Source organism: Phoca vitulina, unplaced genomic scaffold (genome assembly GCF_004348235.1).
Source record: "Phoca vitulina isolate PV1807 unplaced genomic scaffold, GSC_HSeal_1.0 scaffold43, whole genome shotgun sequence".
Classification (NCBI taxonomy): Eukaryota; Metazoa; Chordata; class Mammalia; order Carnivora; family Phocidae; genus Phoca; species Phoca vitulina.
Window position 1 is genome coordinate 10,614,653 of NW_022589746.1, and position 72,089 is coordinate 10,686,741.

The 72,089-nt window shown below is 43.3% G+C and overlaps 1 protein-coding gene across 3 annotated transcripts; it reads right to left on the minus strand.

The window, feature by feature from the left end:
* Window positions 1-1,998: 1,998 nt before the first annotated feature.
* STAMBPL1 (STAM binding protein like 1) lies at window positions 1,999-50,789 on the minus strand. 3 transcript variants are annotated; one of them, XM_032430339.1, is made up of 11 exons: window positions 50,619-50,789; window positions 25,117-25,199; window positions 20,424-20,641; window positions 17,027-17,102; window positions 15,067-15,162; window positions 12,653-13,010; window positions 11,428-11,552; window positions 9,263-9,400; window positions 5,006-5,118; window positions 3,914-4,013; window positions 1,999-3,179 (listed from the first exon to the last, which is right to left on the minus strand). In XM_032430339.1, the coding sequence occupies exons 2-11, from the start codon at window positions 25,144-25,146 to the stop codon at window positions 3,123-3,125; spliced, it is 1,311 nt and encodes a 436-aa protein (XP_032286230.1). In that variant the 5' UTR covers window positions 25,147-25,199; window positions 50,619-50,789; the 3' UTR covers window positions 1,999-3,122. The 3 variants fall into 3 exon arrangements, with proteins under 3 accessions (XP_032286230.1, XP_032286232.1, XP_032286231.1); XM_032430341.1 differs by having other exon boundaries at window positions 50,549-50,622; XM_032430340.1 differs by lacking the exon at window positions 50,619-50,789 and adding an exon at window positions 49,808-49,943.
* Window positions 50,790-72,089: the final 21,300 nt, after the last annotated feature.

Below are 72,089 nucleotides of genomic sequence, written 5' to 3' on the forward strand. Positions count from 1 at the left end.
TGTTACTCTGTTTTCTCTCCCTCATCCTCTACACTGCCCCAACTGCACGCTGAATTCTGGCTAGTTTCCTTTCTAAGTAATGTTCTCTCCCCTGGATTTTTGTCATCTTTTCCATTTCTCTAGCTCCTCTCTGATTATTCAAACATATACAGGAATATGGATTTTATTAAATTATTTTAATTATAAAAAATATTGTAAGATTAAAAGCGTAAGTATAAAACTTTAATATAAGATATATTGCTTTAATTAAAAAAAAAAAAAACACAACCCTTTCTTTTAGAGAAATTTGTTCTTGGAAACTAATACCTAGTATGACTTAATCAACTGACAACTATCTTCTTAATTCCGTAAATCTGTTTGCAGGCATTTGAACACCAGATCACAGGGAATAGAATAACAGCTATTCACATTATCATGAATGGTTCTTTTTAATGTAATTATGGGATTTCAGATGTACAGCAACGTTTCCAAAAAAAAAAAAAAATGGCAAATGGATAAAACATTAGCTCTTTGGCACTTGCCTTGCTACGGACTGAATGTTTGTACCTCCCTCCCCCGCCCCCACATCCGTATGTTGAAATGGAGTCCCCAGTGTGATGGTGGGTGGGGGTGGCTGAGTCAGGAGGGTGGAGCCCTGATGATGGGACTTTAATGTCCTTATAAGAAGACACTGGAGGGAGATGAGCTCTGAACCCAAACGTGCTGGCATTCCCTCAGACTTCGGGTCTCCAGAACTGAGAGAAATAAATGTCTATTGTTTAAGCCACCCAGCCTGTGGTATTTTTGTCAAAGCAATCCAAAAGAAGATGTGCCTTTTGATAACTAAAAGTCTTCTTGGACATCAGTATGATGACTCAGAGCCACTAACTAATGTTTTTGTCAACTGTCCCCAAGGAAAAGACATTCTTGCCTCATGAAGAGCCAAGACGCTAGAAAAGGAAACATGTTTCTTAAAGGAACAGAGGAGAGTTTTTTGGCTTATTTGTTGTCTTCGTGACAAATAACACGCTAAATTCCAAGAACAAGGAGCTGAACGTTTTCCTCTTTTCCTTGATCAGTGCCCAACACTTGACATTTCTCAAGCATCCTCTTCACATAGAACATTCTCTTGCTACATAATTCTGTAAGACGTGCCAGGTGAGAAACATCTGCTTTCCACGTGTTGGGGTCACTGTGGCTGGTTCCCCAATAAAAACCTCAGTCTCAGTCCAAGCAGCTGTCATAACACAGTCTCTGGCATGACCTGTGTGTCTGCAGCGTGGGATGAAGTGGGGGGAGATATGGAACCAGCCCTGGGATATGACCTTCACTGACACTGCATCTCGAATATAATGCCAATTGTTCCGCAAACTAAACCACTTCTCAGAAGAATCCAGGAGCACCTTCAGGAGCTGAGAATAACCCACAGAAACCTGCCTTGCTCTTCTATAATTGACAAGGTCTGTGAAGAAGAGAGTAATTTCTGCGTGACAACAAAGAAAGTCATTTCCAATTCCGTCCCGCGAGAGAAAAAAGAAAACAACGTCAGTAAATATTTATTAAGTACTGTATGAGTTTGCTGGATTGCCATAATAAAATACCACAGATTGAGTGGTTCAGACGACGTGGAAATTTATTTTCTCACGGTTCTGGAGGCTGGAGGTCTGGGATCAAGGCGTGGACAGGTCTGGTTTCTTTGGAAGCATCTTTCCTTGTAGAGGGTTGTCTTTTCCCTGTGTCCTCTCGTGGTCTTCCCTCTGTGTCTGCATCCTAATCTCTTCTTCATTAAGTACCTCAGTCAGATTGGATTAGGGCCCTCTAGTGGCCTCATTTTACCTTAATTGCCCCTTTATTTTTTATTTTATTTTATTTATTTTTAAAGATTTTATTTATTTATTTGACAGAGAAAGACACAGCAAGAGAGGGGACACAAGCAGGGGGAGTGGGAAAGGGAGAAGCAGGCTTCCCGCGGAGCAGGGAGCCCGATGCGGGGCTCCATCCCAGGACCCTGGGATCATGACCTGAGCCGAAGGCAGACGCTTAATGACTGAGCCACCCAGGCGCCCCTTAATTGCCCCTTTAAACGTTTTACCTCTGAATACGGTCACATCCTGTCTCCACAATGTTTTTTCCTCCTAATTCAACTGGCCAACGTAGTCCACAAACCTCCCCTTCCTTCTATTTAATCCCTGTCTTTTGACCCAGGTAAATGCTTTTATTATCTAGATACCAGTCACAAATCCCAATCCAAGCCTCGGTAAAACCATGTTGTATTTATGTCACCTTATTCAGCTTAAGGGTAGTTTTCTTCCAGTTCCCTGTGCCTTGATTTATAGGTAGGTGCTTTTAATTGCAAGCACACTTTCCAAATTATTTTCTTATTCTCTTAGGCTGAGAATTATCAGTTATTTCCTACATTTCATTTCTTCTCCCCGTCGCCCCTATTAACTTTCACGGTAATAAGCTGTACACTTTCATCTGAGTCTTTTTTCATTCTTCTCTCAAGCGTCTCTGTTTTTAGTCCTCTCAATCAAGTTAATGAATCGTCTGCTAACCCAAGCCCTCTGGTACCCCTCCCTGAGCAGAAGCTCGCTCTTCTGGTATCCTCCACTAGGATCCACTGCAGACGTATCTCTGAGCTTGACATTGAACACAAGACGGCTCTACCGTCTACAGCCACGTTTCTCACACGTGGAAACTGCTCATTTTCGACCACAGGGAAGCGTGGCAGAAACAGACGGCCTGTCTGGGAGACCCCCTGGTACTCAGCATCTCTTGTTTGGAATGACCTTTAATAGGAACGAGGACAAGAAAAATTGGGCGAAGCATGGAAAGCTCTGAAAACGCGCGCGGAGACCTCTATGAACACCGGACGTACTGTTGTTTGCAGCATTATTTATGGTGTGGTTGTAGTATCTGGGCGCATTCACAGCTATTGATGGAACCCAACTGTGACTTCTCCGGAGACAGAGCAACCCAGAAAGGAAATTTCAAAATGGGCAAGAACAATAAATATCAAACTTTCTGATCTAAAATGTATAAATACAAAATATCAGTCACTTCAGGAAACGTCTTAAGAAAATCCGCAACCGCACGTCCACGGGTAGGTGTCTGGGGTCGACGGTGCTAATCTTCGGAACACATCACCTTAGATCCAGCATGGTTATTTTTATGTCTTTTACCAACACGTGTTTGCATACCTAGGTGAGAAAAAAATTGGTTTTACATCGTAATGTTTACCCTGGTTCTCTGCAGAAAGGGAATATGAATTTCCTAGCTTAAAAACATTCCTAATTTTGAAAATGTTTCCGATCAGAACAAATAGAATCATATTTATTCATTTCCAACCGAAACACACGTACAGACGTTGCCAAGTAATTGTCATTTTAAGTAGATTCTAACTTCAAAATAATGTTTCTCTGACGTTACACCAGAGAACCACCAGGCAAGCATTTAGAAAGAAAAGATGTAGTCAAATAGTGTTTCTTTGGGGCTATACATAGCTAACCAAGAAGTATGCTTACAGTTTTCAGTGTACTGTTACGAAAAAATTAATCTGGCCACATCGGGCAGAAAGAATTCATGAGACACTAAATATCATTTTCTTTCATTGTGCTTACTTGGAGTCTGAGGAAAACTGCATTTCCTTAAGTATCACAGAGAAACATTTAGAAATGGAAAGGTAACTTTATGCACAATCAACTGTGCTACAGAAACACTGGTATTCTCTTGTAAATAAAATGATCGTGCAAAGAAATCACAAGTAACTACAAAGCTTGATTAATTTTCAGGATAAGAAAGCCCCAAACTAAGCACTTCAGTGTTTTATCCCATATTATACTGTTACTGTTTCTCTCCTTCAAGGAGAAAAGAAAAAAGGAAGAGGTGAAAAATAAGTATCTGTAAAAAAAAATAGCCAGCGCAGTCTACTCACACTGAACAGCCTGGGGTCCTTGGTGTGTGGATGAAAACCCTTCTTTTTACAAGAGGAAACCTCGAGCATGCCAGTGTTGGTGAGCCTGAAAATGCCAGTGCTGTTTCAGGGTGGAAACAAAAGGAACAGAAATTAAAGATCATTTGGCTTTCCAGGGCGAGCAGGTTGGGGGCGGGGAGAGAGGGAATCTTAAGCAGACTCCACGCTCAGCGAGTAGCTCGACGCAGGGCTCGATCTCATGACCCTGAGCTGAAATCAAGAGTCTGACGCTTAACCGACTGAGCCGCCCAGGCGCCCTCCACAGCGATCTTTTAAACCAATTTTGCAACCACTGGCCCAGAGCAGAGAAACTCCCGAGGGGCCAAGGCGAACTCCACGCACCTGCTGGGCTGCAATGGGGAAGAGGGGCAGCTGAACTGTCCTGTGAGACCGGAATGGAAAATGGAGGCCCCGTGGGAGGAAATCACAGGTGGAAAATATTTCTACTTTCTCTAATAACACAGACACTGTTTAAAGAAACAGCAAATATTTGTTGAGTGCTAACTGTGGGACCAGGCACTATGCTAAGCCCTTTCTACACATCAGCTTCTTCACATCAATCCCGACGGGTGGTGTCAGAGATAAAGAGACTGAGGCTCATAGTGGTCAGGTATCCTGCTAGTCACACACCATTTGAGGCTGGAGGCAGGATTCCACTCGAAGTTTGTCTGACTCCTCTGCTCATAATCACTCTCTCACAGTCATTGTCTCCCAAACCTAGAAAGGCTTTGGAGGTCATTAAGCTAAGGCTAGAAATTTTCTTACAACAGGAGAATCACGAGCTCAAAAGGCAAACTGAAATAACATCCAGTTTATCCACTTGGAGATCACACTCACTAAGTAAAGAGAACCAGTAATTCTGCTATGAAAGGACCTTAAAAACCAAAAGACTGCTGAGCTATCGGTAAAAGGGAGCTGGCTGGCACCAATCTCTGCTTCCCAAGGGCACCGGGTGCCTGCCTATCCAAGAGCCACCACCTGCCACGTGGACGCACTTGAACCCAGCAGCCCCAGACAACGCCTCACTTGGACCCCGTCCACAGGTACACTTACTCTTTATGCTTTGGTGAACAAACAATGGCAATAGCCTCTGGCAGCATGAGCTGATAGGAACAGTGAGTGTGAAGATCAACACTGGACAAGAATGCAGTTTGGGTCGGGTGTGTCTATAAACAGAAAAGAGGACAATCTTATTGGAGGAGTTGTCTTAGCCGAGGCCACAGCCCATTCGAAGAGAAATCTCTCGTAATTGGCTTTTTCTTTTTTACCATCATTAATCAAATCAGGATTTTAAAAAATATGTCGCTGACATAATCCTTCCCCTCATGCACCTTGGGAATAACCACGACTTTGAGAAGAGGCTCTTGGAAGTGTTCATGCACTTTCTGCTTATTAGAACAGACAGAACTCTTCTCATCACAACGCAGCTAGGGGATGCTTCTATTAGCATCTCAATTTCACACACAGGATCCCGAGGTTCCTTTAAGTAACTTGCCCGTGGTCACACAGCTGGTCAGGAACACAGCTGTGATTGGAAACACAGAGATACTTTATACAAAACCATGGACACAAAAGGAATGCTTTCAATGAATTTACCACATATTGCTGTGTGTCCTTTTGTGGATCATCATTCCCTACAAATGGGAGAACAGAATTCTCCGAGTTGTTGGAGGCGTTTGGGACTCATCTTCCACAGTAAGTAAATACCCATATGATGAGAAGGAATGGGAGATTATAAATCGAAAGATGTATCTTCCAGGTTTTTGGCTATATACAAGCTTGTGTATACGAGAGACAGATCAGAGGTACACACTTGAATATGAAAAATACCTGCACCCGGCATGATTTTAAAATTCACAGTCAACCCCAGTTACCCTTGAAAAAGGAATGTGACCACTTTAAGCATGAAACCAAGGTCCCTGGCATGCACTGTCTGGGTCCTGGGCCCATCGCTCACTGGCTGTATGATACTAAGATTAACCCCCTCATGCCCATTTCATCAGCTATAAAGTAAGGACAGTAATCATTTTCTTCATGGGGTTGCTACATTAAAATTAAATGAGACAATCCATGTAAAATTCTTAGAACAGTGCCTAGCACAGAAAGGAATCAAAATCATTCCCTGTGTTATTGCTGTTGTTATTTTAATATCATCTTTTTTTTTTGAGGGGAGCAGGGGGAGAAGGAAGAGAGAATCTCAAGCAGACTCCCTGCTGAGCATAGAGCCCCATGTGGGGCTCGATCTCATGACTCTGAGATCGTGACCTAAGCCGAAACCAAGAGTTGGAGGCTTAACCGACTGAACCACCCAGGCGCCCCAATATCGTCATTATTAACTAAAGGGCACAGCTTCATGTCTTTACACGTAACTATGGTCTGCTAAAGAAATGCAGGATATTACAACTCATTTCCACTTTATTTAACAGATTTAACAGAATGAAAGTAAAAGTCGTTGATACCTATTTACAGAAGTTACGTATTCTGTGAGGAAAAAGTAACTCTTGGTCTACAAAGATGGAGGTCAACTGAGGACTGGAAATTATCCTACCTTTTATTTTATTTTTTTATTTTTTTTAAATGTTTTATTTATTTATTCATGAGAGTCAGAGAGAGAGAGAGAGAGAGGCAGAGGCAGAGGGAGAAGCAGGCTCCCCGCCTAGCAGGGAGCCCGATGCGGGACTCGATCCCGGGACCCTGGGATCATGACCTGAGCCGAAGGCAGACGCTTAACCGTCTGAGCCACCCAGGCGCCCTTATCCTACCTTTTAAAACCGAAAGCTTTAGTGAGGGTATGAGTAGGAGGGTCTGACTGCCTGTTCATCTGATCCAATGCAAACCTTCTGTTACTACATAGAACTGTCTATGCCTGGTGAGAAAGTATGAATTGCTCAATGGGACTCCAGCGCTGTGGAGGCAGCAGGCAGACTGTCAAAGAGACAAATCACTCTGCCTGTCCATTTATTTGCAGACTGAAAGCACATTTCTGCCAGGAAGAATCACTGCTACTCAGATAATAATAGCTCTTCCATGGGAGAATGGCGCTCCCACCTCACGCCCTCGATGGAAATAAAAATGACCATGACCATGGCCAGGACCATGACGATGATGATGGCTGCAGATGCCATTCGCTCAGGCACTGAGCGAATCACCTCCCATGCATTACCTCATTCAACTCTTACAACAACATGAGAAAAGTGCTATTACCATGCCCATTTTACAGATGAGAAGACTGAGGTAAGCACAAGAGTAAATAATGCCAACGTTCGGGGAGCCAGTTAAGCTAAGTCCATATGCGAATCTAGCCCTATTTGATTCTGAGTCAGCCCTTCTTTCCTAGGACTAGCTTACATCTGAAAAAAAAAGCTAGCTCTGGAATGTGTTGCTACTATTATTCAATAAAAAAAAAATCACAAAATGTCATTTGCAACCATTAAAATTTAGAAATACAATGTTTTAAGGTTTGCATTGAACCACAATGATTTGCCATGGTGAAATAAACAAAAAGCAAAATCCTGGAATTCTAAAATTTTGCCAAATTCATCATCTAAATGACTTAACTTCACTATTGCATATATTATATACACAGGTCATAAAGGGAAAACCTGTTTTTAATTTGGGAAATGTTTTATAAGATAAACTAACACTGACTCTTCAGTGTAAGTATAATATAATGGACTGTCATTCTTACTCAGTTTGTGTTCTAATTTCTTTGCTGCAATTTATTTTGCTTTAAAATACATCCCTGTTACAGAAAATCACATTAAACTCAAGAGTGCCTTTAAAATTCAGCAATTTCTAAGCACCCACTAAGGCACATTACTTACTGTTAAGTAAAAAAAATAGACATATGGAAAGTTTTGCCAACTCTTCGTCATCAATCATTTCTTGCGTTTGAGAGGTGGTTTATATTTTTCAAAGGGCTTTCACACTTGATGTCTTGTTTATGGCTCACACAAATCCAGTGAGGGAGAGAGGGCACTCATTAGCCCCAGCTGCTCAGTGCGGCACCTGGAAGCAAGGAAGTGACGAAGAACACATAGGAACCTAGGTGGAGGGGGCGCCTGGGTGGCTCAGTTGGTTAAGTGTCTGCCCTCGGCTCAGGTCATGATCTCAGGGTCCTGGGATGGAGCCCTATGTCGGGCTCCCTGCTCAGCGGGGAGTCTGCTTCTCCCTCTCCCTCTGCCCCTCTTCCTGCTCATGCTCTCGCTCTCTCTCTCTCACAAATAAATAAATAAAATCTTAAAAAAAAGGAACTTAGGTAGAGCTGGGACTAAAGTCTCTTCTACCTCTGAAATTATGTAACACCAAGTGCTTGCCGATTTTGTGGGTGGGTGGGGATGGGGCCATCCAAGCGTGTGTTCTGCTCCTCTCTCTGCAAGGGCTTTTGAATTCTTCCTCATTCTCTCTGAAAATCTTGGCCATCATCCCATGATAGTGGGATGATTTGTCTCTACCCCAGGTCCACATGTACAAGACTGAATGGAAAAATGTCCTCCAGAGAGATTAAACCATGGACAGGAAAAGTAGAGCATCATCACCAAAACCAATGGCTACCATTTTTTGAGTTCCTAGAAAAATGTGTCACGAAATTCACTGGCATTATCTCATTTACTGCAGACTACTGCAGGAAGTCAATTATTATGACATCTGTTCTATGGGTGATAAAGCTGATGCCCAGATTGTTTACATAATTTACCAACATTCCTGTAAGGAATTTTTAGCAGAACTGAGATTTAAACTCATGTCTTTTCATTCATGCCAAGCCTTTTCTCGCTCCTATGATGGCCCAGTAGATGTTGGAACCCAATATTTTTGGCCCCACCATAGCTGTTTGTACAGTGATAAATTCCTCCTTGGCCTGGAGGGGAGATACGGAAGAATGTATGGTTCCTGTTTAATATATAAAAACATCTGTTTCAAAGAAACATTTTCAGAAATTTTCTTAAAATAATCTACTTTTGACCCATGGCAAAGAGAAAGAGAACATTAATAATGGTCTCATCGAATTAGTTAAAAATCTGACTAGGTCTCCATTAGACTATATAAAATCATCAAAGCAAGTCACCCAATTTCCAAATGTTTCTCTCTTTTAACGTTGGATGGTAAGAAAAAAAGCATAATATAACCCTGTCCAAATCCAGCTCTGACAGATTTAGACTTGACCTAACATTGAAGAGAATGCTTTAATATGATGACATTTATTCCACCTGAAAAAAATCAAGAAGAAACGATTTAAAGGAAGCTAAATTTCCTCAAGAAGGAAAACAGTACCCCACGGAAAATACACTGAAAGCCAAAGGTCACACATACGTGGATCCATCCCAGTGTGAGGAGGCCATGTTGGTCCTGAACGCCAAATAATTCTTCCACATTCTCCACGTCACAGTAGTCCGGCCCCGCAGACTGCTTTGGCACAATTACATGGGTGATAGTAAATTCATTATGTGTCTAAAAAACAATCAGCAAAAAGAATAACAAGCATCTGGGAGAAAAAAAAAAAAAAACAAACAAAAGACCACAGCCTGAGCTGGAAGTACAATGTTTTGCTGTAAGACTAGAGAGTGCCCCACCACCCACATCCTCAAAATCAAAGCCTCACACTTAAAAACGGATAATCTGCCAAAAATCTGAGAGGTAGCTCTCTGGACCTCAAAACCTCTTTTCACAATAGAAAATGTATAACAAATAGGAGTTCGCATCCCGGGCTGGTCCATGATCGTTCAGTTAATAAATAATGTCTTGATATACTACATTTGCAGAGGAAAAAAATCCGAACAAAATAGCAGCAGGCTTATTTGGAGGGGGAGATACTAGTTAAACGATTTTGTGGCTTTACTGAGGGACATTTCTAAGGTTTGTGGAGGTTGATGGTCTCGTTTTTATTTTATTAATGATACTTCATTTCACGTCCAGACCTAATTTTCCTCCTGCCACCGGGGGAACTCACTGAGATTTTCCATAAGTAAGGTGATGTTTTGGGTTTGCATTTAGAAAACGAAAAAGGAAAAACACGTTACTCCCTTCAGGTCAAGGGAAGAGTTGAAGGAAGGGGGCTGAGAAGAGGTGATAGGATGCTCAGGGAGGAGATGCTGGTACTGGGAGGGGCTGTCCACCCTCCACAAACACCCCCTTCTCTCTGGTCTAAGGGCTTTCCTGCCCCACTGAGAATTAGTCATCTGGCTGGTTCTTCAGAGGCATCATGTGAGAAAAGACTATGGCTGTTGGAGGCTACAGAATGCCAAAACCAAGCGCAGTGCCTGGCACATCTAGGTACTCAGTACATGTCTGTCCGATGAAGGAACGAATGAAGGAATGAGTGAAGAATGAATGAATGACTCCATCAATCAATCAAACTAGGTACCACATATGGTCTTGAGGAAGCATCCAGAGCACATTGCCCCTGAAGGACGAACAAGGTGGCTGAGGGGAGCACAGGGTGGGTCACACTCCTGTGTTGGTCATCTGTGCTTCCTCTCTCCTGGAGGACACATGAAGATGCAGAATGGGAATACGGTAGGGACAATGTGTGCTGAATACAACGTATTCGATTAAGCAACAGTTCCCAAGCTAAATGTTTAGGGTGGAAAATGCGCCTGGACCCAAGTGACACCATTAAGGGCACCTTCCACGAGACATTATTTAACCTTCTCGCAACTAGCAAATTAAATGCATCTTCTCTCTGTGGTCCTCCTTCTATTTTGACATTGTCTTTCATCACATATTTCTGATAAAATCTTCCATAAGTAAATAGGACCTGTGCCGTAAGATTTCAGCTTGTTGAAACTGCTGTCTGCAACTAAAAAAAAAAAACAAAACCCAAACAACAGAACCCTAGTTTTATTCCACATGGATCTGTAAAAGGGTGGCGAGATGACACTTGCCTCAGATCAGAACAGGGAGTTAATTAGATAAATATATGGGAAACTAACAATTGCAATAGAAATCTGATTTAGAAAACTAGATGGCTTTGGAAATCTGGAGACCTATAATCCATCATTTTTCCTTTTTTTTTTAATTTTATTTATTTATTTGACAGAGAGAGAGAGAGAGCAGGTGGGGAGGGGCAGAGGGAGAGAGAGACTCTCAAGAAGACTCCGAACTCAGCACGGAGCTGGACTCGGGGCTCGATCTCACGACCCTGAGATCATAACCTGAGCTGAAATCAAGAGTCAGATGCTCAACCGACTCAGCCCCCCGGGTGGCCCTAATCCATCATTTTTTTAAACAAAGGTTTACATGTGGTTTGATTCATTCTTTACAACAAGTTTTTACGGTATCCCTAAAATTTTACAACCCATTTCCTGAAAGGACCATTCCACGAATAATGACAGTGGTTTTGTGTTCATTAATCTAGGTAAAGATAACCTCATAATTTTTGCAACTGTTAGGATGCGTTTATTCTGTTCTGCTTAGGACGATAAAGTCACGACGACTGAACGTATGGTGGGCAGAAAGATATGAAACAAAGGGCATACCAGTTTTCCACAGAGTATTCCACAGGTTTCTATTCCTCTGAGTGTGTTAGATTCTGCCAGCAGCAGAAATCTCTGGCAAAGGTCTCTTGATAAAACTACACACCGCAGTCCTTCGACCACTAAATCTAAGAAACAGGAAAGGCAGAACAAGCTAAAGAAACAAATCTTACATCCCATCCATCAGAGCTGTTTTTGGCAAGCAACTGCAGGGCCATCGAAACATAAAAGATGAAATTTTCAGGCGCTCCACTTTCTGTATTTTATTTTTAAACTCTTTAACAGTAAGCATCAACGAGAAGGAAGGTAAAATTCCGCTTTGCCTATAAATTGTCTCATGAACAAGGGGGGGAGGCACCAGCACTTTTAACACCTTTGCACCTTAGATCAACTGTTTACACGTATGTGTGAGGTTTTTGTTTTTTTTTTTTTTTTTTTTTTTGTGGCACAAAGCAAATACACTGCTAAGTGCCAAGGTTGCAGAGCATGTATCTCACAGACCATAAGACATAGGAGAGATGCTCTTCACTGTGTCTTCCACATGTTACTTTATGTCTTTATGGAAGTTGGTGATGGTTAAATAAGAGCACCATTTTCAGGAATAATTTGCGATGGGGTAATTTATAAAGCGGTTGCCTACCACAACTCTTTTAAAATAAATGGAAACAAGACACCATCCGACAGGGTCTGCGTTTGGATTTGGGAACTTGTCATCGGGGATGGAGCCGCCCCCGAGCAGCCCTAACTGTGGGCAGAAGCATATAATCCACCTGGAGGTTGACTACCTGTGTGCGCAAGACCCTCCTGGGGCAGGTAAAGGCGAAACATTGACGTTTTAAGCCGAGGTCTGCGCCAACCATTTTCTCGGCATCTTCTTTCCAGGGTTTAAGTGTCCACCTTTAAGATTCAGGTGTTTCTTGGTGAAAATACAGGAAAGAAAAAAAAATGCTCGGAATTCTCTTTTCAAATCTCTGGCCCCATGACCACATAGGGCCCCGTTTATGAGAGAGTTGCTGCTCTACGGGGGGGTGGGGGGGGAGCAAATTGTGCTGCCTGAACGTTAGGTTACGGCTGCGGGAAAGCCGGATGGCACTGAAATTCACACCACACCCTGCCGCCGCGCTACCACAGCGGATAATGGGAAGAGGAGCCCCGTCCCAGCCGTCGCGGAAAGGAGGCTCGGTCAGAAGCGAGGCCTGGCCTGGCAGGGAGGCCGCCCATCACTTACTGTGCACGGCGCTCAGAGCGGCCGCGGGCTTTAAAGCCCGGTTTACGGGAGGTGAGTGCCTGGCGTCAGGGGCCGCCTCGCTCTTAGGAGGCTGGTCTGCGAACACATTCAGCAGGGCACTGTTCCGCTGCGCGGACAAGCAGGACAAAGCGCTCCCGTCAATCTGCTCCGCCAGCGCTGGGGTTTCCTGGCTTCGCATCTGACCCCGGGCTAATTCCTGCTTCTTGAGCTGGTCTTCGAAAAATAGGAACTGCTCAGACTCCAGCTGCTGCTGGCGCATCCGAGCCACCCGCTTCCTTTCGGCCTCGATCAGGCTCTGATGCTCCAGTTGTTTGAGAATTTCCGCCTTGTATTTGTTCTGGAAAAGGCGCCAGCCAACTGGGATTAGACACTTAACTTTCCCGCTTGCCAAGGACAGAGAGACACAGACGCTGCGGTGCGCGCGCAGGGACACGCAGGTGACAGCGAGGGAAATAAACCATCACGGCAAGAGCCCCTTAGTCTGATCAAGGCGGCAGCTCCACGTCCACTCATTATGTTACCGGGGGCAGGCCGTGACAGTCACGTCCCCTCCATTCCCCTGCGCGTTAGAAGAATATTAGAAAATCAAGGTCCCGGTTGGTGGTGTGGTCTGCCTCACCGATAACCAGAGCGAAATATCTCGGGAACGGTTCTATCACCCTAGACCTCACTGGCCAATACAGTAGCTGCCAGCCCTGTGGGCTACTTAAGTTTAAATTAATTCAAGTCTAATGACGTTAGACATTGAGTTCCGCAGTCCTGCCAGCCACCTTTTAAGTATCACATGGCTGGCGGCTTCCGCACGGAACATTTCTACCATGGGAGGAAGTTCTGTTGGCCGGTGTTGCCCTAGAACCTCTTGCCTTGGACTCTAGAACTCAGACTGCTGGAACTTTACAGAGAAGAGGGAACCCCTAGGAAACAGTTCTCAAAATGGGGTCCAATCATCTCCATCAGGACGAGCCAGGAATTTTGTTAAAATGAGGATTCCCAGGCTCCCCAGTCTTAGGAAAAAAAAATCCAGGCATTATTAGGTCAGAGAATATAATTCTTTAATAAGCTCCTCAAATGGTTTTGATTAAAAGTCACTTTGGGAAGGGCAGGGTGGGGGACACAGCTTACGGCAGCAGTTTGGGGGTGCGCACGAATCCCCCAGGGTCTCATCAGAAGGGCTGATTCCGACTCAGCAGGAGTGGGGGTGGCCTGAGAGTCTGCATTTCGAACAAGCTCCCGATGATGCCCGTGCTGCCTATAGCAAGGGCTTACTGATGGGCACGTCCATCTCTCTTAGACATAAAGGCTGCCACTCTATCTCCACACAGATTTCTCTGTGACATATACTTCGGGACACTGTTGCCCACTGGGACCTAACTGGTGTCATCAAAGGCAGACCGGGCTGTCCCTCCCTGGGAGACCCTGAGGGGACGACCACACGCACACTGCTGATGGGAAGGAAGACTGGCCTGGGCCTTTCTCTCCTTTGCCATTGCTTTGTCTGAACCTCCAAGAGCATTCTCATCTATCATAGTTCAAGTCAAATCCAAATCATCCATAGCCGCACTTGAGGCAACGTTTGGATTTCAACATTCCCTCTGTCCCTTGGTCAAAACGCCGCACTCAACCCTGACTTCCAGCTACGCCCACAGGAAGCCCGGAGGTTCCCAGGGCCACATTCAGAGTTCATGAGCCTGAACTCAAGCGAGAGCCAGCACAGGTGACAATTACAAAGCACATAAACACATGGTCCAACAAAAAAAGCAAAGCGATTTTTATAACATTGCTGAAGACATTAAGAGTTTGAGTTTTGAACTCGAGGTCCTAGAGATCAATTTTTTCTCTTAATGCCATTCAATCTCTTAGACATCATTATCATTGTCACTCTTTATGTAATAATGATGCAGAAGCCACCATCCATTGGTGATACGATTACATTTCACTCATATGGTTAGCTATTATCCCCTCTCAATGTAATATTGACTGTAAGACTGAAGAATCGAATTCACATTTCCAAGGCCTGCATAATAAGGTAAGTCAGAAACTATGTACTATTCTCCCTATCTCCCACTGCCTCTGTTCATCACCAAAGAGCAGTCATCTGCCTCAAGGTTACAGTGGCCAAGAGTTGGTCAAAAAGCTCCATTTAAATTCACCGTAGGAAGTTTATTTTCTAATGCATCACATGATTAGATGTTGCAGGGTAATAAAAATACCACATCTTTGGTGCAAGTGCTTAACCCGTATATCAACATGAATTTTTTATTGGTTTTACATCACGGCGTCTTTAATTTTTAATTTAAATGCACAAGCCATTCGAAAAACTCACATGAACATGAAATTTAAAAAAATGTTTGCACAGAAAACAGTTATGAAACAAATGTACCAATTGAACTTACTTTGCTTTGCAAATATTCTTGGTATTCTATGTTATATTTCTTTAAAAGGTCCTTTTTCAATTCATCTGTCCTTGGGAATGCAATCTCCTTCAGTTTCTTTTAAAAATATATATATACATATTGATTAGTGGGATTCTCAGTATAGTCTTTCAGATCATCAGCTGAGAAAGAAAAACAACTTGTATGTGTATTAGAAATCAAGACACAAGTAACCAAAGATAATGGTGGACATATAAACCTCTCCTTGCTATGGCTCCAAAACACAAATTTTCAGTAGGGAAGGGAAAGCATTATCCCTCTCGTAAGACCTCAATCGACTCCGTTAGATAAGCATTCCGTCTAGGTAGGTACCCCGTTTTTAAGCAGTGGGTTTGTAACTGCACATTCCACTGTAGGCAAATGCTATGGCATCATAGTTCGAAGTGACGCTGGAGAACATGGTAGGTAGGGATTGCTAGGCTTGACTGCAAAAAAGAGGCTGAGGCACTTTGTATACAAATACAGATTCCTAGGCCTCCTCCCAGTTCCCCTGAATCAATATGTTTAGAGAAGGGGTTGGGGGATCTGGATCTCAAACAATTTTCCTGTGATTCTTCTTAGTGGACAGAAAATCTGGGAAATCTGATTAAGTCCAAGTACCACCCTCCTTTTCAGAGATGAGGGAACAAAGGTCTATAGAGATTAGAGGTACTACTAGCCTGTGGCCCCATTATGACTAGAATCCAAATCTGACTCTGGCCAGGCTCTTCCACTAAAATTTCTTTTCTCTTAATCTTCTGCCATCCATCCATCCATCCATTCATCCATCCATCCACCTATATACATCCTCCCATCTATCCATCCATCCATCCATCCATCCATCCTCCCATCCTCCCACCCATCCATTTATTCAACAAGCATAAACAAAGAAAATGTATATGCTTTCAGAGAATGGCTTCCTATGAGAAGAAATAAGAATAAAACTAAATCAGAGTAAAAGAGTCAGCTTGGCAGAACATACAGAACAGCCTGAGTTTGAATGAACAAGAGAATTCGGTGGAAAGGCTACACAAGGCATGGCAGCGAGTACCCCTTCAGATAAGTGTGTATAGAAATTTTTAAAAATGTACATGACCATTTGACACAATCTGGGTTCTTACAGGCAGCCTCAGGCCAGACATAGTGGTAAGAGAGCCTGTCGTCCATTATGTGGTCAAGCATCTTCGGAGAGTTACTTAAAATTTCACGGCTTTGTATAAACCGTGTTATCTTCCTCCATATATACGATCAACCCAAACTACTTAACACAGATACGTGGGAAACATTTTAAAAATGTTATTTAAAAGGATATATATATATATTCTCAGCTAAAAATACTTGAAGCTCTATCGGCTGCCAAGGTTGACGGTGAATACAGAACTTTTCAGCAACCATCTTCCTTTTCCTTGAGACTATTTCAAGCCACCCCTTACCCTTAAACACTTGATTATGCCGTAGGCTAGCACCCCACACCACCTTCATAATATCCTGCTTTTCTGGGTACTACAAGAAAAGAACTAGAACTTTGGGGCCACCTTAATAATCAACACTGATTTTCAAACACTTCTGAGGTTCAGGACTGTACGGAAGAATCAAAACCCGCCAAAATGACTGTCAAACAAATCCGGGGAATTGAACCACCTTTCTTGCAATCCCTGGGAAGAACAGTGAATAATTCCTTCTTCTCGCCACAAAGAGATTGAGCACATTCTCGATCTTTTTATTTTCTCCCCCCTTCCAGTTTCAATTTGACATCCCACACTGGCTCTGGAGCAATGATTAAAGGTCCAAGAAGAAATCGAAACATCTTGGCTAATGGAATGAATTTTCTGTGCTCAAACTCTCCAGAGGATGAGATGAAGGAAGGGAGGAGGAGGAGGAGATCAATAATGGAGACAGGTGGAGCATTTGACCCCCGGGTGGAGAATCGACCTCACAATACCTTCATAATATCCTGCTTTTCTGGGACTGCACATTGCTGGTAATCTCGATGGCTGGGAAGCTTTTCCACAAACAAGCTAGGAAAAGAGAAAGCACATCCTTAGCATTATATGACAGGAAAAGCTCAGCGATGGTTTCTTTTTTTCTTAAAGATTTTATTTATTTATTTTGAGACAGAGAGAGAGAGAGAGAGAGAAGGCATGCATGAGCAGGGGGAGGGGCAGAGGGAGAAGGAGAGGGAGAGAAGTAGACTCTGCTGAGCGCAGAGCCCAGTACGGGGCTCGATCTCACGACCCTGAGATCACGACCTGAGCTGAAACCAAGACACTAAACCGACTGAGCCACCCAGGCGCCCCTGTCAGTGAAGGTTTCTAATACGAGAACGAAACTCCTTTTCAAAAAGGACATGCTTAATACATTATTATTTAACCTATATTCCTTCCATCAGCCTTTCCACCAAAGGCTGGCATGAGTATGCTTTTGGCATTACAGGGAAGTAAGCTCTGCGGACTGAGCGCTGAGGCTAAGAGGGTCAGGATGCTCCCTAAGAGACCATGTCAATTTGGTCCTTCTCAGGTCCTGGGTGCTTGATCCGCCAGAGCACTATCTCACTCACGTATGCTGCTGGCAACACAGAGGATCATGTAAAAATGTTAAGAGTTTAGGAAGATCGGAGTGGTGGGGGTGGGAGGGGTGGGGTGGCTGGGTGATAGACACTGGGGAGGGTATGTGCTATGGTGAGCGCTGTGAATTGTGCAAGACTGTTGAATCACAGATCTGTACCTCTGAAACAAATAATACAATATATGTTTAAAAAAAAAGAAGATAGGAGGAGGGGAAGAATGAAGGGGGGGAAATTGGAGGGGGAGACGAACCATGAGAGACGATGGACTCTGAAAAACAAACTGAGGGTTCTAGAGGGGAGGGGGGTGGGAGGATGGGTTAGCCTGGTGATGGGTATTAAAGAGGGCACGTTCTGCATGGAGCACTGGGTGTTATACTCAAACAATGAATCATGGAACACTACCTCAAAAACTAATGATGTAATGTATGGTGATTAACATAACAATAAAAAATTTTAAAAAAAGAGTTTAGGAAGATCAATATAATCTCTTCCTACCGTTGAAAAAGACTGAGAGGACCACTGATGAATCAGGAGTGCCATGGTGTCTATGTGTCTATATCAAAAATTCTTTTTTTTTTTAAGATTTTATTTATTTATGTGTGTGTGAGAGAGAGGGAGAGGGAGAACGGGGTGGAGCCGAGGAGCCCAACGCGGCACTCGATCCCAGGACCCTGGGATCGTTATCTGACCAAAGGCAAACGCTTCACTAACAGAGCCACCCAGGCGCCCTGATATCAGAAACTCTTAACTGAAAATTCACAACTAAGAGAAATGACAGTCAGAATCCCTAGTGGATGAGGGGGTGCTAATTAGGAGTTCATTATTTTTCATCACCTTTTTGAGGAACAAGGGACAGCAGAGGTAAAGGGAAATCCTTAGACCAAACCAGATGCATCACTTCCACGTAAAATGAAGATTTTGCTTTCACAAGGGCAGGGAATTCTGGGTTTCTTTTTTTCTTACTGAAGTATCCCTAGCCAGTAGAATAGTGTCCAACTAATGATGTGTGCTCAGTAAATATTTGTTGAATAAACGAAAAGTCCTTCCTTGATAGACCATGATGGGCTATAAATACAATCTAAGATCAACTAATACGTGATACCTTATAATTATTGGTGTCCTCTCGCTTACAGATCACGCGTGCTCTCATCATGTGGCCTACAGGGGACACTGGGTTGGTAAAATAACTCATTTCTTGAATGAGGAAATTATGGTTTAAAGAGGCTACAGAAATTGTTAGTTGCCTAAAGTAGCTATTCTTTATAAATAGAATAAAGTCACAAATGTTTGGAGTTGAAGAGAGCTTAGAGAAGTCTTCCAATTGGAGATAAGAGAGACTTCTGCCCCTACGTCTTCTATTTGTAATGAGGACCTGAGGCCCATGGGGGATACGTGCATTACAGACTGTCACGTGGTTCATGACAGAAGGGAACTCCAACATTCCGGTGACTCGGTAATGTGGACAGTGGAGTGGTCTTTCGCTTAACCACACTTACGACCCTACAGGAATGTAGGCAAAAAACACCAGCAGAAGGCAACACAGAAATATTAGCAACTGGTGACCTAGAGTTCAGAAATCAAAGTTTTTGGAGAATGTGTGCTATCAATTCTGCCCAACAGTTTCCGATTTCGTATTTATTGTTAGCTCTCTAGAAACCAGTGGTTTCCCCATGTAGGCTGAGTGTTGCCAACTGTCCACTTCTCAGATGTTCTCAGGTTAAGTCCCCAAGTGAACAAGGGAGTCAATCATCATGTGACTCTTAATTAAGCTAAAAGTACGGGTTTCAGGTAGCTGCTTTCACTCAACACTTTGGAAGCTCTTTTATACCTAGCACTATTACACAGCTAAATAAATTGACTCTTTTTTTTTTATTAGATTCTATTTATTTGAGAGTGAGAGTGCAAACGAGCGGGGGTAGGGGGCAGAGGGAGAAGCAGACTCCCCGCTGAGCAGGGAGCCTGATGTGGGGCTCGATCCCAGGACCCTGGGATCATGACCTGAACTGAAGTCAGTTGCTTAGCCGACAGAGCCACCCAGGTGCCCCAATAAATTGCCTTTTTAAAAAATACTAACTAGGGGCACCTGGGTGGCTCCATTGGTTAAGTGGCCGAGTCTTGATTTCGGCTCAGGTTATGATCTCAGGATCCTGGGATCAAGCCCCATGTCAGGCTCCAAGCTCAGTGGGGAGTCTGCTTGAGGTTCTCTCTCCCTGCCCCCTCCCACTCTCTCTTTCTCAAATCAATAAATCAATCTTTAAAAAAATACTAACTACAATGTGAAACTGCTACTTTCTATCCCTGAATCAGATCCTTCCTATAACTGCCAACTTACCGCCCCGTCCCAACCCATCAAGTCAAATTTTAAAACCGTTAATGGTCTGTTCCAGGCGCTGGTCTGTTCCAGGCGCTATGGATGGAGCTGCAATATGGTTCCTGCTCTCACAAAGCTGACATTCCTGTGGGGGGAGGACAGCATAAAACAGGACATTCTCTTGGTGAAGAGTGCCAAAGACAGGCACATGCACGTCACTACACAGGGCTATTGAGAGACTTGTTCATGTCCCTGAGGCTTGCTCCATGCCTGAGCCTCAGAGCTGGTGTGGGGATGCCTTTGAATACGTTACTTGGTAACCTAAAAACGTGGGACAGTTAATGCTTTTGGAGATTGCAAAATTGGTCTGAATATGAAAATATTCCTGAAGTCCAAACCGTTTCACTAAAACAGCATGTAAATATTTTCCCATTTCGAAGACCTCCCAAACAAAAGACTTACGTTATAAATTTGTTATAAAGGACAAAGGCATTTTCCAAATTTCCTTCTTCCAAATACACCGACGCCATTCTCTCCATCTCTACTCCAGATCTAAAGTAGCGGCGTGGGGTGATATCTTCAGTGATGGTGATATTACACCCGAGCTTGCTGAGGGCACGGACTCGCTCCTCTGGGCTGAGGGAGACATCCGTATGGTCAGGCAGAGCAGCTAACTTTTTCTGCAAAGCAAAAATGGAACCTCTGAGTAGAAATAAGAAATGAACAGGACTGAAATTACAGGTGTATTTTCTGCACTAAATACCCGACACCAGTCCCTAAGGAAAGCGTTTCCTAAGAGTTAATGATACCATAAAAGTGCAATCTTTGTGCAGAAACACATGGGCCAGACACCAAGAAGACATGTATCTCTAGGATAGACACACCTCTGTGTTGGGGGCAAATCTCCTTTAGGGTTCAGGGTACAATTATGTGGCAGTTTCTGGGTATACAAATGCTTTAGGTCATTTTAGGTAAAGTATCATTGACCCTTATGTCCTCATGGATACTTCCATTCCGGCTCACGTGAAGCAGACCAGCAGGTGGACTCTTGTCTGGGGAGGGCTCACGTCATGCTCCTCTGAGGGGTCTCCAAGAGGTGGTCTGCATTCAAAAGTTACTCTAAGGATTCAATTCTCTTCCACTATAAATATATCCAGTTTAATAAGAAGCTTTTAGGACCTGTTTTTTCACCAAGTGAACGAAACCTCACCAGTAAGTCCTTTTCAAGGATACCCCCTATTTCTTTTTAAAATAAAAAGACTCTTAGACCTGCACATAATAATTATAGTACATTAACAGGCATGGTTAATTAGTCCCTGACTGAGAAAATAATGAAAATCATTACTAAGAAAAAGCAAAAATGGAACCTCTGAGTAGAAATAAGAAATGAACAGGACTGAAATTACAGGTGTATTTTCTGCACTAAATACCCGACACCAGTCCCTAAGGAAAGCGTTTCCTAAGAGTTAATGATACCATAAAAGTGCAATCTTTGTGCAGAAACACATGGGCCAGACACCAAGAAGACATGTATCTCTAGGATAGACACACCTCTGTGTTGGGGGCAAATCTCCTTTAGGGTTCAGGGTACAATTATGTGGCAGTGATATTAAGACATACATTTGTACTTTATTCATAAAAATAGCATCTGTACACATTTGGGGAAACACAGAACGTATGCATTCAGGATAATTATTCAATGATTCAATGAAAAGCTCAGTGCTTCGGAAAGGCAAAAAAGTCAACAAATCTTTTTTCTGTTGAAGGCCGGATAGCAAACATTTTGGGCTTTGCAGGCCCTAGAGTCCCCACCACAACTACTTAGCCCTGCCAATGCGCAAGCAGCCACAAGCGTAAGCAAATGATCCTGGCTCTGTTTTCAAAAATGTTTTCAAAACAAGCAGGTGACTTTGGCGCTTAGATCATGGTTTGCTGACCCCAGCTTTAGACCACTGCTTCTCCAAGTGCGGTCCATGGTCCAGCAGTATCAGCTTCAACTGGGAGTTTCTTAAAAGTACAAATTCCCGGGCGCCTGGGTGGCTCAGTTGGTTAAGCATCTGCCTCTGGCTCAGGTCACGGTCCCAGAGTCCTGGGATTGAGCCCCTCATCGGGCTCCCTGCTCGGCGGGGAGCCTGCTTTTCCCTCTGCCATTCCCCCTGCTTGTGTTCCCTCTCTCGCTGTGTCTCTCTCTGTCAAATAAATAAATAAAATCTTTAAAAAAAATGTTAAAAAAAAAAAAGTACAAATTCTCAACAGGCATCCCCTGGCATCTACAGATTGGAGGCAGGCTTGAAGAACCCATGTTTCAACTGGTGTTCCCAGAGGCACTGATGCATGCTGCAGTTTGAGAAACGCTGCTTTAGACACCTCTAGCCACCTTTGATCAACAGGAATGGAATTAGCCCAGAGCAAATTTAGCTCCCCGAGTCGGCCTCTGTCAGTCAAGGGCAGCGCATTTGATTAAAAGGTCTGTAGAAAGTTAAAAAAGAAATCCACAGGTGGAATGGTTTTAGTCTGGCCATGAATGACGGATCCAAGCTGTCAGGGCAGGCTGCAATGAATCTTCCGATGCCCTGGGGTCCACTGTGGTGGCAATTTTGTAACAGATAGAACCCTAGAGACCTGGAATGATTCTTCTTTCTTTTTTTTTTTTTAAGATTTTATTTATTTATTTGAGAGAGTGGGCACGAGCAGGAGGGAACAGCAGAGGGAGAGGGAGAAGCAGGCTTCCCGCGGAGCAGGGAGCCCGATGCGGGGCTCGATCCCAGGACCCTGAGATCACGACCTGAGCTGAAGGCAGACGCTTAACCCACTGAGCCACCCAGGCGCCCTGATTCTTGTTTCCAAAGGTGAAATTTATAACCAACCAGAGAGGCATAAACCTGTTCTCCTCCCCATTTCCTTCTCCCAAGACGAGGCTCTCAGGGCCTGGGCTTCCTGGTGCTGAAGTCTCCAGCGATCCTTCCTGCGATTGGATGGCCAGTTCAATTTAGAGCGGAAGGGATAAGGAGACTTACTAGTCTCCCAGAATCTGTCTCCAGGGCCAAGTGATAAAGAATAAAGCGTACACTGGATTTTTGACCTTGGCATCTTCAGTCAATTACCGTTGGTCCAGAATTCTGAGAACAGAGAGGTGTGACTGAACATAACCCCCAGCCCTGCCTCAGTGACCTCACCTTACATGAAGGCACATTTCCTTCTAGCCTAACCCTGTCTTGCTGCTCCTCTCATTTTCAAAAAGACTTTCTAATTTCTGAGAAGCCGCTGGAGGCTTCCCCTCCTCAGAAGCAGGAATTGAAGCTTGTGACGTCTGAGCCTCAGGCCTGAGTGTGTGCCTTGTCTGAGCCGCAGCCCGCCCTTCCCTCACCCAGAGCGCCCAGCAGCCCTCAAGGAAAATGCTGCTATTCGACCACAGGTGAAGGCGTCAATGACATAGAAAATGATCGGGGAAAAAAAACTATGGAAATTAGCACATTTTTCCAAAGAGGGTTTCCAGGCTCCTGAACGTGCAAAAGTAGTTTGCCCACTTTTTATTACTCTACAGTCTGCACTGAATTACAATTATTTGTGTGCAGTGTCCATCCATCCCTGTTTCCTAGGATGTAGCATGTTCCTTGCAGCACAGACGATAATCAAAACATGTACCAAATAAAAGAGGAAGAGAGAAACAGGTGCAACGTGATTGTAACTGGATTATCTTTTTACCAGGAAGTAAAAGTAAGATTTGTTTTTGCTCTCCTGAATGGTCCTATCCTTCCCAAATTAGCAAAAGTGATTTCAGAAGTAAATGGGGAAAGAGCCTCATGTCTTCATCGATCTATAATGTTGGGTTTGTGATACCTTACAAAATACAAAATCTCCAGATGAAAAAGCCTTAGTGTTCATTTTACAGTGACATGTCCACTAACATTTTAATCATTGCTACCTAATGTTCTAGAAAACACCTAAGACGTGCCAAAAGGATGATCCCTTCCTCTGCAGGTGGGAAAGGGGGCTGCCTTTACTCCCCCACAGTGCCCCGACAGCATGGGGTCGGAAAGTGAAGAAGGCCCTACAGTTCTCCGCTCCTCCTCCTGTCAAAGCAACTGAGCATCTGTGAAGGACATTCCTGGCAAGGAGGACGGGGGTCACAACCTATTTCAGAGCAAGAACCAGGCCCTCCATTTCTTTGTGTTTTTTTTTAAGATTTATATATTTATTTATTTGACGGAGAGAGAGAGAGAGAGCACAAGCAAGGGGAGCGGCAGAGGGAGAAGAATCCATCAGTTCCCGCTGAGCAGGGAGCCTGATGCGGGGCTCGATCCCAGGACCCTGGGATCACGACCTGAGCCGAAGGTAGAAGCTCAACCGACTGAGCCACCCAGGCGCCCCCTCCATTTCCTTATGATCTGGGGCTAAAGCTTTGCGAGTGCAGGTATTCAGTATACCGCTGGTCGTCAGGAGAAGGCTAACGGTCGTGAGAGCTTCCTTTGATCAAGACCCCACAATCGGCTGGGAACATCAAAAATATTGTCCCCAACTGTCATAATGTGCAAAGTACAAAAATGGGCCATGGAGGTTATATAATGTGCCTACATTCTCACCCAGAGAATGATCTGGGACTCATAATATGTCTCTGTGATCCCAGGGCTCCTGTTATTTCGTCTCGGGCATGTTGTTCCTTCTAAGATGTAGCTCGAGAAGGCACGGACCGTGTTGGGTTCTAAAGGGCAAAGTGAGAAGAACGAGAATTTCAAGTGTGCAGACCTTTACGCCGGATCCCAAAGTAACATCTGCGTGTCGTATATAGAACGTCTCCCTCGGTCATTACCACACAAGGGAAGCTTCCAGTTTTTATCCGTGAAGAAGCTGAAGCACAAAGAGGTTGAAGTCCCTGCTTACAAAGTCAATTCTGAAGTTCCCCTCCCCCACACTCCTGGAATCTAACCAGAGAGATTAAAATTTCACGCTTTTGTGGACAAAAAGAATTATTTTTAGCTCTAGCAAAGATGGCTTTATTAGTCACTTCCTCAAAGGAGAGGACCCCACAGATGGATGAGGAGCGACAAGTGCTCAACTTCGTGAAGTAACGGTGACTCATTTCACATGTGTTATGTTTTTGTTCTTCTTTCCGGGTTTTCAGGCCATATGTAGGGTACCGGTTGGTGCTACCTACCAGAGAATTCACAGTAAATGGCTGATCCATGTTGTCCTTTCCACAGAACGAAGGTGTTCACTGTTTCTTCTCAATCACTTCATCTGTTTCAAAGACAAAAAGCAGAGCTACGGTTATTTATCTAATTTTTTTTTTTTTTTTGAGAACGCGAGTCTCAAATCTCAAACCCCAGGGTTATTTCTGGCTCAGAATATAAACACATCGAAATGACTTATATAACCTGAGTTTTTACAGAGACTTTGGAAATCTCTTCCTGAAAATACACAACGGCAGGTGGTTAAAAGCAGGCCTTAAGAGCAGACATTTTAAAGCAGGGGTGTGACGAGAATACACTATTGCTTAGCACCCAGTGTGTCTTCTGGGGGTTTTCTTACTCAGAACTCCATGCGAGGTTATAAAGTGGGTTTACTTTGTTCAAAGGGAGAAAGATCCTAACGGTGAAGAGCCTGGATACTGGGGCCATGGACTCCCACACCTGGAGTCCGTCTGGGCCTAGGTTGAGATTTACTAGCTGTGGAAGGCAGAATTATAAGACAGCTCTCTGACTCCTTCCCTCGGTATCCAGGGGTTTGTGTAACCTCCCCCTCCCCCCCCACTTTGAGTGTGGAGGAGACCTGTAACTGACTTCTAAACAACAGAACACAGCAAAGGTGATGGAATACTACTCCCATGTTTACGTTATGTCACACAGCAGGGATGAAGAGATGTTGTAGACAGATTAAGCTGTCTAACCAGCTGGATTGAAGCAATCCAAAGAAATATGATCCTGGGTGGGCCTGGTCTAATCAGGGGAGGCCTTTCAAAGACCGAGACAGTCTCCTGCTGGCCTTGAAGACTCAGCTGCCATAAATACCACAGCCACAGGGAAATGAATTCTGCCAGTAATCATGTGAGATTGGAAGATCACCCCGAGCCTCAGATGAGACCCTTACCCTGGTCAGCACCTCCATTGCTGCCTTGTGAGATCCTGAGCAAGGGACAGTGGGGGAAATAATATGATCTATGTCATATTTTTGTGGTAAGGATGAAATCAGTGAGCATATGAAGTGCTTGGAATAGTTCCTAGCACAGTCAAGATTATAGACGTGTCAGCTATTATTAGAATCTTTATTTTGCAGTTGTAGAAACTGAGGCTCAGGGTTACGTGAATGTGCTCAAGTTCAAATAGTCACTCCATGAATATTAATTACTCTCCTCTCTTATGCTACTTCAGGTCAGGCTCTGCATTCACCACTTCCCACTTCTTCTAAATTCATTTTGGCCTTTTACTCCACTAAATCATTTATGTGATGCTGGGCACATCTTCTCTTTAGTTCCTCATTTATGACAAGAGGAGCTTAACCTACATTCATTCATTCAGATCACAGCATTCTGTGATTCTAGAAATCTCACATGTAGATCATTCAACCCTTCCTGCTTTTTCTCTGGCCTGAATCCATGCCTGAGAAACCCTCCAAGGAAAGTCACGTGGCATGTGCTCATCTTTCCCCTTCATCCTCTCTAGTGATGCCTGGAATAAACAGGGAGATCTAAGCTTGCAGGCTGCAGAAATGGCTGGGAAAGAAATGACCTGGGGAGTGCCACAGTCACAGTGTAGCTTAAAACCCTAATTAATTCTGGTGTTCTGGTGTCACAGAGTGTAGGCAACCTCATTTGGGGAATTACCAGCCCTCAGTAAGAAGAAATAAACCAGGGAAAGAAAGGAAAGAAAAGAAAAGAAAAGAAGGAAGGAAGGGAGAGAGGAAGGGAAGGAAGGAGTGAAGGAAGGAAGGAAGAGAAAGAAAGAAAGACATTAAAACAGTTAAAGAGACAGAACAAAAAGGCTTATGGGGAATTTGGGGCTGGGTGGGGGGAAGGGAGGGAAGGGGACAACGAAACACTAGTTAGTCATTGACTAGGGTCTTGTGAAAGCCTAGAGTTATTTTTGGGGAGTTACTCAGATCCTTAAATGGAGACAAATAATTTTTAAAATTAAAAACATTATAACAGCGGTTCTTAAATTTTACTGTATCTAAAAGTTACGCAAGCCTGAGGCTTATTTAAAATGCAGATTCCTAGAATCTGAATCCATCAGTTGTCAGCCCACCAATCGGCACTGATGGTTAGGATGTGGCCCAGGTAAATCTGATACACGAGGTTTCCAAACAATACTTGCAGAGATGCTGTCTTTGGGAACGCATCAAGCAGGGTTCTTAGTTGCAAGTGAAGGGAACGCATCAAGCAGGGTTCTTAGTTGCAAGTGAAGGGAACGCATCAAGCAGGGTTCTTAGTTGCAAGCGAAGGCACTGACTCTTGAATTCACAGGATAGTAGAAAGATCACAGATTTCCAGGAGGGCCAGGGAAATGGCGCTTGGAGGCTACATAACCAGAAACACCCCCCCAAATCACTCAGCAGCACTGGTCTGATGGGGAGGGGGGCCCCCCAGCTTCCAGCACCACCACCAGCGGCCACGTCTTGCTTGATGTCACCAGTTTCTAGTTCAAAGTATGGGACGGGGGTGCGTGGCTGGCAGAGCCTAGGTCACATGCCGGCAGCCTGGCACCGGAAAAATGCAAACCCCTAGCACTTGACACTTCCACAGGAGGCGGTGGGATGTGCCCAGTGAGAAAAGGTACCGGGTGGCCGGCCTGGGTGGCCCAAAACAATGATAAGCATGCACAAGACTCAAACAAACTTCTCTGTAATGAGCTTCTGAATGTACAAAATGTATAATTCAATATATCTTGAACACCAGATTTTATTAATTTGCCATAGATGCAAACCCATCACTATTAACGCCCACACATAAATTTATTTATAATTCAGAAATAGAAACCAACTCCCCTCAAATCTAAGATGAAAGACGTTTATAGATCGGTCGGTCAACTTATTTCTTTGGACCATTAACTACTCAATGGCAGTGGTCCTGTCTTAATTTGTTTTTTAACCTCTAATCTTAGCATGTATCAGTTTCAACACCAACTATCACCTAAGTCAACATAACCAGTTATGTTCTCTTGACCAGTAGCTATCCAAGTGTGGTACAGGATCCCCAAGACCCCTTTAAGTGGTGTGCAAGGTCAATATTATTTTCATAATATCACTCAAACGTTATTTGCTCCTTTACTATCAATATGTCACAATTCTGCAGTGGAGACTTCTAGAGGGTCCAAGTTAACTGAATGCTTATTTGCATATTCCTGTCAATGTCCGTTTCAATTTTCAATATGGTAAATATAAATCCATATAGCCCACATAAGCAAAGTTTTTTAGTATCCTTAGTACTTTTTAAGAGTGCAAAGGGGTCCCAAGACCAAGACATTTGAAAAACACTGCTCTAGACCAACTACGCAAACAAACAAAACAAAACAAAATCTCGCCATGTGACTTCAATCTAAACACAAATAGTGTGGTCCAGAAGAATCTAAAAGAGAAAAAAATACATGTTGAGTATCACCTTCCGTTGGCGCTACTGGAGTCCTGCTAAAATAATTTAAAAAGCTGAGGGCAGGTGCTCCTGGGTGGCTCAGTCGGTTAACTGTCTGACTGTTGATTTCGGCTCAGCTGGTGATCTCAGGGTTGTGAGATCGAGCCCCGCGTCAGGCTCCAGGCTCAGCGGGGAGTCTGCTGGAGATTCTCTCTCCCTCTCCCTCTGCCCCCCACTTCTCTCTAAAAATAAATAAATAAATAAATAAATAAATAAATCTTTAAAAACAAAACCAAACCAAAAAAACTGAGGGCACTGTAAGAGGTGCCCGACCTCAACAGAACCTGAGACCCAGAAGAGCAAATGCCATATACTGCTTGATATCTGTGATATCCACTCTCTTTTTCTAGTAGAAAAATATAATTTTTTTGATAATATATAACCCAGGTAAAAACCTACATTCTCCAGCCTGTCCTGGCCTTAGACGTGGCCGTGTCCCCAAGCCCTGCCAGTGGGGTGTGAACAGAAGTACTGGGATCAAAGTCTGGATCGTGCCCTCTAGAGAAAGGGACCCGGTCTCACCCACCCCGGCCCTTCCTGGCGGCTGGAATGTGGCGGAGCAGGTGCGGGGAGCCGGTCAGGAGCACGAGGTAGAGCAAAGCAAGAAGAGAAAGGAAGCACTCCAGTTTGCTTACGCTCAGACCGTGACAGACACAAACGTCTATCTTGTGCAATACTGTGTCTTGTTTAGGCAGCTGGGCCTGCGTCCTGACAAATGCAATGGTTTAACCTAGAAAGGATGAGGCAGCGTGGCCCAAGGGAGACCGTGGCCGGTACCGATAATCCTCCATCATGCCCCCCACGCCCCAGCACTCGGCTGTGCTGCGTCCACGTCTTTGCTCCGGGGACAGACAGTAGCAGAAACATCCTCCTCCCTCCTCGTGACCTCACAACTCACCCAAATCCTGCCCAACCTGGGAGATCCCACACGCCCAGCCAGAAGTTTCGCACTTCTTCAGATATTATTAAGCTACAGCCCCAAAGGCAACATTTGATTGTTATAAATGTTTAATTTGGTTGTTATAGTAAATTTAAAAAATTCTAAGTGAGTTATCAATATTTAAAAATCGGGAGGTTTCATATAAAAATTCAGGTTTTAGCTTCTCAAAAAAAAAAAAAAATCAGAGGATCTGGCACCACTGGGCCCAGTACTTGGGACATTGGTTTGTTTTTATCTTCTAACCTGAGTTTAGAACAGAGCCTGCTACTCGTACGTATTTGTTGTGTGAATGAGGAAACAGTTTCCTTAAAGTCTACAGTATACTCCCCATCACATTCCCAGGCGCTTGGTAAGTGTTTGGCACTAAATCTGTGCTAAAATACATCCCCCAAATGCACCAGCCTTCAGGAACTTATGGATAGCTCATTTAATTCTCTTAACACACGTCTGTTCATTAATTCAGTCACATATTCATTCAACAAACAGCAACCGAACATCTAGGATATACCAGGCATTGTTCCAAGCATGCGGGACATGAACAGAATTGGCAAAGGTTCCTCCCCTTTGTGGAGTTTACATTCTAGTCGGAAGAGACAGATAAACAACAAATCTTTTAAATAAATTGTATCATAAGTTAGAAGGTAATACGTGCTTTTGAAAAAAGAAAAAGAGCAAAGGGAACGAGAGGCCCTGTGGAGGGGGTAGGCTGGGCAGCAGATGCCAGTATGAAACGGAATTTTCAAGGTAGGTCTTACCTGAAGCCAAAAATGAAGCAAGGGCTTGAAGGAGTTGAGGGAGAGGAGAGAGATGGTGCAAAGGCCCTGGGGTAGAAGCACCACGTGCTTGAAAGAGAGCAAGGCAGCTGGCTGGAGGAGGCCGGCCAGCCCAACACTGGCCGCACCATGTTCTGGAGCTCCTCGCTCATCAGCAAGCATCGTGGGAAGCAGGCCAACGATGACTTCAGGTGTTAAAGATAAGATAAACACTGGAATTTGGAGGATCAGAAATAAATAGCAGAGAATGCCAAAGGCGGACGGGAAGTACTCAGCATCATGCACCAATAACACCTAAGTTCCCTTTGGAAGCGGAGGTTCGAGGCGCACGAAGAACAAAGGCAGCCTCTGCGGCCGGCCTGGCTGGGAGTCTTGGCTGCATCGTCCACTTGTCGCTCATCCTTCCTGGACCCTCCCAGGCTCCCCTCCCTCCTGCACAACCGGGCTCATCACTTTGGAGTGGCCCACAACCAATTGCAAACATTCACCAGGAACACCGGCTTCAATCTCAACTTGCTCCCTAGCCTCCCTCCACCCCAGGGGAGCCCACATTTCTGTGACTTCATAAATCTGAACCACGGCCCACAGATACATTTAACCTGTAGCACACCTCTCGAGAGTTCTTTTTGCTTTAGAGCCCCCTGTCTTCTTGCCTGGACCTCCAGCCCCTTTTCCTCTCTGTAGCTTCCACAGACACACCATTTTCCTCTTTCAAGGACTTTTTAAAGAAGAAGAGGGGGAGTGTCTGCCTTCCATGAATCCTGGCACTCAAGGGCTTGGGGAACTGGTCAAAACCATATATATTCACACTGAACACATGCAGGCCAACTCCTGTCCAGCGAAGGGGTACCTCCTGGAAGCAATGGAACAATTCCCAACCATGCCCAGGGCAGATGGGACAGAAAGTGGGTCTTGCTCATGAGTGGCCTGGGAGGGGGCAGGAACCCTCTCCTAGCTGACACCTCACAGCTCTGAGTTTGTGAGAGTTTATTCTCCCTCTGTCCCCACAGATTTACAGCCCAATAGCAGAATTCCTTTTGAATTTGGGGTCCCAACTGGCTCTCTCCAAGTCTCAACTGCTCCTCCCCCCCAAAAGCAATGTGAAAGCAGCTCTATGAGGCTGCTTTTGCATTAAAAACCAGCCGCTGCGGCGCCTGGGTGGCTCAGTCGGTTAAGCGTCTGCCTTCAGCTCAGGTTATGATCCCGAGGTCCTGGGATTGAGTCCCACATGGGGCTCCCTGCTCAGCGGGGAGTTTGCTTCTCTCTCTGCCCTTCACCCCACTTGTGCTCTCTCTCTCCCTCAAATACATAAATAAAATCCTTAAAAACAAATAAATAAATAAATAAAAAGAAAAACCAGCTGCAGATAATGCCAAGAATGAAGAAGAAAATATCTCGCCTAGCACACTGTTTATCTCATGACCTTTTACTTTAAGTCCCTTAACTTTCTTTTGTGTGTGTCTGTGTGCGTCTGTGTGTGTGTGCGTCTATGTGTGTGTGTGTGTGCTTTTTTTTGTGGCTAAGCTCAGAATTCTGACCCACTTCCATGCACACAACCATATTTTCCAGAATACAGGGGCATCCAGCGGGCAATGAGCAGTCTCCTCCGAGAGCCAGCACAAAGAAGAGGCAGCCAGGTGAGCTCCCGGGCGTGGCATTTGCTCGCTGGCACTCCCTCGGACCAGACTGCTGGGGTGAACTGGAAAAGCAGGAGCACCCTGCTGGCCGGTGACACAGGCTGGGAGCACCTCATGCCACCTCCTGGGCTATCATTTCTAACTGGCCGACCAGCAGCCTTTCCTGTCCCCACTGGGTTAGAGTTCATGTTTTTCAGGAACGACATGGGGCAATTTACTATGGTGGAGATAAATAAAGGAAGTGATCATCAGCTAGGCTGTGAGCTACAGTGTCATCATCTGATTTAGAGAAAAGGAGGTAAAGGGTCATTCTCATGCCTTAAAGGACACGAGCAGAGAGGAGCATCTCCCAAGTCACTCTCTTGCAGGTTGGGACTGGCTTCAGGAACGAAATGACCTAGGCCCACACGTGCTGTTCACTTCAAAAGATTTAAAAATTCAGACATTAAAACCAAAGATTACTTTCTCTTATTCTTCTCTGTAAATATCTGCAAATCAGAAATAAGCTGATACAAATAAATATGCCTTTACATATAAGATAACACCTTATTTGTACTAAACCATTGAGAAGATAAATATGAAACTGGATAAGAATATTAGAAATAGTTTTATTGCATTTTCCCCCTATACTTGTAAGTACCATATGGGAGCACCTACCAGATGGCAGGTGCTCGTCTCTTAGCCCTAGAGGGATAGTCCAGGTTAAACATACCACAATAGTGTGGTTTAGATTTGATCAATCAGCAAGAATGCAGTTGCTACAGGAAAGGTTATTAAATAAATTACCACTCTGATGCATGTTTTAAATTACTTCAAGGTAAGTCTAGGCTACATTGAAAGCTATCAAGTCTCATTTTGGCCATAAAGTAATTATTTCTCATAGCATAATAGCATTTTTGTCCTGACACCAGAATGAAATGGCTGGGGACCTTTAGCACCAATGGCTCAGGCTTTGGGGCCATATACACCTGTAGGAGAATCCAACTTCCACCATTTATGAGTTGGGAGTGCTACGACATCTTTTTTTTTTTTTTTAAGATTTTATTTGTTTATTTGAGAGAGAGCACAAGCAGGTAGGGAGAGGGAGAGAGAAGCAGACTCCCCGATGAGCAGGGAGCCTGGCTCGGGACTCGATCCCAGGACCCTGGGCTCATGACCTGAGCCGAAGGCAGATGCTTAACCGACTGAGCCACCCAGGCGCCCCTATGACATCTTATATAACCTTCTCTGTGTACTTAATCTTCCTCTATTAAATAGGGGGAAAGAACACCTTTCCAGAAGAACTCGACTGAACTTAAATATATAAGAGAGATATATGTAAGGTAAAACATAAGGTAATAAATAGAAGTTCTATTACAGTTCCTGGCACGCAGTAGAAAAATCAAAGAAAACCAGCCCCTTCTCACATGAGGTGATTAGGGAAGTGAGGTTAATTGCCTCTGTCCCCCAGTGTTGATTTCTGTTACAGAGATCAGAGATGATTGATGTGGAGGGACTTGCTTCATTGCAGTTAGTTTTTGACAGACACTCTCAGTTATCCACCCAGCAACTACTTGCCCCCCATGCCCGCCATGTTTTCCTTGCCAGCAGGCGCTAACCTCACCAGAGACCTTCCCGTTCCCAGTGTCCCTTGCACTCAGGACTAGTTGGCTAGTTGGTAAGTGACCAAATCTTGGACAATGGGACCAAAAGGGGGAATACTATTGGGAGGACTCTGTGAGAGGTTTTCATCTCTAATACCAGGAGACATTCTGGAGAATATGTATGTGCCTTCTCATCGGCTGGACATGTGTCTTCATGCAAGACTTGAAATGCAACTGCCATCTTGCAACACGGGAGTCAAGCCTGAGAAACTCTTGGTGTGCCAAAGGGTGGAATGAGGCGGGATTCTTGTTGAGGCTGCCGAGGTGCCGAGTTTTACCCTACAACTATCCTCCTCTGAACTGCTGTTACCATATAAGATATAAGTGCCATTGTTTGGGACACTCCCAGGATTCTGTAAGATATTGCCTTATTGATATAGGGTTTCTCTGGCAACATAATGAACTCTTCAGCTATGTAATTCCTTCCAATGGCAAAAAGTAGTGATTCTGTATCACTAAAATAATAATAATAGAATTCTGTAAGATTTAACCATTTTTGAATATCTCCAAGATATTACATTCTTCTTTGATTAAAATGTAATTACTATTTAACTCTTTCTTGATGAGTCAACCGTATTTCAACGTACCTGCCCATAGCAATGCTTTGCTCCATTTCTCATTTGCTCTTATATACAAAATCAATTAAAAAAGAACTGCTTTATTTAACTTCCCTCTAACTTGTCTTTCTATCCTTTTAATTTTAGCTCACTGATGAAATAATTTACACTTATTTGTAAAATTAAAGTTTAGACTGGACACGGATCTCAAGGGGTCCCCCTGTGAGTAAACCGTATGCTGATTATAGTGAAGGTGCTACATGATTTCCAAACTGGCTACACAAAGACCATTTTCTTACTTTTTTTTTTTTCCTCCACTGTCTCCTAGATAAGAGCAAGGTGAGTTCTGGGCAGGTGAGGGATTATTGTAGCACTATATATCCTTTAATATAGCAAAAGAGCTATCATCATCATAATGACTATGAACAGAAAGCTTTCCTTCCCTGGTTAACTGGAATAACCCGCTAACCCTCACCAAAGCCTGAACAGATAGGGGGCATTTGAGCCTAGAGATCAAATGTGCAACCTCCAGGGTCAGACCACCTGGGTTCATATTCTGACTCCAACCACTAAATGCAGGATGGCAGCTTCTCCAGCTGCAAAGTGGGGTTGAGAACAGTAAGTAAGGAAAAGGCTGTGGATGCCTATAAAACATAGAGCACGATGCTTGGTGCTAACAAATGACCACACCATTATCTGCATGTTACAGATGAGGAAACAAGAGTCCAGAATAGGGGCGCCTGGGTGGCTCAGTCGTTAAGCGTCTGCCTTCGGCTCAGGTCATGATCCCAGGGTCCTGGGATCGAGCGCCACATCGGGCTCCCTGCTCTGCAGGAAGTCTGCTTCTCCCTCTCCCACTCCCCCTGCTTGTGTCCCCTCTCTCGCTGTATCTCTCTCTGTCAAATAAATAAATAAAATCTTAAAAAAAAAAAAAAAAAGAGCCCAGAATAGATAAGTAACCTGAGCAAGGGGTGGAGCAGGGACTCAGAACTAAGTGCATAGGATTCCCGAGTTCAAGCTCAAGCAGCACATGATAGTTGATGGTGAAATCAGGGCAAAGTCAGATCCTTGGGGCTTGGATAAGAATGATAGGATTTACTGCAGAAATGAAAGTTCATGCCTTTAAAATCATCTGACCCAGGGAATATACATGGAGGTGGTGTGGGGGGGTGGGGCAACTGGGGAGAAACTCCTTTATTTTTAAAGATTTTTTATTTATTTATTTGACAGAGAGAGACACAGCAAGAGGGAACACAGCAGGGGGAGTGGGAGAGAGAGAAGCAGGCTTCCCACTGAGCAGAGAGCCTGATGCGGGGCTCGATCCCAAGGCCCTGGGATCATGACCTGAGCCGAAGGCAGACGCTTAATGACTGAGCCACCCAGTCGTCCCTATGAGAAACTTCTAACTACTGACTGGAGTGTTTTAATGGTTATTGTATTACTCAGGTTTTCTGCTTTCTCCTGGAGTCAATTTTAGTAGCTCAGATTTTCTATTTTCCCCCCATTTTATCTGTTTGTCAAATGCAGATAGTCAGTGTTCTCTTCAGATGTTTTAAATTATTAATGGGTCATGGGGTGCCTGGGTGGCTCAGTCGGTTAGGCGTCCAACTCTTGGTGTCGGCTCAGGTTCTGATGTCAGGGTTGTGAGATCAAGCCCCATGTTGTGCTCCATGCTCAGCATGGAATCTGTTTGAGATTCTCTCCCTCTCCCTCTGCCCCTCCCCCCACCCCCTGCTCTCTCTCTCAAATGAATAAATAAATAAAAGCTTTCCAAAATAAATAAATAATTAATGGGTCTATAATTATAGTTTTCATTCCTAATATTAATTATTTGTGGGTTTTCTTCTTTCTTTCTGGGTTAACATTGTCAGAAATTTAGCTACTTCATCAATGATTTCCAAAGAATCAGCTTTTGGGCTAGTTTTTCCTCGCAACCTTATCTGATTAATTTCTGTACTTATTTTTATTATCTCATTACTTTCACCATCTTTAGAATTAAGATACCACTTCACTTCTAGCTTCCTGAGGACTGTTCCTTGTTTTCTATGTTTCGTGATTTTTCAGCAAATGTATTTAAGCAGAGAAAAGAGAGAAAGGAAATTTCAGTTCGGCATTACAAATATCTGATTCATAATCTTGTCTATGCCAAAAAAAGAAAAGAGCATTCATTCCCTTCACTTGTTTTATAGTCTGTGGATTGACCACCTGGAATATGGAGTTGAGAAATTCAAACACATAATTATTCTACCAAGACTCAGTTCAATTCAATTATGTGCTGGTTTTTAATGTAAGTTCTAAATTGTGGTTTTCAAAAGGCATTTCACATGCACATAAATGTGCTGATTTAGGATTCTGTTTTTTTTTTTTTTTCTTAATGAGATGATCCAATTAATATGCATCATAAAACACTTAGAAAATGAATCTGAGGTATCAGGGAGAAACTCACTTTTGTACACAATTATTTTGTCATCCTAAAACCATACGAGCATGTTAATTTTGTTATTTTGCTGTTGAGGTACTAAAATTTCCTGGAAATTATGCCTTCTAAATATAAGCCATCCAAAAAAAAAAAAAAAATTAAGCCATCCGTAAGCCACTAAGCTTTAATGTATACTTGAACATACTTCCCTTTTTTTTGCTGCAATAAGCTTGTAACAAAATACTATCCAGGAGTTATCTAATTCGATGAAGCATAATGAGTCAGAATAAATTTTAAAAATAACCTCATTTTCTTGCCTGCCAGTTGCCTGAAGCTCAGAGATACAAGGTCAGTCCTTGGGCATTATGAATCCATTTTATTTAATTTTCATAGATTTCCTAAGGACGGTCCATGACCAAGATGAATTGAGCCCAGCACTACTACTCAAAAGCAAAAGCTGTCCTCGAATACTTCTCAAGGAGCTTTTCTCCAATGCTCCCCGACCACAGGAATTGTAACAGTTTGACACGTTCCCGTGGACAGCGGCGATCACATTTTCGGTTTTGTACTAGACAATCTCTTCGACGCAGCGGACCAAAACAAAATTGGCTGTGTCCTTCCATAGTCTTGCCTGGCAGGCAGTCCATTTAAAGATGCTGAATGAGCCCCTCACGCTGCCAAAGTGGTTAGCAGGGGCCCGGCTGGCTTCTGCGCCTGCATGCTTACCACTCACCCGCTTTCTAGTTTCCCGCCCTGTCACGGACATCCCCCTCCTCTACGTGGAGTTTCCTCTGACTGTGGTTCCCAGGCCACCTGCACCGTAATGACTTGGTAGAGGAAGAGAGCGCCTGCCACAAGAAAACAGATTTCCAGATGCCACCAAGTCAGATTTTCTGAGAAGATTGCCCCACAAATCTCTATTTTTACCAAGCAGCCCAGCAGATCTTGATGCACATGGAAATCCGAGGCTCACATCAGATAAAACTGCCCTAAGACGGCTACAAATGACCTCCTAAAAGCCTGGCCTTGACCAGCTGCATATTCCCTACCGCAGAAGGAGCTCCTGCCTAGACCTCTAGGAAGTGGAGGTGTCCCCCCACACCTGTCCTCACCCTGCATCTCAACTATTAATTTTCTGTCTTTCCCGTTAACATACCTTTATGCCATAGGACATGACTGATGCTTCATCCGAGCGTTCGCCCTGTGTCTTCAAATGTCTTCCATACCCTTCCACCAGGACACCCAACTGTGATTTCTCACTCGGTACGTTCCACGGCTAAATGCATCTTTCCTACAAATATTGCTGGCTCCAAGGAAATCCAGCCCTTCATTTATTTGTACAACATTATTTATTAACGACAGTCTGTGCTAGGAGCTAGTGATACAATGGTGACCTAAGAGACAGATCATATCCGATCTTACAACACGAACATTCTGCTAGGGGCAGGGTGAGGCAGAGACGTGTGGGAACTGCTACAAAGACAAAATACAGGAAACAGAGACAGTTATACACTTTTTTTTTTTTTTTTTTGCAAAACAATACCTCAGAAACAACCACGTGTCTTCCTCAGTGCAAAGGGAGGCAGTGTTTTGCCCCATTATCGGTCATGTCAACTTTGATCTCTTGTTTTAAATCATGTCTGCCAGGCTTCTTCCCTGCAAAGATACTAATTTTTCCTTCATAATTACAAAGTATCTTTAGGGAGTTACTTCGAGAATCTGCGAATACACCTCGGCCCACTAACTGTAGCATCCAAGATGATTCTTGCCTGAACAATGATTAGTATGGCGTCTGAGAATGGCAAATTTTCTATTTCCATCCTCCCTTTGACATTTCTTAGTTTAGGTGGCATTTTTGGTTGAAGGTTGTTTAGTTTTTGTACAAAGTGTTTACATTTCAGCCTCTTAAATGGTTCCATCTCTTCTTTACGGGATCTGGGTTTTAAAGGTCCTCAAACCCACTAATGCCAAAGAAACTTCCTAAAATATGTCCACCTATCTTTTCTTCCAGTACTTTTACAGTTGGATATTTCTGAATAAATACATTTGATCTGTGTGGAATTAGTTTTTTGTAAGGAGTAAGACAAGGCTACAGTTTCCTTTTACCACTAGGCGGAATGGCCCTGAAACTCCTCGATTGCACTTAGCTTCTTATTTAACTCACAACTTTGCCCCATAAGGTGATCTGGCCAAACTAGGCACTTAGTACATATTTATTAAATTAAACTGGTCTCTGCCAATTACACCTCAATAAAGCTGAAAGGGGGAAAAAAAAGGTCTAGCAGCAATGGATAAAATCATAGAGGAGAGGAACTGGCCCTCCACAGGATAGGAGGCAATTGTGGATAAGGTACCCCAGATCTGGACTGAGTGGTGAAATGACTGAAGAAGGATAAATAGTTATTGAGGGAGATTCTGAGGAAAAGACATAGACCTTGGAAGTTAAGCGGACATACTGAGGTCTGGGACAAAAGCAGGCAAAGATACTGTCAATGCTGGCGCTGGAACGGCAGATGGTGGTGCTTCTGACTCGCACAGAGGAAACTGAGTGAACGGTACCAACATCTAATCAATTGCACAACCCCCTGCCAAAACCGGGCAATAGCCCCCCTGTGTCTGCCGCCTCCCTGAAGTCCACAGCCAATCTGCCACTGCACACACACACACACACACACACGCACACACACGCTCATGAAGAAATGTCAGACCCACCCACATGGAGAGAGTTTCCATAAAACAACTGGCTATCGCTCTTAAAAAGTGTCAAGATGATGAAAGACAGAGAAAGACTGAGGCACGGTTTCAAATCAAAAGAGAACTCGGAGAAAAGACACCTAAATGCCAGGCACAATCCTGCAGGGGATCCTGGACCAGAAGGATGCTGGGGAAATGTGAATAAGACCTGTGCATTAGACAGTAACAATGTAACAGTATTACTTTCCTGATTTTGATAACTACTGTGATTATGTAAGCTGTTAATATTTGGGGAAAGGGGGGGTAAAAGGTATACAGAAATTCCATGTACTATTTTTGCAATTTTTTGGAAGTCTGACATGATTTAATTTTTTTAAAGTCTGACATTATTTTAAAGCATTGTTTTTAATGCTCAGTTAGTACCTTAAAATTAGTACCTTAAAAATCCCTCAGAAAGGAAAAGGACAACAAAAGGAAAAGAGTTCCTATCCCTTGTGACAGTTATAACATCTATCGCTTCTAAAGCATAGGGAGCATTTGCAGAAAAATAAGAAAGAGATAGAGTTGAATAAAAACAGGCAAATGGAATGAACAAGTCACAAGAGAAACATAAACAACTAAGTAATATGAAAAATGCTTCATTTTTCTAATAATTAAGAAACCACAAATTGGAACAAGACATCTTCATTTATTTGATTGATAAAATTTGCACGATTGATCATACTAAACATTGATGAGGACTGGAAGAAAAATTAGCAATTTTTTAAATAATATGCATTCCTGTTGACCAAGCAATTCCAATTCTAAGATGTCCCCTTAGGCCATATTAATATAACACACACACACACACACACACACACACACACACACACACACACACCTCCCTCCCTCTCTCTCTCTCATCTCAGCATGGTTTAAAAATATGAAAATTTAGGAAGTAAAAATATCCACCAAAAGGGTGTTACTTAAAATAAAGAATATCTCTAGCTGATGAAGCCATTAGAAAGGACTCACACCTACAAGCACTGAACCAGGAAGATGTCCAAGTTCTAGCATTATTAAGTGGGAAAAGAAGCCAGTTGTAAACTAACACATAAAGTATGACTCCATCCTTGTGATGCTCATACATATGCAGTTAATGTATATTGGCATTTGCAAGAAAAAAGTCTGAACAACACACACTGAATTTTTCCCAGCTGTTCTCTCAAGGATGGGATCATGAAGGCCTTTCACGTTCAATTCATTCATTTCTGTACAGTTTGTTACCAAGAGGTATCACTTCATAATCAGATAAATTATACTTTCGTGACATCTATCAATTTTGAATAGGTAGCTCCAGATTTTAATCCTGGCCCTGCCAGGTTCCAGATATGTGAATTTGGGTAAATTACTCTCTGAGTCTGTTCCTCCAGTCCAAACAGAGCTTAATTGTGCCCTTCTTCCTTCACAATATTTTTAAGGTAGTGGGTAGCTGTAGTAGTTTACTCAGGGGCTTTCTAAACCCAGAGGAGCTGCCCTGGCCTGATGGCCGAGCTGAGTGCCGGGAAGAGCACGGAACTGGCTACAGGCCTTTAGAAACACAGAGAAATCCGCTGCATAAACCCTTCAGTGTCACTTCTGCCGAATTCAAGGCCCCAGGTGCTCCCCCTTGCTCCCTTCTGCCTTTTGGTGACAAACCAGTTGGCTTTGCCTGCCTCTTCCTTAATTCTCTGTTTCTGGACCAGATGCTGTGTGTCCCGAGCGTGGGTCTAACACTTGTTTGCATCAGGTTAGTCCCCGGCTCAACAAGGCACACTGGTAACCTAGTGCCTACCAGCAGAGGTCTAAATACCCTTCCTTGGAGGCCCTTCAGTGCCAGAGACCTGACCGCTTTTCTTGGACACGAAGAGACTTTGTATCCCATTGCTCCCCACCGTATGTCTCCCCGCTACTTCCCTCTTTGATCAAACCCTCTTTGCTCCATCCCAACATCTGCCATTCAGGATGTGCGATGTTCCGTCTAAATATTCCCACCAATCCTGTGGTTTTCTGATTCCCTCCATCCAAAAAGTGGTATTAATAAGAAAATGAAACACAGTATATACTGCCATTATAAAAACTCCAAGATGGCCTTACTGTATACGTTATTACTTAAAAGTAGAAATACAAATCTGAATATGAAATCAGATCTAGCTCTTTAGGCTTCTTTTCTCTCAAAGTGTGGTTTATTGACCATCCGCACATCAGAATCCTCTGCAAAGCTTGTTAAAATGAAGGTTCCCGGCCCCACCCAAACTTACTGAATTATGTCAGTGGGATGGAGGCCATTTTGGTTTTTGGAGACTAGTTAAAGACGCATCACCCCAGTTATTTAACTAAGTCTTTCAATAACGTTATACTTGGCAACAGAAAAATAACTTTTATGTGATAAGAATGTGATAGCCATCTACATGTCTTTAAACCTGTATTTTAATCTCATGGATTTGATAGCCATCTACATGTCTTTAAACCTGTATTTTAATCTCATGGCTTTTCCATTAATTGGAAAAACAAAGTTCTGCACCCACTAATGATTCCAAGTGATTTTCATCTTTTTTGTTTTGTTTTGTTTGCTGAAAGTACTATCTTGATTCAGTGAGCCGTTTCTCTGACCCATTTTTACAAAAAAGAGCTGATTTCAGGCCTCTCTCTTCTAATTTTGTTCCACCCATCCTGTCTATTTGTTTCTATTAAAGAAAACTTATCTTGTGGAACAGTTCATAAACCAGCCTTTCAAGGACAAAACAGACTGGAAAAAGAACCTGAGTCAACCTATCAGAAGATTGAAGCATGAACCCACAGACATAAAGTCCTCTCTACATCTCTTCTTCGTGGTTGAAATGCACATTTCCGGTGTTAAAAGCTATGGCTCTAGCAACAGGGTGAATAAAATCACACGGTCCTTAGATGAGCTGAATGTAACCATAAATGCGATTACTGATTCTAGTTTTCTTTCTGCCTTTAACTAAAAGGTGCAGAGCTGGTTGTTGCCCCAGCCATTGACGTCTGAAATGCTATGCTCATAAGCGACCCACACTGCAGCTGCTTTCTGAGCACCTGCAAAGGAAAGCAGACAGGCAATGTTCACCCTGGGCCAGGAAGGGTTAATAATGAGTCATCACCGGCCTCCTGTTTCCAAATGACCCAGAGGGTCATCAAGTCAAACAATCAAAATGAATAATTCCTGATGGGTCCCTGAACAGTTATCTCTTTTTTTTTTTTAAGATTTTTTTATTGTTATGTTAATCCGCATACATCATTAGTTTTAGATGTAGTGTTCCGTGATTCATTGTTTGTGCATAACACCCAGTGCTCCATGCAGAACGTGCCCTCCTCAATACCCATCACCAGGCTAACCCATCCTCCCACCCCCCTCCCCTCTAGAACCCTCAGTTTGTTTTTCAGAGTCCATCATCTCTCATAGTTCCTCTACCCCTCCGATTTCCCCCCCTTCATTCTTCCCCCCCTGCTATCTTCTTCTTCTTTTTTTTTTTTCTTAAAATATTGCATTATTTGTTTCAGAGGTACAGATCTGAGATTCAACAGTCTTGCACAATTCACAGCGCTTACCAGACCCCATACCCTCCCCAGTGTCTATCACCCAGTCACCCCCTCCCCCCCCCCCCCCCCCCCACTCCAGCAACCCTCAGTTTGTTTCCTGAGATTAAGAATTCCTCATATCAGTGAGGTCATATGATACATGTCTTTCTCTGAACAGTTATCTCTTGTATGATCCTGAGTTGATTCTCTGGTTCAGTTACTATGATACCACTAAGCAAAAGTATAGCAAAGGTTTTAAAAAACAAAACACCAAATCCACCGGAACTCAAATTCTTTCATCCTTAATAAGGGTTTTTTTTTGTTTGTTTGTTTTTTTAATTTAGAAAAACGTTTGTCTCTGGTGCTCTTTCGCTCCCTGGGAGAACAAGGCCACGGGGCATCTCGTTCAACCTCCTGACTTGCTTGGCATCTTAGGGGCGGTGGTGATAACCCCAGGCTACTGAAAGAGGGACTGATGAGCTAGCTTGGCCCACGAGGGCAGGAGGTGTGGTGAGAAAAAAAGTGCTTGCCAGCCGGCTCCTCCCAACCCACAAGTAGGCTCCCGGAGATCAATCCGAGGTAGGAAGCCTTCCAGGCTCACCACGGCCACAGGTGGAGACCCGTGGCCGTCCCACCTTTTTTTCTTTATTTATTTTAATTTTTTTTATTTTTTTAAAGATTTTATTTATTTGACAGAGAGACACAGCGAGAGAGGGAACACAAGCAGGGGGAGTGGGAGAGGGAGAAGCAGGCTTCTGCCGAGCAGGGAGCCTGATGTGGGGCTAGATCCCAGGACCCTGGGATCATGACCTGAGCCAAAGGCAGACACTTAACGACTGAGCCACCCAGGCGCCCCACCTTTTTTTCTTTAAATCAGGTTTAAACTCACAAAACCCTAAAAACAGTTCCTTTAAAAAGAATTGAACTTTAGGGATGCCTGGGTGGCTCAGCGTCTGGCTTTGGCTCAGGTCATGATCTCAGGGTCCTGGGATCGAGCCCTGCATCGGGCTCCCTGCTCAGCAGGGAGCCTGCTTCTCCCTCTCCCTCTGCCTCCCTGTCTGCCTGCTTGTGATCTCTCTCTGTCAAATAAATAAATAAAATCTTTAAAAAAAATAAAAGGAATTGAACTTTGGTTAAATAAATGTATAATTGATATAAAAATTAAATCAAAGGATGCAGACAATATTTTTAAAGAGATTTAAAAATTTTCCTCAACTAAATAGTGCCCATTAACTTTTTACAAGACCAAGGAAAGCTTTTGCCTCCTTAGAAAAAAGCAATACCAGTTACAGATTTCTGGAAGCTATTTATAAGAACGAAGAATTACAAGAACTAATGTAATGCTAAAATATTGAAATCAGTGATGATGTATTCCATCCTAAAGAAGCCCTGGCGGAATTACGGATTTTTTACTCTTTGTTGCTCTGGCAGTCTTCCCACCTATAATTAAAATGTGGCCTCTTAAAATTAAACATAATTACCTCAACACGACAAAAAATAGCTAAAATTATTTTGCCATTACTCTCTAAAATATTCTGAATACACATGGTTGTTGTTTTAAAGATTTATTTATTTATTTTAGAGAGAGCCAGTGAGCGGGGAGGAGGAACAGAGAAAATCTCAAGCAGACTCTGGCTGAGCACGGAGCGTGACGCGGGGCTCGATCCCATGACCCCAAGATCATGACCTGAGCCAAAATCAAGAGCTGGACACTTAACCAACTGAGCCACCCAGATGCCCCCTGAATAACAATGGCTATGAAATGTCATCATAACTCCACTGCGGCTCAGGAATGGAAGACATATGAGACTCTGGGGGTGTAGAGATGGGCATAGGTGGTGGATGGTGTTTTCCAGAATGCTGATATCTTCCCAATAATACAATATACACATACTCATTAGTAACATCTCTCCTCCTCATACCCAGTGACTCCTTACATATACTGTGTCTCCTTAACATAATGTATGATATAGTATTTATTATATAATGTATAGAGATGTATATAATACACGTCATATATAGTATATACACTGTATAAACCCTATATACCCTATATTATACAAATACACAGTATTACATTATATAAATAATATATAATGGATACATTATAGTGTTATGCATTCATTAGGGAGACGTATCCTCTCTGCCTCCAGCAAAGAATCACTGAGTATAAGGAGATGTAACAAATGGATATTCCCTGCATATGTCACCTGTCAGAAACAAAAAAAAGCCTGTTTTTCAAGCACATGTGAAAACGCACATTGGAACACCTCTCAATAAAGAACTTCATGAAAAGGGGCGCCTGGGTGGCTCAGTTGTTAAGCGTCTGCCTTCGGCTCAGGTCATGATCCCAGGGTCCTGGGATCGAGCCCCGCATCGGGCTCCCTGCTCAGCGGGAAGCCTGCTTCTCCCTCTCCCACTCCCCCTGCTTGTGTTCCCTCTCTCGCTGTGTCTCTCTCTGTCAAATAAATAAATATATAAATAAAATCTTTAAAAAAAATAAAATAAAATAAAGAACTTCATGAAAAATCACGATTCCCCAAAGACCAAAACATCTAGGAAAACTAGCAAAAATTCTGTACAACAATCTAGGTATTCATTCTATATTGGAGATGGCCAATTCCACAATGGAAATGACTGTCACCCTGAATCTCCAGGGGACCCGCACCCATGTTTCCTGCCCCAAGTAGCATGCCGAGCACCGTGCATGCAGGATAGCAGACAGCCCTGTATACACGTTATGAAAGCAAGCCCTGGGGTCGTTGTCTGCCTTTCACTCCCAGCTATGACCCTGAGCCTCTTTGTACTCAATTTTTTACTCTGCAAAATGATACCTATTGCATAAGGTTGTTTTATGAATTAATAATAACAACACATACAGCACTTAACGTCATGTCAGAAACTTCTAAACACTTTTCATTTACACCTACTTTATTCATTTAACCCTGCTCCAAACCTTATGAGACAGAAATGAGTATCTCAATTGAAAAATGAAGAAACCAAGGCTCAGAGAAATTAGTAACTTGCCCAAGGACACACAGCTCGTCAATGGCAAAGAATCCATGTTTCTAACCATGCCACCATCCTTGAGATGACATGTGTTAAGGTTTTGTACAGTGCCTGGTACTTTATTTATTAATAAATATCTGGCCAGTGTTTGCAAGATTCTGAGGTTACACCAGGGCTCAGCAGGAAAGGATGCTGTGATCAACTGGAGGGGGAACAAGTGAGGTCATGGTCATGGTCAGGTGCACTGACCCTCATCCACATATGACATCGGTCTGACTGCCTGACATTCTCCCTTGTCCATTCGGTGTCATTGGGATGCTACGTCAGGCCATCATTATCTGCCACTAGATTCTACCCCAATTCCCTTCTTCTACAAATCCACTCAAGTGCCAAATAGCCAGGTGCCAAATACTCTTCTAAAAGGACGCTTTTGTCACTTACTCCTTTCAATGAACCGACCTTGAATTGGCCACCTCGTCTAATCAAAATGCCACACCCTGGCTTTCGAGGGCCTTAATAAGACATGGAAAGAACATTCCTTTAACTCAGGTTCAAGTGATCAATGCCTACTTACCAAACAAATCCTTAATAAGAATAGTTATGCTTAGGGGCGCCTAGGTGGCTCAGCCATTAAGCGTCTGCCTTTGGCTCAGGTCATGTTCCCAGGGTCTTGGGATTGAGTCCCGGGATCGAACCCCGCATAGGGCTCCCTGCTCAGCAGGAAGCCTGCTTCTCCCTCTCATACTCCCCTTGCTTGTGTTCCCTCTCTCGCGGTCTCTCTCTGTCAAGTAAATAAATAAAATCTTAAAAAAAAAAAAGAATGATCATGCTTCATTACATAGAGAACAGCAGTGTTGATGTTACTTCAAAACCACAGTGATAAACAATGTTTTATTTTACATATTTATTTTGAACATAGCCCAATAGAAAAAAATTTTAAATGTTGAAGGATCTCATCTGACTTTTGTTCAGAATGAAACAAGCTTGACTGAAAGACGTAAAGGGAAGGACAAAGAGAAAATGTCATTATTAATGTGCACTCTAATGTTAATATCCAGGTAAATTTCAGACAGCTTTCTAATCTTTCACTCTGAAACTAGATCATGAACCACAGGGTAAACTTCTAAGGATTGGGGATGGAAAGTCACCCTATTTAAAAAAAAAAAAAAGAAAGGTATAATACCCTTAATATTCAAGATCAGAGAATACACCCATTTCCAAGAATACCTTGAGAGGCTAACCAGAGCAAATCAAAACATACGAATTATTTGTACTTATATCCAGGGGCTGCTTTTAATAAATCTAAGTTACTAAGTAACCAGCAGTCTGAATTAATATCTCTAAGGCAATCACATCAATGGACAAACATAACATGGATTTAATTTAAAATTTAAAAAATCAAACAACATGGGTTTTGAAGACTTAGCAATTTGCCAAATGTTTAATTGGCTCTTCTACTTAGCATGAGGAGATACAGGAATGTACCAGAAGTTCACCTGATTTGCTTAGAAATGCAAATCATTTCTGACAAAAGCCACATCCAGATGTAGCCACATCCAGATTATTCCTGAGTTGAACATTCTGATGTCAACTCAGGATTTCTGAATGGCCACTCACATGTCCAACTGGACAATTCACAATTTCAGATAGCTGGGATGAGCAAGTCAACAGGTACCAATACATTGCTGTTTGCTTGCTTTTGTTTTGTTTTGGAGGGATTCTTACTGTTCCTTTGGTTGAGGAAGTCAGTCTTAGTTGAGTGTATCAACTGGGCTTCAATTGGATGAAATGATTGCTAATTCATACCAAGTTATGGCTAAAAATCATCCATACTAGAAGAGGTGATAGAGTTAAATTGGGAAGATAAACATTTTAGAATTGCTATTCATGTAACAAATATTTATTGAGCAGCTGTAATCCATTAGCCTAAGGGACCAAAAACTCACTCACATATTCTCAAGGATGACCATGAGTCATTTCTCATAGTTTCAACCCAAGTTACTTACAAATCCCTCACAGTGCTGAGAAAAAAATGCTAGCTTTGGACACAATCATAAACCCAGCAGATTAAAATGTAGTCTAACTGGTAAACGTATCCTTCCAGGTAGGCAGCTGGGATTCCTGGGCACCTCTCACATTCCTCCTGCCCCCCCATATTTTGAGCAAGAAGTACCAGGCTTTTCTTCTCTGTAAAAGGCAACCTCACTTCCGGGATTGTACCTGTAAGTAGGCTTGGGAAGGGTCCTTAAAGGAGGAATATGAACCAAGCTGTGTTAAGTCCTATGTGCCGAAAGTAAAAAGAGGTAGCTATTACTAACAATTCCCTAACTATTTTTATCTGTCTTTTCAGGAGCCAACCCCAGAGACATTCTCCTCTCCAGGAGAAACCTGTCTGGGGAAGATACCCTGGGGCTATGATTCTGCCATTTCTTCCTCCAAGCCTCTCACCGGTAATGGGTCCTACCAAAAGACCCAAGAGTAGGCAAGAAACTGGCCCCCGGAAGTTGGCAATATGAATAAAGGGCTAGGATTCTCTGCCTGATCATTTAAATGGTGCTTATTTCACGAAAGAATATAAGAAAGCACATTTCTTCTTAAAATTCCCAAGAACCAGCTCATACAGAAATGACAGCTGAAGCATATGCAAAAACAGATTCCTGAGGGGCAAACTATTTGCTGTCTATATGCTTGGACAGAAAACAAGCAGCCCGTTCATTTTCTAGGTAGATTCCAGTAACATTTCATGTCTTTGAATGAAGATGCTGCAATGGAGAAAATGGGAAACAAGAGGAGCGTCTTTCTCAAAGGCACTAACCTGAATTAGAAAGAAACAGAAATATTTAGACGGTAGCTACACAATGCCTACAAGACTGCCAACCGAAAGGAGGTCTGGAAAGAAACAGAACACAGTGGCTTAATCTCTGTGTAAAACCACCATAGAAAAAGTAATTCTTCCCCTCCCCCTCACCCCCGACCCCCAATCTTGGAACAGGAAATCAAACATCCAGGTGTAATTTAACTGCTGGAACAAATCTGCCATATTGACCTTGACAGGGCCTTGAATCATGAGATCGTAAATCCGCACCCTAGATAGCCACGATCATTTTGGACACCCCTAAAACCCAGGACTTCGTTTCATTCTCAGTGATTAGCAGGATGTTTGGAAAGCAGGGTGCTCGCTGGGGCTTACTTTGAAAGATGTCTGTTGTACTTACATAAAACACTGATTTCCAGAAAGCCAGCCCTCCCCCCACGCCAACCAAACACAAGACTTTCTCCAATCCTCTCGATCAGGTTCTGTTTCCTAAACAACTTATTACTTATACAACTTTAATTTTTTTTTCTTTTCAGTAATTAGAGCACCTTAGGCTCTTGGATCCGCAGCGGGGGTTGTTTTAGAGAGTTTTGGAAAATTATGTCTCAGCCACATTCCACTTCCTTTGTGGACTTCATTAAAAGGCTTTGGTTAAGGCTTCAATGATCCAGGTGAGGGGACGTGTCTTAGAGTCGCTGAGAGAAGGCACAAAATCAAACACCATCTAGAAAGGCGCGCCGCTCGTCCTACAGGGGTGAGGGTCCGTTTGTGCAGCGCGCCCCAGAAGCAGAGCGGCGGTCCTTCGGGACGCCGGACCCTCCCCCAGGCTGCATCCCCAGTGGGAATCAGAAGCACACTCGCAGAGGTCGCCGCCGGAGTCCCGCCCCGCCACCGGCAGCCACGGCTTCCTGCCTTCCCCATCAAGGTGAACGCAACCCCTAGGGGCCGGCGGGGGCCGCGCCCCGGCAGCGCGGCGGAGGCGGCCGCTCGCAGGACCGCCAGGAAGGAAGTGAGCCCCGGCAGCGCGCCTTTTCTCCCCGCCGAGCAAAGCCCGGGACCGGACGCCGCGGGCGGGAAAGGGGCCCGCGGGCACCTGCCCCCCCCCCCGCCCCCGCCGGCGTGCACCCTCGCCCCGGGCCGGAGCGGGCTCACACTCACGCACGCGCGCGTCCACTCACCAGCAGCCCCCGGTGTCCGGAGCCCGCGTGGGACGGCGGCTGTCCCCGCGCCTGCCGTGTGGCCTTGGCATCCGTCTGGCCGCTGCAGCCCGGGCCGCAGTGGCTTTTGCTGGAAGGGCCTGCAGCCGGGTGATGTGCCCCCCCCCCGAACCCCCGCCCCGCCCCGGTGAGGAGCGCCCGCTCGCCGGCCTTGGCCGTGCGGTCCCCGCTTCTCCGCCGCGCCCCGCTCTCCTCTTCCGCCGCCGCCCCTCGGCGGCCACGCTGCCCAGAAGCCGCACCGAGCAGGTCCCTGTGGAACCCACGCGCAGGCCGGCCCCGCCGCCGCCGCGCTGGTCCCGGCCTCCCCGGCCCCGGGGCCCTGGGCGCCGCCTCCGCCCCTGCCTCCGCCCCTCCTCCGCGGCGGCGGCTCCCGCATTCTGCAGAGAAAGCTCGCGGGTGGCAGGCAGCGAGTCCCCGCGGCGGGCCTAGGGCGCCAGGGAAACCACCCGCAGCCACTTTCTCCAACGAAACGCTGCGCGTCACCTCCCCAGCCCGAACCCCTGGGACTCTTGTGCGCCACCATGGGCTTCACCCAGGCGGCCCCGAGAGGGTGCCCTTTGAACGCTGCGGTGTACGCGCGCCCCGTGCAGCTGGACGTGGCCGTGACCCTCGCACGGGAGTCCGAGGAAGGCTGGCGCGTGGGTGGAAACCCCACTTAGTCCTCGTGTTAGGAATTCGCCTGGAGGGTCATCCATAACTCACCCCCACCGTGAAACGCGTTAGTCCTCTTCCTTCCCCCCCACCCTCCGGGTAACGCGGACGAGTCAGCTACCTTCTGGTATCGTGTTATTATCCTGTGGCGCGTTTTTTAGTATGGTCCTGGCACTGTGTCCGGCACGATCAGCGTGAAATCTTCTTTCATCCTCTCCACAGCCTTATGAAAAGTGCTCTCACGTTTCCCGTGATTGCGACCCAGAGAAGTAATTTGTCTCTGGTTACCCACTTAGAAAGTAGTACGAGTTAAGATTTAAATTCTGATCTGACGTCACTACATGGTATTTCTTTCTGTCGCCCCGGCAGATTCTATGAATTTATAAACATTTTACAAACACTGCTTCTGCTGGAAGAAACACAGACACTGTTCTACTTTTCCCGAATTTGGGAAGGAGGTTATTTCCAGGAGAAGTGATTGCAGAGACATGTAGTGAAACATTGGCTTTTCCTAGTCTGCTTTTCCTGGGGAGACCAAATTTCCAGCCCTGCCTCTGGCCCCAGCTGAGCTTCTGAGCCTCAGGCATGCCCCCACCTTCTTAGGCCTCATCTCCCTGTTTCGGTTTTGAAAATGAAGAGGTTTGACTCTTGGAGGCGGCCTGCAGCCCTGATTTTTGAAAAGCGATGGGGTCATTGTTTTTCTCATTTTGAATTTAGTTCCAAATTTTAAAATCAGGAAATTTCACAAAAACGCAGACTCTTGGTGGGTTCTGAGAAGTTGAAAGAATTGGCAACGTTTGGTTCATAGTGGGTTCTAGCAACCATCAGCTGAAGCCAAGTCAGAGGTGTCCCCTTGACTCTGGGATGATGCTCTTCAGTTTTCCACAGTCCCCACCACTCCCGTTTGCCTCATGCCACTGACATTTGAAGATAGGATAGACATTTGAGTTTGCAGTTCTGGACTAGATAATCTCATGACCCACTAGACAATCTAAAAATTCAGTTGTAATTAAAAGATTAATCAGATTCCTAAAAAATATTATGAAACAAAGAATTTTACATAAATATTTATAGTGGTCATTGATCAAGGTCTTGCTACCTAGAATCCAAATGATCATAAAAGCCAAAATGGCCCAGTACTCACTGTCTCCACCCCCTAGGATCCCTGGCACCATCATGTGACCTCAGTTCAGCCCATCAGAGATTCTTATCCAGGTCTTTGAATCCAGAGTCTGACTCAAACAGGAGACATTTTAGAAATAATGTCATTATCTATGAAGTGATGTTTGTGCTCCTAAGCAGCAGTGCTAGAGGTAACAGACATGTCCAGTGGCAATACCAAGCAGTGTCTTACGTGGACTGGGTGACATGTTCTGATTCCAACCACCCTACCTATTTGATGAACCTGATGCTCTAGCCTTCCTGTCTGTTTTGGTTTGCTACCTGCTGGCTTTCCAAGACATTTCTCTTCTGATTAAGTGATCAGAATTGGTTTCAGTGTTGGCCACCAAAACTCTGATCCAGTGACTTTTGGGATGATCCGGGTCTGCCTCCCTTTCACTAATTGAATTAATCAAAAGTGGGCAAAAGTGTCTTTATTCAACTTTTATCTTGGAATTTTAAAGTGTTCTATAATTTTACCTGCACTTTCTGTTTTTAAATATTTTATTTATTTCTTTGAGAGAGAGACAGAGAGAGCACGAGCCAGGGGAGGGGCAGAGGGAGAGGGACAAGCAGACCGCCCCCTCTGCCCCCCACTGAATCGGGCTGATTCCCAACCCCGAGATCAGAATCGGGACCAGCCAGAGCAGAAATCAGATGCTCAACCCCCTGAGCCACCCAGGTGCCCCTTTACTAGCACTTTCAAAGATTTTATTTTACTATGAGCCCAATATGCAATTTTTAAAAAAAGATAGGATTTGTTTTCTTTACTAATCATATTAGCAAAGACAGTGTGTAAATAAACATTGCCCTCAATACTGGTGAGGGTGCAATGGAATGAGCCCCCTCATCTGGTGGTGTAATTTTGATACACTGCCAAGGAAAGGAATTTGTCAGTATGTTAACAGAAGCTGTGAAATGTAGCCTTCCCTGCAAGTAATTCTACCTCCAGGAAGGAACTGGTCCTAAGGAAATCTGAAATGGGAAATAAGATTTCTCCATTGAGATATTTATCATCAACTTTAGGCATTAAAGTTAGGTTTATGATGAGTTTTAAATAACATTGAAGCTGCTCGTGATCCAATGTTAAACAAATCAGGATATAAAATGGTGTCCACATATAATCTCAACTAGGTGAAACCACAGGGGAAAAATCTAGAATTTATTAAAATTACCCCTAGAGATTAGCTATGGGCAATTATCCTTGCCTTCTTTACACTTTACTATAATTTTAATATCCTATAATGGGCATGCCTTCCTCTTATTTAGGAAGAAAGATTATTTAATAATTACAAATACACAGAATTGGTAGCCAGAAAAATATGAGGTTCTGCTTATCACAGTGCCTCGTTCATAATGGGTACATAATCAATATTTGAGGTAAGAACGAAGGTAGAAAGAAGGAAGGGAGGGGGGTCACACTGTTTCACAAAGAATGATGAATTAAGGGATTGTGATTCCCCTGTCATTTGCTTAGTTGATGGCATATATAGAAACAAGACAGCGCATTCTAAATTGCTTTATGTTTAAGAGTTTATTTATTTGAGAGAGAGAGAGAGCACAAACGGGGGGAGCAGCAGAGGGAGAGGGAGAAGCAGACTCCCCGATGAGCAGGGACCCCGATGCGGGACTCGATCCCAGGACCCCGGCATCATGACCTGAGCCGAAGGCAGACGCTTAACCGACTGGGCCACCCAGGCTCCCCCTAAATTGCTTTATTAAGTAATGCTGCATTTGAGTGTTTCCTAATTGTGGTATGTGGCAAAACACTGAATATCTTTCTCCTTGGAGGAGTAACATGGAGCCAACACTCAGACTTTTTCCTGTCCCAGGGCAGGAGATCTGAGACAGATCTGGGGTGGAAGAACCACAGGGTATTGGTGTTCAAGACAAAGAGGCCCCTTTTGCCTCTGATTGGCCGCTATATGGAGGGCCGCCCCTCTCTTTGGGGCCCCAAAAGTCCAAGAGTTTGGAACAGTCTCTAATCGCCACATCTGTTGACATCCTAGGGGAATCTTATTTGTTGGCACTCACAGTACAAAGATTAAGTGTGCAGGCTTGAATTTACATAAGTCAGGAGACCAAAATTACATTTGTGCACTCCTGTAATTGTTTGGTGTTTGCACATAAAGTGATAGTCCCTGGGGTAATAACCGCCCTCACCCGGGGTCCTTGCTGAGTCTAGATGGACTGGAGTCCTTGTTCTTTGTTTAGAATTTCCTGGCTCTGGATTATCTTTAAAGTCAAGGGAAAAACAAGAACTCTAATACCCAGTTGATTCTACAGGAAGGGATATTCATCTCAGAGATTATGTGCTTAAAAGCCTGTACCTTAAAAACATGTGTTCTTAAAATTAGGGGTTTGCTGTTGTTCAGTCCAATAGTTCTCAAAGTATGGCTCAGTGACCCTCGAAATCCTTTCAGACGGATTTCAAGATCAAAGGATTTTCATAAACACATGAATACATCATTTGACTTGTTCACTCTCTTTCTCTTAGGGGCTTGCAGTGGAACTTTCCAGAGCTACATGTATGATGTCGCCACAGCTAGAACACAGACCCGGGCAGGAGAATGCAGCCAGATGTCTGAAGCCAGATGTGAAAGAGATTTCTAAAATTATACAACAATGCCAGATTTCTCACCAATCTTTGTTTTGTTTGGGAAAATATAGTTCTATTGTAATGAAAATGACATATTTCGTTTCACATGTGATCTCTTTCTTATTTTTTAATAAATTGATAAGATATTTAAAATTTTAAAATTTTTATTTTCTAATGCAGTACAAATGGGTAGTTAAAAGTCACATAAACAAAAGCTCTCTGGAGTCCTCCATAGTTTTTAAGATCATTTGAAGAGTGTGAAGAAGTCCCCAGGCCAAAAAATTTGCAAGCCACCGGTCTAGGCTATTACGGAGCTAGTAAGTTCTAAATGATCTATTCTTCATTTGAGGAATTTCTTCATAAATAGTCTGTGTCACAGAACCCAGGAATTAAGTGCACCAAACACAGAAACAGAAGGCACATTTGACTTTTTCCATTTGTGAGATTTGTTTTAGTGCTCCCTTCCTGTTAGTTACTCTAGGCTCGGATTACTTCATGTCCACTGTGTTCCCGTGGCCAGTACACTGGATGAGCCTTCAAAATTCCTGCAACTGTGTCTTCCCCTATCATCTAACTTCCTGAGCCTAGTTTTCCCCTGGAAACATGGGAATGGTGGCTCCGGATAGTTCTTGAGGTTTGTCATGAAGCTAACGAATATGCAAGCATTTTGCAAACTCGCATGTGCTTTGTAGAGAGAAGACTTACTACCATCAAACATTTCAACACCCAGGCAGACATGTGATGAAAATGTAAGTTCCCTCTTCAGCTGATATTATTTGATCCCTTGGATTGAGGCCCATGAGATGTTAGTAAATGTAAGACAAGTATTAATAGGGGCGCCTGGCTGGCTCAGTGGGGAAAGCATGCAACTCTCGATCTCGGGGTTGTGAGTTCTAGCCCCCCATTGGGTGGAGAGCTTACTTAAAAAAAGTATTAATAGTGTTTGGGGTATTGTTAGACTTTTTTCTACAGACCTTTTTTTACAGGCTTGTTTGCAGATATGAAGGATGTGTGGGGAAGGACAGAAAGGGGGAAGGGGGGGGAAACCATAGAACAGCATCTGACCTGCACCGTCAAAACATATCCTATAACAGTCCCATCTCCTCTGGGACTCCTCCCATGCAATAGAAATCCTTCCATTGTAGGCTGTAACTATTATTTAACAGCTATTCAGTAGGTTCGAGTGGCATCCCTTTGAAACACGCAAGATGGCCTGATATTGGTTCTTTAAATTTAAAATCTCTTTGGTTAGCAGAGAAAGAAGCTATCTTCTGTTTATAGAAAAAAAAAAAAAGTGCCCAGTAAAGTTTTTACCGGAGTGAATAATACTATTTTAAAATACAATTCTTAAATTTGTGGCTCTGTAAGCAAAGACATGACCTTTTCCAAGGACAAATAGTAAAAATAGCGGATCTGTGAATATATATTGGGGCACGTGCTCCGGGGCTTAAAACTCAAGCTCATAATGTAGATAATACTTAGGTCTGAGCCTGCTCAGGCTGCCCTCACAAAATACCACAGACTGGGTGGCTATGAACAACAGACATTTTTTCTCACTGCCTGGAGACTAGAAGTCACAATCAAGGGGCTGGCTGATTCTTTTCCTACTGGGAGCTCTCCTCCTGGTTTGCGGATGCTCCCCTTCTTGCTGTGTCCTCACGTGGGTGGGGGCGGGGGGAGATCTCTCTCTTCCTCTTTTGTTTTTTTTTTTAAGATTTTATTTAACTTTTTTTTTAAGATCTATTTATTTATTTTAGAGAAAGAGAGAGAGAGAGCATGCCAGCAGGGGGGAGGGGCAGGGAGAGAGGGAGAGAATCTCAAGCAGACTCCCTGCTAAATGCAGAGCCTGTTGTGGGGCTTGATCTCACAACGCTGAGATCATCACCTGAGCCGAAACCAAGAGTCCAACCCTCAACCGATTGAGCCACCCAGGCACCCCAGATTTTATTTTATTTTTGAGTAATCTCTATACCCAGTGTGGGGCTCAAGCCCACAACCTCGAGATTAAGAGTCACATGCTCCACAGACTGAGCCAGCCAGGTGCCCCATCTCCTCCTCTTCTTATAAGGCCACCAACCCTATAGGATTAGGACCCCAATCTCATGGCCTTATTTAACCTCAATTACTTCCTGGAATCCTGTCTCCAAATACAGTCACATTGGGGGTTAGACCATCAATATGTGAAATTTGGGGGGGGGACTGAATTCAGTCCATAGAACTTATTTGCCATTTAAACTTAAGTACAAAATAAACCATAAATGAAACCACATAGTTTCCTATGAGTCTCTTAGAGACTACAGGATCCTTTGTACTCCAAGGGACAAAATACTCATGAGTATGTCATGGCACACTGTGATTTGTTCAGTTTCTCTGATTAAATGTCAAAACTTTGCCATCATAGGTCACTCTGTCATAGCATGACTTATGTTTTGAGAGCCTTGAATAAACAAGGAAATACCCCTTCCTCTGGAGAGAGAAGGGGGAAATTCTAAAAGCTTGTTAATACTGCCTTTCTCTGACTTTATGGTTTTTTTAAAATCAGAAAAACCCATCATTCTTTGAGGTGGGAGATAGAGTGCATTCTGGACAAGTAGCATCTTCAAGTTTTCAAATCAGAAGGAACCACAGGTACCAGCTGGTCCGACCTCCTTACTTCACAGAAGAGGAAACAGAAATCTTAGAGGGTGGTGGTAAGTTGTCAAGGTCACTGAGGACTCCACACGGCTGTTCCATTATAGTTGGGAGACGCTCAACGTTTAGCGTTGATTAATGGGATTAGCTCTCCACCAGCTAGTGTGATTAGATTTTACCTTTACTGATTATACATACTTTCCCAGGCATTATGCCAGTTGATTCTCTTCACAACCCTGTTAAAGGAAGGCCTTGTGTTAGGGCAAAGGATGAAGGCTTGTGTTTTTAGAAATGGTACACAGAAGGGAATGGGGAGAAGATTGCAAATCTGCAAACCACGGGACAATAAAGGTCAGAGTTAAAGTGGGACTCAGATGCCACCTAGAAACAAATGAGCATCTGTTACGTATTATAAAGGGCTAAGTGAATTTGTGGAAGTGGACTATTAGGTGGCAGAGGAGTTGATCACAAAGAATGGGGATGGGGGTACTTATATTTGGACGGATTGGACTTCAAAGGCAAGTCGATTAATTCTCCCAAGCCCCAGTTTCTTAAGTAATAAATACAGTAAAACTCTTATGAAAAGTAAGTGAAATCACATCTAGAGACCATGTAGCGCTGTGTCTAGCATGGGGAGGGATGCACAAAGGTTTCCGAGTCAAGCTATAATGGAGGCTGGAGTAAGATGGCAAAGAGCCTGATGGAAATGCTGACCTAGTAATCCCATGAAATTAACCTTGAGATGTAGAGTTGGGGGTCCTCTGCTGAGGAGTGATAAGTACAGCCCAGAAGATGGATGAAAGCCTCAAGGACAGTGAATGGGAAAGGCCTGAGCACCAAAGACTGAGCCTCAACAAATGTCCACGTGTATTGGGCAGCAGAAGGTGGAGTGCACTTACACCAGGTCACAGGGAATCGGTGAGTGTTGGGGCAGGACTGGGATGCCAACCACGGACCAGTTATCCCAATGGAAGGCTAGAAATAGATGGGCAGTCAGGGGGTCCTCAGAGCCTGGCAGCTTCTGCCTGCAAGGTAGGGCAGCAGAAGGAAGGAGCTGGTAGAAAGAAGAGGAAAGATTGTGGAATATGGAAAGACATAAGGAAAAGAGTAAGATCCTGAAGGAGTCAGGACAGGCTGAGATCAATAATACAGGTGTGAGGATTCATTTTCAAGGGAAGAAGACCAAACTTGAGTCATGTTCTACTACTTTGTAACACTTTCTTAGCAAGCTTTTGCATTCAAAGAAATATCCATTCAGCCTCCAAACTTTATTTTTTTTAATTTTTAAAGATTTTATTTATTTATTTAGAGTGGGGTGGGGGCAGAGGGAGAGGAGAGAGAGAACCTCAAGCCGACTCACGATGGGCTCAGAGCCCAACGCAGCGCTCAGTCTCACGACCCTGAGATCATGGCCTGAGCTGAAATCAAGAGTCAGAGGCTTCACTGACTGAGCCACCCAGGCGCCCCAGCATCCAAACTTTAGATGGCAATTTTAGAGCATTGCTGTGTGTGTCACAAAAATGCTGAAAGGGTTGTTTTCACAATGTTACTTTTTTTTCTTATTCTTTGTGTCTTATAAATGGCAGTCACTCCAAGGTTTTTGTTGTGTTCCTCTTCCTTCTCTTTATTTTAAATCTGTAAGTCTTCCTAGACTCTTTCTACTGATTTATTCTCACATTACCCGGATTCCTTCCAAGGAAAGAGAAACCAGGATTAACCTAGCAAGCAAGGGTCCTTTCATGACCTCCCATTACCTCTCCAACTCTGAGAAGATGGTGGAAGCCTGAGAACACATAGGAACTTATATCCTTGTCACACACAATTCATCTGAGACACAAGGAAAGGATGAAAAGTATGGAGTCAAAAATACATCCTATCCATCCCCAAATGAAGTTCTTTTATTTGATATTCCATAAGGTAGAGGTGCTTCTGGGAGTCAGGAATTGTCTTACCAAATATAAAAATTCAACAGTCATCTGGACTCAACCAAACAGCAGTTATTGACCTCATAGCATTGGAATTTAGGTCTCAAGGTGGGATATTTAGGGAGATAAGGTTTGAGTGGATGACACTTTATAGTATCTTGGTCCAGGGCTTTCCTCTGTACTTGGACCATTAGCATCATGAACATGAGCCATGTCTTTAGAAAGTGAGTCTACTTAACCTGAGAGAGCCTGTTAACTCCATCAGTTAAGAGAATGGGTTTAGAGTGAGACAGACTTGGTTTGAATCTTGGTTCCAGCACTTTGCAGCCCTGTGACCTTTGAGCCGTTAAATTAACTCCTCTGAATTTCAGTTTTCCCATCTATAAAACAGGGATTGTAAGGGGGGTCTGGGTGGCTCAGTCGGTTGGGCATCTGACTCTTAATTTCAGCCCAGCGTCATGATCTCAGCGTTGGGAGACCGAGCCCCATGTCATGTTCTGTGCTGAGCGCAGAGTCTGCTTGAGATTCTCTCCCTCTGCCCCTCCCCCTGCTCAGGATCTCTCTCAAATTCTCAAATAAATAAATAAATAAAATCTTAAAAAATAACAAACAGAGATAGTAATACTATTTCATGGGGAGTTTGTTAAGTATTCGCTGATCTGGCAAACTCAAATGCTCAGCACGGTGATCAGCACCCCGTGGGCCCTCAATAAAGAGTCATCGTTATGGCTAGTAATAAAAGAGAATTTCTGATTAGTAAGTCAGTCAGATGGGTGGAGTCAGCTGGTGAGACACCCCTGAGCTGTCCTGCAAATTCATTAGCCACACAGTGAAACAAAGCTATGTGCATTGGGGGAGGAGCAGGAAGGGGGAGACAGAATCTGTCTTCGTACTTACGGGCCATTTCACATGCAGACATCCAAGCTGCCTTTCCTAGAAAATGCTGTGCTCTGCTTAGAAGCCCAGGTTACTCTTTCAGCCTCGATGTCATAGCCAAAAAGATGTCTGCAATGCAGACTAGACTCAGGAGACAAAAGGCATCTTTCAGCAGATGTTTCATTAAGCTCTGACTTAGCTTGATTAAAATCTATATTGACCTAGCCTAAGGAAGTCGTTGCAAGAGCAATAACATCCCCTAGCATTATGTCAGTGCCCAGAGAATGATTTCAAGTCCAGAAGTGCTTGGGTGATGGGGAACGGGTTTGTGTGTGATCTTTAGTTTCCTCTCTTCCTTTGTAATTTTTCTAATTGTGTTATTTTTCCAACCTTTCTGCCAAGAACATCTATTACTTGTATAATAGTACAAATTGAAAGTTGTGAAGGAAATATATCTCCTGTCTTACTAACACACGAGTGTGAAAAGCCAGTGTGAAAGGGAAGTCGGGCTACCGTGTTCAAGAGGATTTGGGGAGGGGAAGACCTGGAGGCAAGCATCTGGGCATAAAGTGGTAAAACTTTGAGTTTATCTCCAATATGTTCTTTTTTTCTCTCGTCGCCTGTTCCCATCTTCCTGTTCACTGAAAAAAAAAAAAATCCTTTGTGGAAAGATAGAGATTTCTGATGCTACCAGAGGGGTGGGGTAGGAGGTCAAGGCTTTGTTTTAGGAGACAGACCTGATTGCTCTGAGGTTTTATAAAAAAGCTAAGGCCCTCCGGTGATTCTTCTGATGAGGGGATCGAAGATATGCCTCCCAACACTCTGCTTTAAACTACGAACCCCTGGTGGGTGTTTTGCAGGATAAATCTAGGATGAGACCTTGAGATTTGGCTTAAAAAAAGCTGGTATTCACATCTGCTTCCCTCTTTATGACGATGCGAATATTCTTTCCCTCTCGCCCAGGCTTTAGGATGTAGGGTACCATTTGTGATGGCTAATTTTATGTGTCAAGTTGACTGGGCTAAGGGATGTCCAGAGTTGGTAAAACATTATTTCTGGAGGTGTCTGTGAGGATGTTTCTGGAAGAGATTAGCATTTGAATTGGTAGACTGAGTAAAGAAGATCATTCTCCCCAGGGTAGGTGGGCACTCCCCACCCCATCCACTGAGGACCTGAATACAACAAAAAGGCAGAGGAAGGGCCAGTTTGCTCTCTCTGTTTGAGCTGGGACATCTGTCTTCTGCTGCCCTCAGACATAGGCTCCCCTGTTTCTCAGGCCTTTGGGCTCAGACTGGAACTATACCATCAACTTTCCTGGGCCTCCAGCTTACAGATGGTGAGGCCCCTCAGCCTCGTAATCATGTGAGGCAATCCTTCCTGATATGTCTCTCTGTACATATGCCTGTATTTACTCCATTGGGTCTGCTTCTCTGGAGAACCCTGACTGATAACACCATTCAACCAGTTACCCAACTAACCTTTTGAGGCAAACAGCCAGCTATTTGCTTCTTCTTGTTATAAAACTTGAATATTTCTAAAATAGAGATCTCAAAGAGGAAAATAAAAACCATCTGTGATCTTACTGTCCAGAGACAACCAACATCTTGGCATATTTGCTGTTGGATCCTCTGCACAGGCAAACACACACACACGTATTTCTGGGGTGTGCGTACCAGAGACAGCTCTGTGTGTTTACTTTACTAAATACATATTAGAGTACACACGCTCCTAAGTAACCTTCCTTTTTTCTCTTAATGTGTGGTGAACATTCCCCACATCTTTAAATATATTCTTATTTTTTAAGGTTTTATCTTTACTTATTTGAGAGAGCACTCACGAGTAGGGGGAGGAGGAGAGGGGGAGGGAGAGGGACAAACAGACTCTGCACTGAACAGAGAGCCCTATGCAGGGCTCAGTCTCAGGACCCTGAGATCACGACCTGAACCAAGAGTCAGATGCTTAACCAACTGAGCCACCCAGGCACCCCTTTAAATATATGATATAATTTTTTACAATATAATTTTTACATCCAACTGCGTCAGCCCCACAGATTGCCACTGGGTGACTTCTAAATGCCTAGCACTGAGGCGGAGGCTACAGGAGTCCTGGCTCTGTCACTTGCAAGCTCCTTAAGATAAGCTACTGAACTTCTCTAAGTCTCAACTGGTAACAGTATCTAGTTTAAGGTCTGTGAGATGATTAAGAAAAGGCATTTAAGGTATGGTTCATGGCATACAATAAACCCTCTGGCCAAGATTAAATAACATTGTTATCATTTTTAAAAAGATTTTATTTATTTACTGTTTCGAGAGAGAGAGCGCGCGCGAGAGAGAGAGCGCGAGAGAAAGACAGTGAGCATGAGCAGGGAGAGGAGCAGAAGGAGAGGGAGGAGCAGGCTCCCCACTGAGCAGGGAGCCTGATGCGGGGCTCGATGCCAGGACCCTGGGACCATGACCTGAGCTGAAGGTGGATCCCAGGACCTTGGGATCATGACCTGAGTAGAAAGCAGATGCTTAACCTACTGAGCCACACAGGCACACCATTGTTATCTTTTTAAACAATGCTTGTCTTCACAATTTTCAGTGACATCTGTCATCCTGATCCTGCATGGCTGGTCCATTTCCCAGTAGGAATTCCTGTATACTTTTCTCTTCTTGCAGATGACATAGATCCTGGGCGCATTAGTGACCATGTTGGTCTAGAAAGTTCAGCCCAGCATTCGCTTACATCATTTAGAACACGTAAGTCTAACTTTACATTTCATCATAACCGCATGCACTTTACTCCCTACCATCCCAGCCAAACCTGCGTGTGACTCTGTATATGAAAATGAAAAATAAATTTGCAGGCAACTTAAAATCTGAAAACTGCCTCCTAAAACCATTAACTTTCCTCACCACTTGGGAAAGAAGGGGGGACATCTTTAGAAGCAGTGGCGTGTTAAGAAAAAGAAGCAATGATATGCAGCTAAGTGGAAAAATAACCAAGATGTAAATGAAATATATACTTTTATTTAAATCATAAAAATATGCACACAGTGAGAAATGAGTGTCTGGAAAAAAATGCATGTAGGCATTAATAGCAAATACTCTTTGGATGACTTCTTAAAAACTAGTTCCTTTATTTTCCAATAAAAAAATAAGCAAGTATTACTTTACTGCTTCAAAATAAATCTAACAAATGGCATGTTTTTAAAAGAAACAAAAAGGGCATGAAAACTTACAGCATGTGAAATTTCCTTCCTTCTTTAAAAATCGAGCAGTAAACTAGAAGATGACCCCTTCAGCCCCTTCCCACCCCAGCAGCTTATGAGTCCTTAAATTAAGAGGGAGAACGACTTGATATGTAATTAACATGAAAGGTGCAGTTAAAATATAATCAAGGTAGCTGATCGTAGAGGCAAGATGATGCAATATATACACTCCATCTTGGAAAACTGCTAGAAAAGTATTTTTTACTATCAGGACAATGCAAAAATGATAACATTTTTAGACACGAAAACCAAAGCAAATTACGAACTGTCTGGGAGACAACCCTTCAAGAAATATTAAAACTCAGGTCCTTATCCAACAATCCATGAACAAAAACTGTATCTTGCAAGAACCGTGAGACACTATGCTAGGAAGCTCTGTTGTGCAGAACACAATTAACAAATGTAGAAACTCATCAGTGGTGCTCATGAAGTTGAGTTTCTTTATATCCTAGATTAAGACAAAATCTCCAGGGTCCTCGCAACTTGCAGGCCAGGGATCCAACACCTTCAGAAAGCATATGATCTGGGGATATAACCTCAGGTCTTGGACATTGGGGTGGTACAGATCCTACTTCGTTGTTCTTTAAGACTGGACTCAGGAGAGATCTTACACCTGCCTTTGGTGGATGAGAAGGCAGATGGTTTATCCAATATCTAAGAGATTAAATGAATCAGCCAAAATAAAGGGCAAGTGATGGGTATGGATAGGTATTTTCTAGTGAAAAGTCACTACTTCACTTCATTAGTGTATCAGTCAGGACAGATAGGTGTGAGTGAAAGAAGCTAAGCAGAAAATATTGCCCAGAGCTGGCTAACTCCAAATGGGTTCAGGAACTAGGTTTGTAGACAATGTAGCCAGGGCCAGTGCTGGAACTAATGCTGCAGAACTGGTCTGGTGAGAACACCACTGGCAGCATGGTTCAATTGAGTCACTGCAATTAACACCTCAAATTTCCTCAACACTGGTTGTTGAGCCCTGTGTTAGAAGACATTTCTCCATTGGTATCTTGCTTTTCTGCATGTCTTACAAGCAGAGGCCCTGGTTGCTGGTGTTCTAGACTCTCCGTCAGGGATGATTGCATATGTCTTTTGGTCATTTGGTTGTTTTCTTTAGAGAAATGTCTGCTCATGTCTTCTGCCCATTTCTTGACTAGATTATTTGTTCTTTGGGTGTTGAGTTTGATAAGTTCTTTATAGATTTTAGATATTAGCCCTTTATCTGATAAGATATTTGCAAATACCTTCTCCTGTTCTGTAGGTTGTCTTTTGTCGACTGTTTTCTTTGCTGTGCAAAAGCTTTTTATCTTGATGAAGTCCCAATAGTTCATTTTTGCTTTTGTCTCCCTTGCCTTCGGAGATGTGTCTGGCAACGTGATGTAATGAGCACTGGGTGTTATACACAGCTAATGAATCACTGAACTCTACCTCCGAAGCTAATAATACACTCTATGTTAATCAATTGAATTTAAATTTAATTTTTTTTAAAAGGATGCTTGCATAGCAGAAGTCTTGGAAAGTAAAAACAGTATTTCCCTACAGAGCAAAGGGGTAGACATGCTTACTGCCCATTATAAAAGATCCACTATGTTCTCTTGTGTGTTCAGGTATCTATCTGGCTCATCTGCTTTGCTCCCTCAAGAATCTATTAGCCTGCAAGTAGGGCAAATTCTCATACCCTTTAGCTTTTGCACTTGCTGCTAGACTTGCTCCCATTGTTGTCTTTAGAAATGGGAACCAGTCATTAGAACAGAAACAGCAGTCTCAGCTTTTTTTCTTCTGAGCTTCTAATTCTAAGCTCAGGTGGCAGATGTTTCTAATTGGTGGCCCTAGGTCATGTGATGCTTGAGGTAAAGGGAGTCTGGGAAATCCAATATTTGTTTTTCTACAGTTTCCATAGTGGGACAGTCTGCAAACATAGCTTGTTTAGGATGACAGGGGAAAAAAACCCAGACAAATGTCCACTACATCAGTAGTTATTCTATATTTCCCAAATTGATACATTACAGAAATTCGTAGGACTTTGTCAAAGGTTAAATCCAAAGCCAGAGGTCTATAATATGCTTCAGGCAAAGACTTGAAATTCCATGGCTCCTAGCAGAGATGTTTGTGCTACTTGGCAAAAAATACACCAGATGGCACTCTAAGTAGTAATTGTAATTCTGCTTTCCCCTAACTTCGTTGGGTGTGTTTTTAGGGCACAGCAGAATCCTTCCAGGAAAAGATCGATGTGGCCAGATTCCAGTTGTTCTTATCATATTTCTCAAATAAGATGGATTCTCTGGCCATGGGTGATTCAGGGCTAGGAGGAAGCATGTGTTACAGGTGTCCAAGGCCTACGATGACAAGAGACAGTGACTCAGTCACCACCACCTGGGGTGACAAGGAAAAGGCAGGACTGGAAATGGGAACGTTCTCTAAGAGGATGGTGGGCTGGTGGGAATGGGGAAGTAGCCCCGGGGCAGAGGGTCCTAGAAAATCATATTTGTTGGAGGTTTTAGTCTATTCATTCTGTATGTTTAAGAGTAACATACATGTAGAAACATGTGCAGGTAATAAGCTCAATTAATTATCCTAAAGTGAATATACCTGTGAAATCATACCCCAGATCAAGAAATAGAACTCTGCCAGTACCCAAAAACTCTCTCAAGTGCCTCCCAATGACCATTTCCTTCTCTTCCTCAAAGAGAGCCACTACTCTGATTCTAATATCTTATTAGTTTGCTCTTTTGAACTTTATAAAAATGGAATTGCATGTACATACTTTTTTGGGTCTAGCTTCTTCGCTCAACATTATGGTTGTGGGATTCATCCATATTTTTGCATGTAGCAGTAGTCTGTTCATTTGTATTGCTGTATAGTATTCCATTATATTACTGTATCAAATTTTATTTATCTATTGCAAATGCCACTTGAATTTTTTTTATGTCTTTGGTATTTACATTTTGGTTAAGTATATGTTAAGAGTAGAATTTTCTGGTCATAAGATATTCATGTGTAGAATTGCAGTAGTACTTCCAAAAATTTTTCCAAAGTGGATGTAACAATTTGCACTCCGCCTGCACTGGGATTAAACTTTGAGGAACATCAAACCTCTGAAGATGAATGGAATCTTCCATCTTGGATCCTCAAACTTCTTTGTGTGATTAACTGATGTTGGGAAGGAAGAATTCTCTGTGCCATTCAAGGTCCTTCTAGCTGGAGTAAGAATCAAATTGACATTGACATGAGACAGGTTAACAGGAGAAAATCAAATTTAATTTTATGTGTATGTGGAATCCACACGGACGTGGAAATTCCAAAGACAGTCAGGCAAAATGAAGTATACATATGAGTTAGAACTGAGGGGTTAGGGGTCTGGGACTTGAAAGGGAAGGAATGCAATTCACAGGAAGATAAAAGAGCAAATGTTTATAAACAAATGCATTTTGGGCCCTTCAGAAACAATGTGACATAGAGGACTTTGATCAAACAGCCCTTACTAGGTTCCTCCCTCGTTACCATACCTAGTTCATATCATAACATAGTTATCAATACTGATAGCTCTCTTACTGGAGCAAGTCCTCTATCTGAATTATTTTGAGCGAGGAGGTAAAAGAGCTTTTCCTGAATCTGCTGGGTTTTGATGCTTTTTAACTCAAAATGATCTTCATACCCAAGTGGCCCATCTTAGGTCTGCCTGCTCTTGGCCCCCGTGCTGAGTTTGTGGGCTGAATGTATGTATAAGAATGCCTCATATTTCTTAGCACCAGCTAAGTCACCTCCTTCTTTGCCAGATAGTTCTTTCCTACACCCACACTTTGTTTCTTCCTGAATCACTGACAAATTCCTGAGTACAGTCCCGTAAGGGTCAGAACTATAAACTAAGAGTCAATATTTGGTTCAAACCAGATTCAAAAGCTCATGGAGAATTCAACTTGCTTGGCCACACCATAAATTTCCTTAGGGAATGTTTATTTTTTCCCTCTAAGGAAATGCTTTTGCATATTTCTCTCTTTTTTACAGTTTCAAAGACACATTGAAATATGGATTTCAGTTGGAAAATAGCATTTTTTATCATCTTCTACTTGGAGACATCACATAGCCACAGTGAATATGGATACTTTTGTAACTATTCTTCTACTTAATATTTTAAACATAAAATATGAAAAATATTGACTCCTATAGGTTTAATATTTTTCTATTGAAATTGCACAGGAAACCTGACACTAGCTCTTAGCTAATTCAGCTTTCTTGTTTGACCACCTACAAATAATGCTGCAAATGATGCTGTTTGCCTCTGGGCTAATGTCAGGAAGACCCACTCTGAGAGGGGCACATTCTAAGAATTACGGATTTATTTTCTGTGCCATTTATTTGGCCAGAGTCAATAATGCCCAAGTTGTAATGCAACAGGACAGTAGCTGGGCGAGTTGAACTTGAAAAAGGTCAGGAAATCCAAGCTCATAATGAGCAATCTGGAGCTTCAGTGGTCTAGGGATGTCTGGGAAGCCAAAATGAGTCAAGGTCTGGAAATCAAGACACCATCATGGCAGCAAGAAGTCTACCTAGAGGAAGGCTTTTGGCTATGTTCTGCCACTTGCCACCTGCTGATTTTGAGCAGATAAGTTTGCCTCTCAAAGTCTTAGTCTCCTCCTCAGTACAAATGGGGATAACAGTAGTGTCAACTTCATTGGGTGATTGCAAAAGAGCACTAATGTGGATGAGGTCCCTCAGAGGTGCCCAGTGAATAGTAAACACTCAATAAATGCTAGCCATTGTTTTTTATTATTATCTCGGGGAATTCCTATCCTCATAGTTTGAACTAGACAGTATGTGTCAAGCATCTGCGGGCCATGGGAAGTGCTAAGTAAATGAGAGCTGTTATCATCGATACCAAGGAAATGTTAAGGTGGTCACAAAAAAATTATACTGAGGACTTTCTTGTAACAGGAAAGGAAGTCACTAAGTACCAGTAAAGGGCAAATGTAGGATGCAAATCATTGCACCACAAAATCCCACTTTTTGCAAGTTAATTAACCAAGTGAACACACACATCCACAGGAAGATTGGAAGGCTGTATACCAAAAGAGAGACCAGATAATATAATGGCTCTACGGACAGATTCTGAGGCCAAGTGTCCTGGGTTTTGACTGTCATGTTGCCATTTAAGAGTCATGTCACCCTGGCAAGTTACTTAAGTCTCTGGGCCTCAGCTTCCTCATCTGTTAAATCATTGTTGGGTTTAATGTGGTCAAGGATTGTTGACCACATTAGAGGAGTTAATATATATAAAGGGCTCAGACTACTCCCTAGAACACCAAGTGCCAACTATGTGTTTGATAACGTTACGGGTATGTGTTATGTCGTCTCTATTTCCCAAATTTAGAAGTTGTTTATTTTATTTATATATTATTTTTTAAAGGTTTTATTTATTTGTTTGAGAGAGAGAGCACAAGCAGGGGGAGCAGCAGGCAGAGGGAGAGGGAGAAGCAGACTCCTCGTTGAGCGGGGAGCCGGATGCGGGACTCGATCCCAGGACCCTGGGATCATGACCTGAGCCGAAGGCAGATGCTCAACCTACTGAACCACCCCGGCGCCCCCATAAATGTTGTTTATTTTAAAAACTAGAAAACTTAAGATTGAAATCAGGTGAAGCAGTATTTCTCAAACTTTTCTACCTGTTTCTTTTTAAGGAAGCTTTGCAGGCATCCTTCCCTCATTGACGCTTCTCCATGTAGTACGGCAGATATGCTGGATATCGGTTTATGTACTGTATTTATATCTGTGCTATGTTCACGGAAACTACGTTTTTCTTCTCCCTCCAAGCAGTAATTTTGCTGGGATGGCAGAGTGATAGCATTCTCATTGAGCACACGTTAGTTAAAAGAAACAAGCAAATATTAATGACCAAGGAAGAAAAACCTAGGGTAGAAAATGTAGTAGGTCAAAGCCCTGGTAGCAGCAATTCAGATACACGTGAATCTGTTCCTATTTCATGGGTTATTTACCATAAGGTCTTTTTTCAGTTTTATGTCTAGAATAGAAATGAGCAGGCAGTTCCGGCCTAATAACTGCCTATCGATAACTGAGTGTCGTCATTGAGAGAGTAGAGTCATTAAGGTCAGGAATAGTATTTGCTGTACAGCCTTATTACTTTTTTTTTTTTTTTAAGATTTTATTTATTCATTTGAGAGAGAGAGAGAGAGAGAAGGAGCATGAATTGGGGGGGACAAGCAGACCCCCTGCTGAGCAGGGAGCCCGACGCGGGGCTCAATCCCAGGACTCCAGGGTCATGACCTGAGCCGAAGGCAGACGCTTAACAAACTGAACCACTCAGGCGCCGCCCACCTCCATTAATTTTATGTGAAGAATTCTTAGAATCTCAAACTCAAATGCATTTATTTATTCATTTTTAATATTTTATTTATTTTTTTGAAGTAGGCTCCACACCCAATGTGGGGCTCAAGCTCATGACCCCAAGATTAAGAGTCACATGCTTTTCCAACGAGCCAGCCAGGCGCCTCACAAATGCATTTATATACAAGTCCAAAACTGTCTTTGGAGCCAGATAAATGCTTCCTGTCCAAGCTTCTAGATCAGAAAGATCAAGAATCACCAGTTCTCAAAGTGGCCATGGACACCAGCTTCAGAATCATCTGGAATGTTTATCAACATGCAGTTCCCCAGGTCCTCATATATTCTGGTGTGAGTGTGGGGAATTTACATTTTAGCAAACTGCCAAGCTTTTTGTAAGCACGCTACAGAATAATGATAAGGATGATGCTAATCACCACAGTAACTCACTTGCATAGAGCAATATGTGCTGAGACCCCAAGGGTTCCGGTACGTCCCAGGAGAGGGGGAAACCCCAGGGAACTTGAGCAATCTTGGATTTCTTCAAAGCCTCGGAAAGTAGGCTCAACCCACTTACAATTTGATTTAAAAAATAAGGATGTGAGATGTTTCTTATACTCTAAATGGCCTGTGGAATGCCTATCCGTCAGAGTTTCCTCAGTCTGTTTAAGCAGTGCATCACACAGCTGGCTTATAACATAACTGTAAGAGTGAGGAATGCAAAATGGAAAAAGGGGAAGAGAGGATAAGAACATGGACAGAAACTCTCATCAGTCCGCATGCTAAGTGCCTTCCAGAATGGCTGGCCCTGAATGTTATACTATGGTTTTTCAGCCTTTTAGATGCTGCCATTCTTAACGCTTTCAAAGCAATTTAAAAATGGCAACATAATGGAATGTCTCAGGTTCACTTGTTTTGGTGGATTCATGATTGACACAGAGAAAGAAGGAATGCCTTGAATTGAAAGAATGGTATGTGGGACAATGGCCTTGGGACCCTGCCTTATTCTATGAGAAATGGTTGGCCGAAAACGTCTGGACTTTACCAAGAACTGGGGGAAATAGGTCAAGTTCTAAAAAGGAAGGATCAGAATCTGGGCCCACCAGTCTGACGGGCCTGACCTTAACAACAGCTGAATTCAAAAAACAAAACAAAAAATCCAGAAAGCAACCCTTTATTATGAAATAGAATCAAACAAACAAAACCCCATAAAAAGTTGAGATTGCATTTCATAACCTCAGAAGAGAACGTAATAGCATGAATGTTAAGGCCCCGCAAGAAAGTAGACATAAATCCTCTCTTTTTCAAGCCCTAAAAGGCACCAAGAGCAAGAGAAAATTGCAGTTCAAAGTGTAAATAAGGTAGGTAACATCCTCTGTCCCAGGGCAGAGTAGTAAATCCACACCCTAAAGAGTACAGCTTGTCTACACTGTGAAACTGCTTTTACTGTAAAATGGCAAGAGCCTTATAATTTAATTCTTCCAGCAGATTCCCCAGTCACTGGAGGAATAGTGGACATTTGCAAAAGTAGGTGGTTATATCTCGAAACAGTCATCCAACGTAACAGGATTTGTCAGTAATATAGTTACTTTTTAGCTTCATTTCTGCTTTTACTAAGAAATAAAAATAAACTCTCATCTCAGATATGTGAAGTTATCTAAAAAACGGAAAAACACAAATCACAGCATTCCAATGGCTGTGGGATCAAGAGCAGGATATTTACTCTTCGTGTTTCCATTAAAGCACATGGTAATAACTAATTCTGTGAGTACATGATGGAGGATGACACAGAAATAGAACCCACCGTGGAATTAAGTGTTGCGTAAGTGCTAAACAATTAAGTGACCTACTTTAAATTTAAACTTAAAATGCCAATGTATTTTTTTTTTCTTTATTTTAAGGGATGGCTGACCCCATTTCCTTTTCCATTACCATAAATTTCTTTCTGGAAAATTCAGAAGTGATTTCAAATTTGACAAGATTTTTTAAGTCTTAGAGTAAAGACCCTATCTTAGTACAAAACAACAATTATTGCAATTTGGCCTCAGAATCCTGGACTTTATTTTAAGCGAACAAACGATCTAAAAAGCTTTCACAAGCAAGAGAATTGCAGAAAGAGATGACAGGGCTCCAATGATTAAAGCTCAGAAACACAAACATTCTGATTAGCAAAAGTACTTATTTGCTTGGATAGCCATTGTTCCCATTTAAAGGTGCTAAAATGAAAAGAAAAAGTTGTTATGTTATTTAAAGAAGAAATAACCCTATACAGTCAAGGAATTTATACAGGTTGTGTGGTGGGGGGGAAAGGCTTTAGTTAGGTATCTAAACTCTCTCATTTCTTACTTTGGGAACTACTGGTCTATTTGCTGATCACTCTCCAAATCTTTGTCTCTAGAACAGCTCTTACTGTAAAATTCTGGGACCGGATGACAAACTTCCCGTTGGATATTGGATGTCTCTCAAACACCACTCCTGCAAACTGGGACAGATCGTGTCTCCCCAGCCCCTCCCTAATCTTGTTTCCTTTCTGGTGTTTTGCACTTGGGTGAAAGGCACCAAGCCGGAAACATGCATGCCTTCCTTGATCTGTGATTCTGCATGTTGCTTATATCGGATTGAGAATTCTGGCTATCTGTAGCTTCTACACATCTCCAGGGTACTGTATCAGCCAGAGCCCAGTAAGGAAAACCATACAACTTATTTTTTTATTTTTCATTTCCATTTGTATTTGTTTGTCTGTTTATTTATTTATTTGGGGGAGAGAGAGAGTGAGCCAGGGTGAGTTTGGGGGAGGGCCAGAAGGAGAGGGAG

Bases quoted from the DNA above. Each gene is read 5' to 3' on its own strand.
- STAMBPL1 (XM_032430339.1), bottom strand. From the start codon at position 25,146: ATGGATCAGCCATTTACTGTGAATTCTCTG. The intron at 17,103-20,423 runs GTAAGTCTTTTG...CTCTTTTCCTAG, and splicing joins CTTTATAACAAATTTATAAC to CTTGTTTGTGGAAAAGCTTC. The intron at 5,119-9,262 runs GTATGTGTGACC...TTCTGTTTATAG, and splicing joins TCACACTGGGATGGATCCAC to ACACACCCGACCCAAACTGC.